General features: G+C 46.1%; 1 protein-coding gene across 2 annotated transcripts; it reads left to right on the forward strand.

Annotated features, from left to right (window-relative positions):
• Positions 1-26001: 26001 nt before the first annotated feature.
• LOC123144603 (GPI ethanolamine phosphate transferase 1) lies at positions 26002-44340 on the forward strand. Of its 2 annotated transcripts, XM_044563808.1 has the most exons (18): positions 26002-26323; positions 26465-26656; positions 29503-29658; positions 30140-30433; positions 30884-31101; positions 31202-31276; positions 31389-31455; positions 31746-32068; positions 32644-32877; positions 32964-33151; positions 33380-33515; positions 33595-33703; positions 38323-38425; positions 38532-38718; positions 39434-39532; positions 39623-39681; positions 43185-43290; positions 43905-44340. In XM_044563808.1, the coding sequence occupies exons 1-18, from the start codon at positions 26113-26115 to the stop codon at positions 44067-44069; spliced, it is 2922 nt and encodes a 973-aa protein (XP_044419743.1). In that variant the 5' UTR covers positions 26002-26112; the 3' UTR covers positions 44070-44340. The 2 variants fall into 2 exon arrangements, with proteins under 2 accessions (XP_044419743.1, XP_044419744.1); XM_044563809.1 differs by lacking the exons at positions 43185-43290; positions 43905-44340 and adding an exon at positions 42137-42758.
• Positions 44341-72089: the final 27749 nt, after the last annotated feature.

The raw sequence follows: 72089 nt of genomic DNA on the forward strand, positions 1-72089 counted from the left end.
GGCGGCGCACGCACAGATGGCAGCCAACCGAAGAGGCAACGGAAGGACCGGCGCCCGAACGTGCTCGGCACCGTCAAGGAGGAATTTACTGAAGTGAACTCCGACGGGCATCCAACGGCGCCCAAACATGTAGTCAAGGGGTACTCGGTTCAGCTCGGGTGCATTCTCCGGAGCACCGTCTCGATCAACACCGAGAACCTAAGGCATAAGGACCGAGGGAATTTGCGCAGCCTCCTCTTCACGAAGCTGCACGAACGATACAAGTTCCCTGCTGAGTTTGCAAACACACGCCTCTCAGGGAATAAAGTGAACAGTGCCGCCCTCACGAGGATGAGCACGGCCCTGTCTACATGGAGAAGCACGGTGAAGGCAATGATTGAAAAAGGTGATAGTTATGAGAAGATCAAGGCGAAATATCCTTTGATGAGCGAAGATGACTACAAGGAGTTCAAGATCAAGTGCGAGAGCAGCGCAACCTCCGAATCAAGTCAGTGGGGGAAAGAAATGCGGGAGTTGAACTTAGGGGTCCACCAACTCGGTCCCGGCGGTTACAGAGTGGCGGAGCCTATATGGGACAAGGAGGACGCGGAGCATGCCGAGCAAGGCCTACCGCCCCGCTTCGAGAAATTACGTGACAAGTAGACCAGGAACTTTGTCAGGGCCCGGTACAAGGAGGACCCAGTAACAAAGGAGCTTACCACGGATCCGAAGACCAGGGCGCTTGAGCTTGTTCTCGTAAGGAATACACCCCCGCGTAATTAGCTCCATATGGTTGCATTCTAATTAATGAAGCCAAATTTCTAAATGGTTCACATTCCTTCCGCAGGAGGCTGAAAGCAGTAGCGCGGGGTCGTCTCAGAGCTCCCCTTTTGACACCCCTTTAAATAGGGCGTTGAACATAATGAAAAACAAGGATAAGCTCAGTAAGCCGTCGTCAGCTGGTCGTGTGGCCGGCAAAGGCTTGTCCACAAAATGGTCGTCATACTATACCGCTGGTGGGCGAAAGGAGAAAAAGACCAGCTCGGAAAGCCAGTCGCGCGAGGTTCAAGAACTCAAGGCACAAGTGGCGCGGATTCCGAAGATTGTCCAAGAGCAAGTGCAACAACAACTAGGAACGACGCTCACCGCCATTGTGCCTACCTTGATTCAGGGACTGACGACGTGGATTGCGGGCGGCCAACAGGGGCCTCCCCCGGTTCCCAGCTTCACGGCCAGCAACTCGCACAACGCGCAGGTGGCGCCATTCTCCGGCGGAGGCGGTATTCGTGTCTCCGGCGCCGACACGGGCATTGGAGCTTAATGCACCCGGGTGTACGCCGGCCGGCACCTCGCCAGCAAGCGGCCCCTCCGTCAGTTGCACGCGCACGCCCGCCGTTGGCGGTGCCTCGACATTAGTCGAGCTCGACGGCATCACGGTAACTAAGCCTCTCGGCCGATTACTTCATCTCCTTGCCTTTGACTAGGCATCCCTGACGCCCTACATGTTTTCGCAAGGCGCCACCGATGTTCCTTGCACTCTCCTGCACTTCATGGGCGGCGAGTTGGTCGATGTCGCCACGGGCAGAATCGTTCAACCGGGCAACCGCGTGTTCCACGGTAATCCGATGCCACCCACCTTGTATAGGGTTGAACTGGTTCGGGTGCTGCCAGGCTGCGACCAGTTGTTACCTCTGATTCGACCCGCTGGGGCCGACGAAGATGATGTGATGACCCTCAGCGCCTGTGTAAGCTGGCCCCTGCTTTGGCCGAAGAGCCAGATTCGTTTGGGGGCGGGGGACACCACCCCACAGACAAGACCGCCAGTCGTGCCAGTGCCAAGCCATGGCAAGAACGCCGCAACACTACCGGACATGCCGGACATCCCTATGGCACAGGATCCGGACATGCATATGGCACAGGATCCGGACGACGACGACAACGACGGCGGTACATTTTCCAACGTCGATAAGTACTTTGCCGAACATGGGTACGATAACGAGTTCTGCGGGCCTCCTTCTCAAGAACCCAACCCTAAAAAAGACGACCGCGATGTAGCTGGTACGGCGGAGAAACCCAATTGCAACAGGCGTCGTCTGGCGTTCAGTTCTCAGGAGATGCCTCCAGCTGCCGCCTTCACCGAGCCTCAGATAGCTGAGGTGCCAAATATTATCAGCCCCAACACGCTCAAGAAGGCGGTCTGTGAGCAGAACTCGATCCCATTACAGCAGATCAGGAAGAAGGGACGGAAATGAAAGACTAACAAGGGCGCCAGTGCGAGCCAGCCGGCACCGAGTACGATCCGTGCTCAGGACGGGCCACCTTCACCTAAGGATATCTCAAGGAGGGTGCATGTTGCGGGTAGGCCGATGCTACCGACAAATATGCTCAATGCTGCAACCGGTGCTATGCGGAGTCTCCATGACAGTGTTCTTTCTTTGGAGAAGCAGCGTCTCAGAGAGAATGATGTGGCATACCCGGTTTTCGTGGCCAAGGTGCCAGAGGGCAAGGGCTTTGTGGATAGCACCGTCGGGGGTATGATCGTCCTGCGGTTTGATGACATCTTTGCTATGCTTAACCTTCATCCGCTGCACTACACCTTCATTCGGCTGTTTTCGCTGAGTATGGAGATGCGGATCATTAGAGACAAGACCCCGGACATTGTGATAGTCGACCCCTTCTACATGCGTGCCAAGATCTTGGGCAGCGCTGGGGACCGGCAAGTCGTGAGTTCACACCTCGAAGGCGTCATTCTGGCAAACCCAGATAAGGATAACTTCCTCGTGCCTTACTTTCCCGAGTAAGTCATCTCCTAGCCGCCCCGTAACATATGATTTCTTAGATTTCGATCATTCTTTTTTTTCTAACATTCTGTGTTCTGTGCAGTGACACACATTGCACACTCATCCTCTTAAGCCCGAAATATTCCATGGCCACGTATTTCGACCCGGACCGTGACTCCAAGATAGACTACAAAAATATCAAGAAAGTTCTTGATGATGCTCTCCCCGGCTACGCCGCATCTGGAGGCACCTTTAAAAGGCCATCTCGTAGGTACGGCAGGCATGTGTTCACCCACAATACGACGTTCCCCTGCGTCAAGCAGCCGCCTGGCGGTCAGAAGGATGCCTACTACGCCCTCCATCACATGCGGGCGATCGTACAGGACCATAATCACCTTCTGCTACCAAATAATCTCAAAGATTGGGCCGCAAGCTTGGCGGCAATCCAGGACGCGGACATCCGACAAGAATTCTTTCGCATCCAGTCGGAGTTTGCAGAAATCATCCATCAAGATGTCCTTCGTACCTCGGGGCAGTTCTACCTCAAATTTCAACCGTCCAATAGTGAGATAGACACAACGCTACAAATGCAGGCTGACAACGCCTGTGACTTCATGACCATCACGACAGACGGCGGCTTCATCCACGCTCCGGTCCCATGAGTCGAGTCGAAAGTAGTGATGCTATGTGTAGTTCTGAAACATTGATTAGCTCATGTTGTAATTAAACTTTAATGAACTTGTATGTCTCTTTGGTTTGGACAGTCGTTCAACTTAGATGTAATCGATGCTATTTATTAGTAGGACCATGAATCGTGCTATTAATGTCTTGCTTTTCTCTTCCGATCCTTTTGTTGCATACTTATATATTGCTTATGTATTGTCTGTTGTTTGGCTAGTGCATAGAGATGCCGTCGTATGTCGTGTACAAGGGTAAGGTTCCTGGAGTCTATGACGACTGGGAGGGGTGTCGGAGACAGGTTCACCGTTTCAGCGGTAACAGTTACAAAGGGTACACCACTAGGGCGGAGGCGGAATCTAGATACGCGCGCTATCTAGCGGGAGAGAGGAGGGAGCGTTGGAGGAACCGGATGAAGACCAGTTTCATCGCGATGATGCTCATCGTGATGACCGCAGCTCTCTTCTATGTGATGGTAGTTTAGATGATCGATATCGACTTGTAATGTGAAGACAAACTCGCTACTCGCGGTCTCGAGACTTGTAATGTTCTATCTTTGTTCGGTCTTTTGAATTCGGAGACTAATATGATGAATTGTATTCGGAGACTAATCTTCTATTGTATTCGATGAATCTGCTGTTGCTGTGTGGTGCTGCTTATATTCTGTCCAATAATATATTTTGTAATCTGTGCAAAAATCAGAAGAAAAAAATCCCTAATATACATACTAATGGCGCATCACCCCAACGTGCGCCATTAGTATGCCAAAGGATACTAATGGCGCATCACACCGCAGTGCGCCATTAGTATGCCAAAGGATACTAATGGCCCATCACCCCGCAGTGCGCCATTAGTATGCCAAAGGATACTAATGGCGCATCACCCCGCGGTGCGCCATTAGTATGGCTAGGCACATGGGTAAATATGGCCCCCTGGGAGGCATACTAATGGCGCACCATGGCCTATACTAATGGCGCACTGCCTGGTGCGCCATTAGTATACCAAATACTAATGGCGCACCAGTGGTGCGCCATTAGTAAAAAATACTAGTGGCGTGGTACTAGTGGCGCACCAGTAGTGCGCCATTAGTAGGCAAAACTGGTGCGCCACTAGTAGGCCTTTTCCTTGTAGTGACATAGCATAGCATACTGTAGAGCCTACCTCTAAAGCATAGGGGACGACCTTCGTCCTTTCTCTCTCTTCTGCCGTGGTCAGGTCTTGAGTCTTACTCAATACTCACACCTTGTAACACAGCCAAGAACTCCTTCTTTGCTGATCTATTTTGAACTCCTTCAAAATCTTGTCACGGTATGTATTCATTTGAAAGTACTATTAAGCGTTTTTTATCTATCCTTATAGATCTTGATGCTCAATGTTCAAGTAGCGTAATCCAGGTTTTCCATTGAAAAATACTTTTCAAAAAACCCTGTATGCTTTCCAGAAATTCTACATCATTTCTGATCAACAATATGTTAACAACATATACTCATCAAAAATTCTATAGTGCTCCCACTCACTTATTTGGAAATACAAGCTTCTCATAAACTTTGTATAAACCCAAAATCTTTGATCATCTCATCAAAGCGTACATTCCAACTCCGAGATGTTTACTCCAGTCCTTAGAAGGATTGCTGGAGCTTTGCATACTTGTTGGCATATTTCAGGATTGACAAAACCTTCTGGTTGTATCACATACAACCTTTCCTCAAGAAAATTGTCGAGGAAACAATGTTTTGACATCCCATCTGCAAGATTTCATAAATAATGAAGTAACTGCTAATATAATTCCAACAGACTCTTAGCATCGCTACGAGTGAGAAAGTCTCATCGTAGTCAACTCCTTGAACTTGTCAGAAAACATCTTAACGACAAGTCAAGCTTTCTTAACGGTGACACTTACCATCATTGTCCATCTTCCTTTTAAAATCCATCTGCACCCAACAGCCTTACGACCATCAAGTAGTTCTTCCAAAGTCTATACTTTTTTTATACATGGATCCTCTCTCGGATTTTATGGCCTCGAGCCATTCGTCGGAATCCGGGCCCACCATCGCTTCTCTATAGCTCGTAGGTTCATTGTTGTCTAGCAACATGACTTCAAAGACAGGATTATGTACCACTCTGAAGTAGTACGCATCCTTGTCGACCTACGAGGTTTGGTAGTGACTTGCTCCGAAGTTTCATGATCAGTATCATAAGCTTCCACTTCAATTGGTGTAGGTGCCACAGGAACAACTTCATGTGCCCTGCTACACACTAGTTGAACTCATGGTTCAATAACCTCATCAAGTCTCCACCATCCTCCCACTCAATTCTTTCCAGAGAAACTTTTCCTCGAGAAAGGACCCGTTTCTAGAAACAATCACTTTTGCTTCCAGATCTGAAATAGGAGGTATACCCAACTGTTTTGGGTATTCTATGAAGATGCATTTATCCGCTTTGGGTTCGAGCTTATCAGCCTGAAACTTTTCCACATAAGCGTCGCAGCCCCAAACTTCTAAGAAACGACAGCTTAGGTTTCTCTAAACCATAGTTCATACGGTGTCGTCTCAACGGAATTGCGTGGTGCCCTATTTAAAGTGAATGCGGTTGTCTCTAATGCCTAAACCATAAGATAGTGGTAATTCGATAAGAGACATCATGGTATGCACCATATCCAACAGGGTGCAGTTATGATGTTCGGACACACCATCACACTATGGTGTTCCAGGCAGTATTAGTTGTGAAACAATTTCCACAATGTCTTAATTGTGTGCCAAACGCGTAACTCAGATATTCATCTCTATGATCACATCATAGACATTTTATCCCCTTGTCACGACGATCTTCAACTTCACTCTGAAATTACTTGAACCTTTCAATAATTCAGACTTGTGTTTCATCAAGTAAATATTCTTAGCATCTACTCAAATCATCTGTGAAGTAAGAACATAACGATATCCACAGCGTGCCTCAGCACTCATTGGGCTGCACACATCAAAATGTATTGCATCCAACAAGTTGCTTTCTTGTTCCATCTTACTGAAAACGAGGCCTTTCAGTCATCTTGCCCATGTGGTATGATTTGCATGTCTCAAGTGATTCAAAATCAAGTGAGTCCAAACGATCCATCTGTATGGTCTTTCTTCATGCATATCTACCAATAGACATGGTTCGCATGTCTCAATCTTTTCAAAAGCGAGTGAGTCCAAAGATCCATCAACATGGAGCTTCTTCATGCGTTTTATACCAATATGACTCAAGTGGCAGTGCCACAAGTATGTGGTACTATCATTACTATCTTATATCTTTTGGCATGAACATGTGTATCACTACGATCGAGATTCAATAAACCATTCATTTTAGGTGCAAGACCATTGAAGGTATTATTCAAATAAACAGAGTAACCATTATTCTCCTTAAATGAATAATCGTATTGCGATAAACATAATCCAATCATGTCTATGCTCAACGCAAACACCAAATAACAATTATTTAGGTTTAACACCAATCTCGATGGTAGATGGAGCATGCAATGCTTGATCACATCAACCTTGGAAACACTTCCAACACATATCATCATCTCACCTTTAGCTAGTCTCCGTTTATTCCGTAGCCTTTTATTTCGAGTTACCAACACTTAGCAACCGAACCGGTATCTAATACCCTAGTGCTACTAGGAGTACTAGTAAAGTACACATTAATATAATGTATATCCAATATACTTCTGTCGACCTTGCCTGCCTTCTCATATACCAAGTATCTAGGGTAGTTCTGCTTTAGTGACCGTTCCCCTCATTACAGAAGCACTTAGTCTCGGGTTTGGGTTCAACCTTGGGTTTCTTCACTAGAGCAGCAACTGATTTGCCGTTTCATGAAGTATCCCTTCTTTCCCTTGCCCTTCTTGAAACTAGTGGTTTTACTAACCATCAACAATTGATGCTCCTACTTGATTTCTACTTTCGCGGTGTCAAACATCGCGAGTTGCTCAAGGATCATCATGTCTATCCCTGATATGTTATAGTTCATCACGAAGCTCTAATAGCTTGGTGGCAGTGACTATGGAGAACCATCACTATCTCATCTGGAAGATTAACTCCCACTCGATTCAAGCGATTGTAGTACTCAGACAATCTGAGCACATGCTCAACGATTGAGCTTTTCTCCCTTAGTTTGCAGGCTTAAGAAACTTGTCAGAGGTCTCATACCTCTTGACGTGGGCACTAGTCTGAAATCCCAATTTCAGTCTCTGGAACATCTCATATGTTCTGTGACGTTTCAAAACGTCTTTGGCACCTCAATTCTAAACCGTTAGCATTACGCACTGAACTATCACGTAGTCATCAAAACGTGTATGTCAGATGTTCATAACATCCACAGACGACGCTCGAGGTTCAGCACACCGAGCGGTGCATTAAGGACATAAGCCTTCTGCGCAGCAATGAGGATAATCCAAAGTTTACGGACCCAGTCCGCATAATTTCTACTATCAACTTTCAACTAAATTTTCTCTAGGAACATATCTTAAACAGTAGAACTAAAGCGTAAACTATGACATAATTTGCAAAGACCTTTTGACTATGTTCATGATAATTAAGTTCATCTGATTATTTAATGAACTCCCACTTAGATAGACATCCCTCTAGTCATCTAAGTGATACATGATCCGAGTCAACTAGGTCGTGTCCGATCATCACGTGAGACGGACTAGTTATCATCGGTGAACATCTTCATGTTGATCGTATCTACTATACGACTCATGTTCGACCTTTCGGTCTCTTGTGTTCCGAGGCCATGTCTGTACATGCTAGGCTCGTCAAGTCAACCTAAGTGTTTCGCATGTGTAAATCTGGGTTACACCCGTTGTATGTGAACATTAGAATCTATCACACCCGATCATCACGTGGTGCTTCGAAACAACGAACCTTCGCAATGGTGCACGGTTAGGGGGAACACATCTCTTGAAATTTTAGTGAGGGATCATCTTATTTATGCTACCGTCGTTCTAAGCAAATAAGATGTGAACATGACAAGCATCACATGCAAATCATAAAGTGACATGATATGGCCAATATCATCTTGCGCCTTTTGATCTCCATCTTCGAGGCGCGGCATGATCACCTTCGTCACCGGCATGACACCATGATCTCCATCATCATGATCTCCATCATCGTGTCTTCATGAAGTTGTGTCGCCAACTATTACTTCTACTACTATGGCTAACGGTTAGCAATAAAGTAAAGTAATTACATGGCGTTTTTCATTGACACGCAGGTCATACAATAAATTAAGACAACTCCTATGGCTCCTGCCGGTTGTCATACTCATCGACATGCAAGTCGTGATTCCTATTACAAGAACATGATCAATCTCATACATCACATATATATAATTCATCACATCCTTTTGGCCATACCACATCACATAGCATACCCTGCAAAAACAAGTTAGACGTCCTCTAATTGTTGTTGCATGTTTTACGTGGCTGCTATGGGTTTCTAGCAAGAACGTTTCTTACCTATGCAAAAGCCACAACGATGATATGCCAATTGCTATTTACCCTTCATAAGGACCCTCTTCATCGAATCCAATCCGACTAAAGTGGGAGAGACAGACACCCGCTAGCCACCTTATGCATCAAGTGCATGTCAGTCGGTGGAACCTGTCTCACGTAAGAGTACGTGTAAGGTCGGTCCGGACCACTTCATCCCACAATGTCGCTGAATCAAGATAAGACTAGTAACAGCAAGCAAATTGAACAAATCATCGCCTACAACTACTTTGTGTTCTACTCGTGCATAGAATCTACGCATAGACCTAGCTCATGATGCCACTGTTGGGGAACGTAGCAATAATTCAAAATTTTCCTACGTGTCACCAAGATCAATCTAGGAGATGCTAGCAACGAGAGAGAGGGAGTGCATCTTCATACCCTTGAAGATCGCTAAGCGGAAGCGTTACAAGAACGCGGTTGATGGAGTCATACTCGTGGCGATTCAAATCGCAGAAGATCCGATCTAGCGCCGAACGGACGGCGCCTCCGCGTTCAACACACGTACAGCCTGGGGACGTCTCCTCCTTCTTGATCCAGCAAGGGGAGAGGAGAAGTTGAGGGAGAACTCCAGCAACACGACGGCGTGGTGGCAATGGAGCTCATGGTTCTCCGGCAGGGCTTCGCCAAGCACTACGGAGGAGGAGGAGATGTATGAGGAGGAAGGGGCTGCGCCAAGGGAAGGGTGTGGCTGCCCTCCCACCCCCTCACCATATATAGGGGGAAGGGGAGAGGGGCTGGCCCCTCTAGATGGATCTAGAGGAGGAGGCGGCGGCCAGGGGAAACCCTAGATGGGTTTGGGCGCCCCCACCCCCTAGGAAACTTGCCCCCGAAGCCGGGAGGGGCGGCTGCCCTAGGGGTGGCGCCCCCACCTCTCCTGGTTACGTGAGAGGGGTTGGGAGGGGCGCACAGCCCCTTAGTGGGCTGGTTTGCCCCTTCCCCTTGGCCCATAAGGCCCCCCAACGCTTGTCGGAGCCTCCGAAACCCCTTTCGGACATGCTGGCCATAGCCTGGTACCCCCGATCAATTCTGGACTCCAATACCCTTCGTCCAATATACCGATCTTCACCTCCGGACCATTCCGGAGCTCCTCGTCATTTCCGAGATCTCATCCGGGACTCCGAACAACCTTCGGTAACCACATACTATTTCCCATAACAACTCTAGCGTCGCCGAACCTTAAGTGTGTAGACCCTACGGGTTCGGGAACCATGCAGACATGACCGAGACACCTCTCCAGCCAATAACCAATAGCGGGATCTGGATACCCATATTGGCTCCCACATGTTCCACGATGATCTCATCGGATGAACCACGATGTCGGGGATTCAATCAATCCCGTATACAACTCCCTTTGTCTATCGGTATGTTACTTGCCCGAGATTCGATCGGCGGTATCCCAATACCTCGTTCAATCTCGTTACCGGCAAGTCTCTTTACTCGTTCCGTAACGCATGATCCCGTGGCTAACTCATTAGTCACATTGAGCTCATTATGATGATGCATTACCGAGTGGGCCCAGAGATACCTCTCCGTCATACGGAGTGACAAATCCCAGTCTCGATTCGTGCCAACCCAACAGACACTTTCGGAGATACCTGTAGTGCACCTTTATAGCCACCCAGTTACGTTGTGACGTTTGGTACACCCAAAGCATTCCTACGGTATCCGGGAGTTGCATAATCTCATGGTCTAAGGAAACGATACTTGACATTAGAAAATCTCTTAGCAAACGAACTACACGATCTTGTGCTATGCTTAGGATTGGGTCTTGTCCATCACATCATTCTCCTAATGATGAGATCCCGTTATCAATGACATCCAATGTCCATGGTCAGGAAACCATAACCATCTATTGATCAACGAGCTAGTCAACTAGAGGCTTACTAGGGACATGTTGTGGTCTATGTATTCACACATGTATTACGGTTTCCAGTTAATACAATTATAGCATGAACAATAGAAAATTATCATGAACAAGGAAATACAATAATAACCATTTTATTATTGCCTCTAGGGCATATTTCCAACATATACCCCGACTGAAAAATCAAGCAGTTGATGACTTGTGCATTCCCCGTGATTGATTGTGGTTCCGTTGCTTGTGTTCTTGTTGTGGGTAGAGCCGGGAGACGAGTTCGTGAACGAGGAACCTGTTGAGTACGCTTACGAGGATCAAGCTCTCGACAACTCTGAGAACCTTGCAGGCAAGATGACCACCCCTCAAAATCACTTCTATCTTTGCTTTGCTAGTTGTTCGCTCTATTGCCATCCTGCGCTACCTACCACTTGCTATATCATGCCTCCCGTATTGCCATGTCAGCCTCTAACCATCTTTTCCTAGCAAACCGTTGTTTGGCTAAGTTACCGCTTTTGCTCAGCCCTTCTTATAGCGTTGCTAGTTGCAGGTGAAGTTGAAGTTTGTTCCATGTTGGAACATGGATATGTTGGGATATCACAATATCTCTTATTTAATTAATGCATCTACATATTTGGTAAAGGGTGGAAGGCTCGGCCTTATGCCTGGTGTTTTGTTCCACTCTTGCCGCCCTATTTTCTGTCATACCGGTATTATGTTCCTTGAGTTTGCGTTCCTTACGCGGTTGGGTGATTTATGGGACCCCCTTGACAGTTCGCCTTGAATAAAACTCCTCCAGCAAGGCCCAACTTTGGTTTTACCATTTGCCACCTAAGCCTTTTCCCCCGGGTTTTCGCGAGCCCGAGGGTCATCTTTATTGAAACCCCCGGGCCAGTGCTCCTCTGAGTATTGGTCCAACCTGTCAGTCGCCGGTGGCCACCAGGGGCAACTCTGGGCTCGCCTATCGGAAGCTTGGACAATCCGGTGTGCCCTGAGAACGAGATATGTGCAGCTCCTATCGGGATTTGTCGGCACATTCGGGCGGCTTTGCTGGTCTTGTTTTACCATTGTCAAAATGTCTTGTAAACCGGGATTCCGAGACTGATCGGGTCTTTCCGGGAGAAGGTTTATCCTTCGTTGACCGTGAGAGCTTATGATGGGCTAAGTTGGGACACCCCTGCAGGGTATTATCTTTCGAAAGCCGTGCCCGCGGTTATGAGGCAGATGGGAATTTGTTAATGTCCGGTTGTAGAGAACTTGTCACTTGACCCAATTAAAATACATCAACTGCGTGTGTAGCCGTGATGGTCTCTTCTCGGCGGAGTCCGGGAAGTGAACACGGTTCGAGTTATGTATGACGTAAGTAGGAGTTCAGGATCACTTCTTGGTCATTACTAGATGACGGCCGTTCCGTTGCTTCTCTCCTCGCTCTCATTTGTGTTTGTTAGCCACCATATATGCTTATTGCCTGCTGCTGCTCCACCTCATTACACCATCCCTTCCTATAAGCTTAAATAGTCTTGATCTCGCGGGTGTGAGATTGCTGAGTCCTCGTGACTCACAGATTCTACCAAAAACAGTTGCAGGTGCCGACGATGCCAGTGCAGATGATGGGATCGATCTCAAGTGGGAGTTCGATGAGGAACGTGGTCGTTACTATGTGTCTTTTCCTGATGATCAGTAGTGGAGCCCAGTTGGGACGATCGGGGATCTAGCATTTGGGGTTATCTTATTTTCATCTGGATTTTGACCGTAGTCGGTCTATATGTTTGTATTTTGGATGATGTATGAATTATATTTATGTATTGTGTGAAGTGGCGATTGTAAGCCAACTCTTTATCCCATTCTTGTTCATTACATGGGATTGTGTGAAGATGACCCTTCTTGCGACAAAACCACAATGCAGTTATGCTTCTAAGTCGTGCCTCGACATGTGGGAGATATAGCCGCATTGTGGGCGTTACAATGTTGAAGTGCTACGCGGGCTCAAGACAAGAACTATCAACAAGCTGCACAAGTGCGGGAGGCGATGGATTGATGAGTTGTCGGTGGTTCTTTGGTCACTTAGAACGACACCAAATCGATCTACTGGCCAGACGCCCTTCTCCCTAGTCTATGGTGCAGAAGGAGTGCTCCCCGCGGAACTCATATACGGGTCACCTCGAGTACTTGCCTACGATGAAGTAGCGCAACGGTAGCTCTGGCATGACGATGCCGTGCTCCTCGAGGAAGATCATCTTCGGGCTGCTGTGCGTGTTGCATGCTACCAACAAGCCTTGTGCCGCTATCATAGCCACAAGGTTCATGCCCGGAGCCTTGAGGAAGGCGACCTTGTCCTTAGGCACGTTCGTCCGCCAAGGGAACAAACAAGTTGACGCCAAAGTGGGAGGGCCCTTACTGGTTAGTACAAGTCACCAGACCTGGTGCAGTCTGTCTGGAGACCGAATATGGCATTCGTGTGCAAAACTCGTGGAATATTGAGTATCTTCGCAAGTTCTACCCGTAAGGCGCCGTTGTCGGGCCTTGTCCCAGCAACCTCTTTTGTACAAGCATAGTCCCAGCGACTTGTGACCCTTTGTACAAAGCCAGGCACAGACCCTGTGCATATCTGAATAATGCCAAAGTGCTCCACGAGCCATCATGCATGTTTTCTTATGTATTGATGTATGTGTAGTGCGATAGCGCTTTGCTTGAATAGAATGACTAACATACCGCCAAGGTATCCATGTTACTATGCTTCTCCTTCCTGTTTTCCTCAAGTGCAGAAGGATTCCTCGCGTACAAGTTTCCCAGGGAGGGACAAAGGTGGAATGTGGATTGGCGGTTCATTCCATTTCATATGATAAGAAGTGCATCAAAGAAAGATAAGTTAGAAATTTCCCTTGCACATCTCTGTACTCGTACGAAAAACATGCATGCTAAGGAATCTTGCTGCGTCTAGTTTTCGTGCTCCGAGTTTGCCTCGAGTTCGCTCGACGAGATCTGTGCAAGCTGTTGGAAATATGCCCTAGAGGCAATAATAAAATGGTTATTATTATATTTCCTTGTTCATGATAATTGTCTATTGTTCATGCTATAATTGTGTTATCCGGAAATTGTAATACATGTGTGAATACATAGACCACAACATGTCCCTAGTGAGCCTCTAGTTGACTAGCTCATTGATCAATAGATGGTTACGGTTTCCTGACCATGGACATTGGATGTCGTTGATAACGGGATCACATCATTAGGAGAATGATGTGATGGACAAGACCCAACCCTAAGCATAGCACAAGATCGTGTAGTTCGTCTGCTAAAGCTTTTCTAATGTCGAGTATCATTTCCTTAGACCATGAGATTATGCAACTCCCGGATACCGTAGTAATGCTTTGGGTGTACCAAACGTCACAACGTAACTGGGTGGCTATAAAGGTACACTACAGGTATCTCCGAAAGTGTCTGTTGGGTTGGCACGAATCGAGACTGGGATTTGTCACTCCGTATGACGGAGAGGTATCTCTGGGCCCACTCGGCAATGCATCATCATAATGAGCTCAATGTGACTAAGCAGTTAGTCACGGGATCATGCATTACGGAACGAGTAAAGTGACTTGCCGGTAACGAGATTGAACGAGGTATTGGGATACCGACGATCGAATCTCGGGCAAGTAACATACCGATTGACAAAGGGAACTGTATACGGGATTGTTTGAATCCCCGACATCTTGGTTCATCCGATGAGATCATCGTGGAACATGTGGGAACCAACATGGGTATCCAGATCCCGCTGTTGGTTATTGGCCGGAGAGATGTCTCGGTCATGTCTGCATGATTCCCGAACCCGTAGGGTCTGCACACTTAAGGTTCGATGACGCTAGAGTTGTTATGGGAATTAGTATGCGGTTGCCGAATGTTGTTCGGAGTACCGGATGAGATCCCGGACGTCACGAGGAGTTCCGGAATGGTCCGGAGATAAAGATTTATATATGGGAAGTCCTTATTCGGTCGTCGGAAGTGTTCGGGGGTTTATCGGTATTGTACCGGGACCACCGAAAGGGTTTCGGGGGTCCACCGGCCCCGGAGGGCCCTATGTGCTGAATATGGAGGGGAACCAGCCCCTAGGTGGGCTGGGCACCAAATCCCCTAGGGCCCATGCGCCTAGGGTTGGGGAGGGAAACCCTAAAGGAGGCGCCCCCTTGGCTTGGGGGGCAAGCCTTCCCCCCTTGGCCGCTGCCCCCCCTCTAGATCCATCTGGAGGGGGGCGACCCCCCTCTCCCTTGCCCCTATAAATAGAGGGGAGGTGGGAGGGCTGCCGCACCCTTCCCCTGGCGCAGCCCTCCCCCTTTCCAACTCCTCCTCCTCTTCCGTAGTGCTTGGCGAAGCCCTGCCGGAGAACCACGAGCTCCTCCACCACCACGCCGTCGTGCTGCTGGAGTTCTCCCTCAACTTCTCCTCTCCCCTTGCTGGATCAAGAAGGAGGATACGTCCCCGGGATGTACGTGTGTTGAACGCGGAGGCACCGTCCGTTCGGCGCTAGATCGGATCTTTCGCGATTTGAATCGTCGCGAGTCCGACTCCATCAACCGCGTTCTTGTAACGCTTCCGCTTAGCGATCTTCAAGGGTATGAAGATGCACTCCCTCTCTCTCATTGCTAGCATCTCCTAGATTGATCTTGGTGACACGTAGGAAATTTTTGAATTATCACTATGTTCCCCAACAGTGGTATCAAAGCTAGGTCTATGTGTAGTTTCTATGCACGAGTAGAACACAAGTTGTTGTGGGCGTCGATTTTGTCAATTTACTTGCCGTTACTAGTCTTATCTTGATTCGGCGGCATCGTGGGATGAAGCGGCCTGGACCGACCTTACACATACGCTTACGTGAGATAGGTTCCACCGACTAACATGCACTAGTTGCATAAGGTGGCTAGCGGATTCGGTGAAGAGGGTCCTTATGAAGGGTAAATAGCAATTGACATATCACCGTTGTGGCTTTTGCGTAGGTAAGAAACGTTCTTGCTAGAAACCCATAGCAGCCACGTAAAACATGCAACAACAATTAGAGGACGTCTAACTTGTTTTTGCAGGGTATGCTATGTGATGTGATATGGCCAAAAGGATGTGATGAATTATATATGTGATGTATGAGATTGATCATGTTCTTGTAATAGGAATCACGACTTGCATGTCGATGAGTATGACAACCGGCAGGAGCCATAGGAGTTGTCTTAATTTATTTTATGACCTGCGAGTCAATGTAAACACCATGTAATTACTTTACTTTATTGCTAACCGTTAGCCATAGTAGTAGAAGTAATAGTTGGCGAGACAACTTCATGAAGACATGATGATGGAGATCATGGTGTCATGCCGGTGACGATGGTGATCATGTCGCGCCTCGAAGATGGAGATCAAAGGCGCAAGATGATATTGGCCATATCATGTCACTTTATGAATTGCATGTGATGTTTATCATGTTTGCATCTTATTTGCTTAGAACGACAGTAGCATAAATAAGATGATCCCTCACAAAATTTTAAGGAAGTGTTCCCCCTAACTGTGCACCATTGTGAAGGGTCGTTGTTTTGAAGCACCACGTGATGATCGGGTGTGATAGATTCTAACATTCACATACAACGGGTGTAAGCCAGATTTACACATGCGAAACACTTAGGTTGACTTGACGAGCCTAGCATGTACAGACATAGCCTCAGAACACAAGAGACCGAAAGGTCGAACATGAGTCGTATAGTAGATGCAATCAACATGGAGATGTTCACCGTTGATGACTAGTCCGTCTCACGTGATGATCGGACACGGCCTAGTCGATTCGGATCGTGTATCACTTAAATGAATAGATGGATGTCTATCTAAGTGGGAGTTCATTAATAATTTGATTAGATGAACTTAATTATCATGAACATAGTCTAAAATTGTCTTTGCAAATATGTTGTAGATTAAAAGCTCGCGCTTTAGCTCCTTGTTTTAATACGTTCCTAGAGAAAGACTAAGTTGAAAGATATTGTAAGCAATTGTGCGGACTAGGGTCGTAGTCTGAGGATTGTCCTCACTGCTACACAGAAGGCTTCTATCCTTGATGCACCGCTCGGTGTGCCAACCCCTTTGGCGTTATCCGTGGATGTTGTGAACATCTGGCAGACACGTTCTGATGACTACCTGATAGTTTAGTGCGCCATGCTTTGCGGCTTAGAGTCGGGGCTCCAAAAGCGTTTTGAACGCCATGGAACATATGAGATGTTCCAAGAGCTGAAATTGGTATTTTAGGCTCATGCCCGTGTTGAGAGGTTTGAGACCTCTGACAAGATCTTTGCCTACAAGATGGAGGAGAATAGCTCAGCCAGTGAGCATGTGCTCAGAATGTCTGGGTACTTCAATCGCTTGAATCAAGTGGGAGTTGAACTTCTAGATAAGAGAAGTGATTGACGGAGTTCTCCAGTCACTATCGCCAAGCTAACTAGAGCTTCGTGATGAACTATAACATGCAAGGGAAGTTGATCCCGGAGCTGTTCGTCGTGCTTAAGGTCGTAAAGGTAGAAGTCAAGAAGGAGCATCAAGTGTTGATGGTTAACAAGACCACTGGTTTCAAAGAAGGGCAAGGGCAATAAGGGAAACTTCATGAATGGCAAGCCAGTAGCCGCTCCAGTGAAGAAACCCAAGAACCCAAACCTGAGACGAAGTGCTTCTATTAGGGGAACGGTCACTGGTAGCGGAGCTGCCTCAAATACTTGGTAGATAAGAAGGCTGGCAACTTCAACAAAAGTATATTTGATATATGTGTTATTGATGTGTACTTTACTAGTACTCCTAGTAGCACCTGGTTATTAGATACCGGTTCAGTTGCTAAGATTGGTAACTCGAAACAAAAGCCACGGAAGAAACGGAGACTAGCTAAGGGCGAGGTGACGATGAGTGTTGGAAGTGTTTCCAAGGTTGATGTGATCACCATCGCACGCTCCCTCTACCTTCGGGATTAGTGTTGAACCCAGAGTTGCATTGGTGTCTGCGTTGAGCATGAACATGATTAGATCATGTTTATTGCAATACGGTTATTCATTTAAGTCAGAGAATAATGGTTATTCTGTTTACATGAATAATACCTTATATGGTCATGCACCCAATGTGAATGGTTTATTGAATCTCGGTCGTAGTGATACACATGTTCATAACATTGATGCCAAAAGTGTAGAGTTGATAATGATAGTACCACTTTCTTGTGGCACTGCCACTTAGGTCATATTGGTGTAAAGCGCATGAAGAACCTCCATGCTAATGGACTTTTGGAGTCACTTGATTTTGAATCACCTGACACATGCGAACCATGCCTCATAGGCACGATGACTAAAACCCCATTTTCTGGAACAATGGAACGGGCAAGTGACTTGTTGGAAATCACACATGCTGATGTGTGCGGTCCGATGAGTGTTGACGCACGCAGTGGATATCGTTATTTTCTCACCTTCACCGATGAATTGAGTAGATATGGGTATATTTACTTAATGTAGCATAAGTCTGAAACATTTGGAAAGTTCAAGCAATTTCAGAGTGAAGTTGAGAATCATCATAACAAGAAGATCAAGTTCCTACGATCTGATCAAGGGGAGAGTATCTGAGTTATGAGTTTGGCAATCACTAAAGACAAGGTGGAATCGTTTCACAGTTGATGCCACCTGGAACACCATAGCGTAATGGTGTGTCCGAGCGTCGTAGTCGCACCCTATTGGATATGGTGCGATCTATGATGTCTCTGACCGATCTACCGCTATCATTTTGGGGTTATGCATTAGAGACAATTACATTCACTTTAAATAGGGCACCATCTAAGTCCGTGGAGACGACACCGTATGAACTATGGTTTGGCAAGAAACCTAAGTTGTTGTTTCTTAAGGTTTGGGGCTACGATGCTTATATCGATAGTCTTCGGCCAGAAAAGCTTGAACCCAAAGCAGAAAATTATGTCTTCATAGAATACCCAAACAAGACGATTGGGTATGCCTTCTATCTCAGATCTGAGGGCAGAGTGTTTGTCGCTAGGAACATGTCCTTTCTCAAGAAATAGCTGCTCTCAAAAGAATTGAGTGGGAGGAAGATAGAAATTGATGAGGTTGTTGAACCTTTACTTCAACCAGAGAGTAGCGCAGTACAGAAAGATGTTTCTGTGGCACCTACCTCAGTTGAAGAGAAAGCTAATGATGATGATCATGGAGCTTCAGATCAAGTTACTATCGAACCTCATAGGTCGACAAGGGTGTGTACAACTTCTGAGTGGTAACCCTGTCTTAAAGGTCATGTTGTTGGACAACGATGAACCTATGAGCTATGGAGAAACGATGGTGGGCCCAGATTCCAACAAATGGCTGGAAGCCATGAAATCCGAGATAGGATCCATGTATGAGAACAAAGTATGGACTTTGGTGGACTTGCCCGATGATCGGCAAGCCATTGAGAATAAATGGATCTTTAGGAAGAAGACAGACGCTGATGGTAATGTCACCATTTATGAAGCTCGACTTGTCTCAAAGAAGTTTCCGACAAGTTCAAGGAGTTGACTGTGATGAGACTTTCTCAATCATAGCGATGCTAAAGTCTGTTAGAATTATGTTAGCAGTTGCTGCATTTTCATTTACGAAATCTGGCAGATGAATGTCAAAACAAAGTTTCCTTGACGGTTTCCATGAGGTAAGGTTGTATGTGATACAACCGGAAGGTTTTGTCAATCCTAAGGATGCTAAAAGGTATGCAAACTCTAGCGGTCCTTCTATGGACTGGCGCAAGCATCTCGGAGTTGGATCATACGCTTTGATGAGGTGATCAAAGCTTTTTGGGTTTATACAAAGTTTGCAAGAAACTTGTATTTACAAGAAAGTGAGTGGGAGCACTATAACATTTCTGATAGGTATATGTGGATGACATATTGTTGATCGGAATGATGTAGAATTTATGGAAAGCATAAAGGGTTGTTTGAATGGAGTTTTTCAAAGGAAGACCTGTGTAAAACTTCTTACATGTTGGGTATCAAGATCTATAGAGATAGATCAAGACGCCTGATAAGACTTTTACAGAGCACATACCTTGACATGATCTTGAAGGAGTTCAAGATGGATCAGTCAAAGAAGGAGTTCTTGCCTGAGTTGTAAGGTGTGAAGTTAAGACTTGAAGCTCGACCACGGCAGAAAGAAAGAGAAAGGACGAAAGTCGTCCCCTATGCCTTAGCCATAGGATCTATACGATATGCCATGCTGTCTACCACGATGTGCCTTGCCACGTGTCTGGCAAGGGGGTACAAGAGTGATCCAGGAGTGGATCATTGGACAGCGGTCGAAATTTTCCTTAGGAATAAGGAAATGTTTCTCGGTTATGGAGGTGATAAAGAGTTCGGCGTAAAGGGTTACGTCGATGCAAGCTTTAACACCTATCAGGATGACTCTGAGTAGCAAACCGGATACGTATAGTGGAGCAACCATTTGGAATAGCTCCAAGTGGAGCATGGTAGCAACATCTACAATATGACATAGAGATTTGCGAAGTACACACGGGTCTGAATGTTGCAGACCCGTTGACTAAAACCTCTCTCACAAGCATAATATGATCAAACCCTAGAACTCATTGAGTGTTAATCACATGGTGATGTGAACTAGATTATTGACTCTAGTAAACTCTTTGGGTGTTAGTCACATGGCGATGTGAACTATGAGTGTTAATCACATAGCGATGTGAACTAGATTATTGACTCTAGTGCAAGTGGGAGACTGTTGGAAATATGCCCTAGAGGCAATAATAAAATGGTTATTATTATATTTCCTTGTTCATGATAATTGTCTATTGTTCATGCTATAATTGTGTTATCCGGAAATCGCAATACATGTGTGAATACATAGACCACAACATGTCCCTAGTGAGCCTCTAGTTGACTAGCTCGTTGATCAATAGATGGTTACGGTTTCCTGACCATGGACATTGGATGTCGTTGATAACGGGATCACATCATTAGGAGAATGATGTGATGGACAAGACCCAATCCTAAGCATGGCACAAGATCGTGTAGTTCGTCTGCTAAAGCTTTTCTAATGTCAAGTATCATTTCCTTAGACCATGAGATTGTGCAACTCTCGGATACCGTAGGAATGCTTTGGGTGTACCAAACCTCACAACGTAACTGGGTGGCTATAAAGGTACACTACAGGTATCTCCGAAAGTGTCTGTTGGGTTGGCACGAATCGAGGCTGGGATTTGTCACTCCGTATGACGGAGAGGTATCTCTGGGCCCACTCGGCAATGCATCATCATAATGAGCTCAATGTGACTAAGCAGTTAGTCACGGGATCATGCATTACGAAACGAGTAAAGTGACCTGCCGGTAACGAGATTGAACGAGGTATTGGGATACCGACGATCGAATCTCGGGCAAGTAACATACCGATTGACAAAGGGAATTGTACACGGGATTGTTTGAATCCCCGACATCTTGGTTCATCCGATGAGATCATCGTGGAACATGTGGGAACCAACATGGGTATACAGATCCCGCTGTTGGTTATTGCCCGGAGAGATGTCTCGGCCATGTCTGCATGATTCCCGAACCCGTAGGGTCTACACACTTATGGTTCGGTGACGCTAGAGTTGTTATGGGAATTAGTATGCGGTTACCGAATGTTGTTCGGAGTCCCGGATGAGATCCCGGACGTCACGAGGAGTTCCGAAATGGTCCGGAGATAAAGATTTATATATGGGAAGTCCTTATTCGGTCGCCGGAAGTGTTCGGGGGTTTATCGGTATTGTACCGAGACCACCGAAAGGGTTCTGGGGGTCCACCTGCCCCGGAGGGCCCTATGGGATGAATACGGAGGGGAACCAGCCCCTAGGTGGGCTGGGCGCCAAACCCCCCTATGGCCCATGCGCCTAGGGTTGGGGGGGGAACCCTAAAGGGGGCGCCCCCTTGGCTTGGGGGGCAAGCCTTCCCCCCTTGGCCACCGCCCCCCTCTAGATCCATCTGGTGGGGGCCGTCCCCCCTCTCCCTTGCCCCTATAAATAGAGGGGAGGTGGGAGGGCTGCCGCACCCTTCCCCTGGCGCAGCCCTCCCCCTCTCCAATTCCTCCTCCTCTTCCGTAGTGCTTGGCGAAGCCCTGCCGGAGAACCACGAGCTCCTCCACCACCACGCCGTCGTGCTGCTGGAGTTCTCCCTCAACTTCTCCTCTCCCCTTGCTGGATCAAGAAGGAGGAGACGTCCCCGGGCTGTACGTGTGTTGAACGCGGAGGCGCCGTCCGTTCGGCGCTAGATCGGATCTTCCGCGATTTGAATCGCCGCGAGTACGACTCCATCAACCGCGTTCTTGTAACGCTTCCGCTTAGCGATCTTCAAGGGTATGAAGATGCACTCCCTCTCTCTCGTTGCTAGCATCTCCTAGATTTATCTTGGTGACACGTAGGAAATTTTTGAATTATCACTACGTTCCCCAACACAAGCTGCATTCAAGGCCGACAAGTTACCTTGCCGGTGGTCGCTCCCTTGCAGGTTTTTGAACAACGTAGGGTACTATAATAGAAAAAACATACGAGGACGGAGACAAAGCAAGGAAGATGATTTCTTTTCATTTATGTGAGCACATCGGATATCATGCAATTTTTTGAAGAAAAAACGGAAAGTGCTCGGTAATGCCTTTCTTGTCCGTCTCCTCCTAGGGTTTGCATCGAGTGCAAGGACGGCAAAAGGAGCGCGTGGGCGATGCCCTGGTCACCCCCGCCAGGACCAGAGGGACGCGGCTTGGTGGGAGTGTGATATCCTGGCTTATTAGGGATGATAGACTACTCATATCAATAAGGAATTCCTTCTTTTCCGGGAGCCCATTCGGAAAGAACTCCAAAGTTAAGCGTGCTCAGCTTGGAGTAGTTTCAGGATGGGTGATCGACCGGGAAGTTGCTCCCGGGTGTGCACGAGTGAGGACAAAGTGCGCAGAAAAGACTAGTATTGATCTGTGAGGCCAGTCTAGATCCCGCCAGGAGTAGCGACCACCGGCGGGTGTGTCCGGGGCGTTACAAGTTGGTATCAGAGCCGACCCTCTCGGTTACACGGATGTTTGCGGACAGGTGTGCGGTCATGTTGTGCATGACGTTTGTGACCCGTCGTGGCACACGGCATGGCACACGTGCCGGACTGGAAGCACAGACGCATGTGCCAAGAGAGAACGTTCCTGTGGCCCGACGAGGACGTCGGTTCCTCTGAGTAGGGGTGTATGTGATATCCTGGCTTATTAGGGATGATAGACTACTCATATCAATAAGGAATTCCTTCTTTTCCGGGAGCCCATTCGGAAAGAACTCCAAAGTTAAGCGTGCTCAGCTTGGAGTAGTTTCAGGATGGGTGACCGACCGGGAAGTTGCTCCCGGGTGTGCACGAGTGAGGACAAAGTGCGCAGAAAAGACTAGTATTGATCTGTGAGGCCAGTCTAGATCCCGCCAGGAGTAACGACCACCGGCGGGTGTGTCCGGGGCGTTACAGGGAGCCCCGGCAGGGAAGACGAAGCCGGAGTCCATGAGCAGGCGACGAGCCTATCGGGGTCCAGCTGGAGGTGGCGGTGGCATCTAGGCAAAGCACCCCAGACAAATCACTCTGCCAGGGCCCAGGTGCAAATGATGGTGCTGCCGACACTTAGCTGGTGATGACGGTGCTGCCGGCGTTCAGCTGGAGTCCGAGTCGTCGTCTTCGGACTTGACGACCGGGGACTCGCCATCGCCGTCTTCACCGACCGTGTCCTCCTCCTCGCAGTCGCTCGAGGGGGAGCTTTCGTCATCACTCAAGCTTTCCATGCAGCACCCTAGACGAGCGCCTGAAGGCCCGAAGATCTTCATGGAGAGCGCGCCGGCCTCCACCAACTTGAAGTGGAGGGTGTGCCCCTCCGCCAAGTAGCGGGCGCGAGAGAAGGACTTTCACCCTTGGGTGAGGTACATGACGTCGTTAGCGGGGAACTCCACGTCCACCCAAACGACACCATTGATGCAACCGTTCATGCGCAACCACAACCCAAGCGGCTGGTCCGTCTCCATCACCCTAGCAGAAGGGCGAGGGAGCCACAGCCTGCTCCTTGGCGGGTCGCTCAACTCGATGATGAACTCAAGCACGGTTCCCCCCGTGTGGCCTTCTGCCGGGGGCGGGGCCGCAAGAGGTGGAACTGCTGATGCCCCGGTTCACCCTCCTCGACCACGACCTTGCCCTGCGCTTCTGCCCTGAGCGCTGGAGCCAGCCTCCACGGCCGTCGCCGAAGCAAAGGCGTGAACCCAAGGGGAAGCTCTCGCCGCCGCGGTGGAAGCACGAGTGCGACCTCTTCCTCTCACCATGGTGACTGAAATTGGGAGGATAATGAAGGAGAGGGAGATGGATGAGCATTGCCTCCCATGTCCCTCCCCTTTTATAGGGAGGGCGCGGGGGCTAGCTCTCCACTACTCTAGGGCAACCGCCTCGCTTCGTCAGTCATGCGCCCTGCGCCCCTGGCGAACGCATTATTCTGCCCCACCGCCCAACCTCGCAAATCTGGCGTTCTGGCTCCTCTAATCAAGACACTGCCACCATGACCGCCCTTCTGCACCAATCCCACACCCCGCGCCTAATCCGTGTCATGTGGGGAAGAAAAGGCCGCAGTAAAGGAGGGAGTGATGGCAGGCGACAGTTACTTCAAGCCATGCGTGGTCATGGGCTTGCCCACGTCGAGCCTGGCCACAACCCACGTACACGTGCGCCCCCGGTTTCTGGCACAAATATCAGAGGCTATTTAAAAAAAAGAGACTATGCCAGACGAAGGCCTGGGGCTAGCCCGAAGCTCAGATTAATGAAGAAGCAAATAAGATCTCAAGACAATAGCGTCATTGCAACAAGGTTGGCGTCGTCTGTGCATTGTTTGGGCCTCACCCAACGATGCCCGACAACACGTGCGACCGAGACCAGGGGCCTCCTGTCGGTGTATTAGACAAGGGATGTAATACCCTGACTTATGCACATACGAGTAGCAGCTTTCCCGGCAAGAGTAAATTTTCAAACAAAGTCTTCCCAAGATAAAAAAGAAGCTCTTCGTGAGATCAAGGAGCGCATCGAGAAGACCAGGACAAACAACAAGTTGAAGCTAGCTCTTGCCGGCAAGGTGAGCCTAGCAAGATGAAGGCCCGACAGGCACCGAGCCCGGCAGGCCATCACCAACCCACCAGCGCTCCACCTCATCGAGCAGGTAGTCACCCATCGGTGAGGTGTCGAGCTTGCAGGCGGTTAGGTGAAGCTTGTCGGGCACGTGGCGGCCCGCTGGAGGGAAAATTACCTTTATCGACACTCGTCCTAATGGCTTGTCAAGCTAATAGGAGGCAGATGAGCAAGCGGTGCGGCAACCTTGCCGAGGCTCCTCATCATGACACCTAGCGATGCATTTAATGCATTTTGTCCTAACTGACAGAGTTGGGTATGATACTTCTGTTTCTATCTAATCACCTTGTAAAGACCCTTTTGCCACTGTGGTAACCCTTGAGCTGTAAAAGGAGGACCATGACAACCTTTACAAGGGTTCGAACCCATGGCAACCTCACGCGTAGGTATTTGTGCAGCTGCCCTCTCCTTGTGACTTGCCGGAAGAGAGCGCTCCACGTGCTTGCACACACACCCATCAATAAACCAAAGTGTGAGTAGGGTTTTACGCTTCTTAACGGCCCGAACCTGGGTAAAACAATCGTGTCCCTTATCGTCTTGCTCTTTGCGTCGCGTGCACCCCCTCGCCGAACCAGCAAAGAGGCGGCCCTGTCCCATAGATCGCCGACTCCACGCCGACAGCTGTCCACCTCCATGAACTCATTACCCTCACCGTTGGTCCCTCCGCCGCCAACTGACTCGTCGCTGCCGTAGCAACACAGAGAGAAGAGAACGAGCGGGAAAGAGGAATGGAGTGCGCACGCGAGAGAGGGAACTGACATAGCCAGTCAGGTAACGACCGTCAACCCCCTCTCCGTCTTCCTCTGCTGATGTGGCGCCGTTGAGCGGGCCCGAGATGTCAGAAATCCAGGTTCGTTGGCTCCAATCGACCATCATTGTTTATTGAGAGTTTTAGCAAGGAAAATGTGCGAGCAAGAAATGCGATGGCAATCTCCGAACAGGTGGTTTTTTGCAATTCGCTTCAAATATTGCGTTAAGTTGACATCAGCACACTCTGGTGCTCACCAGTCGTGTCAGTCCAACGCCTTCCCGCTTCTCGTCCCTTCTCAGTCCCAGATCCATCTGACCATCTCCCCTCGACGGCTCAGCCGGTCCCCGCCGTGCAATGGCCGGCCGCTCCCGCCCGCAGGCGCACTCGTCGTCCGCCTCCACGCGGCGGCGCGAGCGGTGGCTTGTCGTCCTCGGCATCGTGCTCCACGCCGTCTACATGCTGAGCATATTCGATATCTACTTCAAGTCCCCCATCGTCCACGGCATGGCCCCGGTGCCGCCCCGCCTCTCCGCGCCTCCAGCCAAGCGCCTCGTCCTCCTTGTTGGTTCGTCCCCCCCCCCCCCCCCCCCCCCCCCCCCCTCTCTTCTGATCCTGCTGCTCAGGCTTTCACTCTATTTGGGGGTTTTCGTCCGTGTTTTTTGTGGGTGTGATGCGGTGAGGGTTTTGAAAATTTTGGTGGCTGCAGCGGACGGGCTCAGGGCGGACAAGTTCTTCGAGCCGGACGAGCGGGGAAGGTATAGGGCACCATTCCTGCGTGGGGTGATTGAGGAGAAGGGCCGGTGGGGCGTCAGTCACGCGCGGCCACCCACCGAGTCCAGGCCAGGGCACGTCGCCATCATCGCCGGCTTCTACGAGGATCCCAGTGCTGTAACAAAAGGTGCGCTGTTTCACCTCTAGTTCCAGTGTATCTCTATTGGGCAGTAGTGTTCTTCATGTTCATAAGAGCTAGTGCAATGTTGGTTGTTGGTGCTTACTGCCAACTTGAATTCATACTGTTAGTTGTGGTTACTGCCAACCCCATAACATACTCGGTTCATACATTTTAATACTCCAAAGTTGTTACTTACTGTTAATAATCACACTTCAAAGATCTGGACGGTTCTGGCACAGCTTACAGAGGGGTGTGGGGGCAATGGATGCGAGGCGAGGACAATTCTGTCTCTGGCTTTGGGAAGGAGAGGGGTGGGTGGGTGGTAATGGAGGTGAGGTTGGAGAAAAGGAGTAGCCTGGAGCAGCGCTGGGGTGTACAACACGTCTACATTATTAGTTATTTTAGTTTTTATTAGGAGCTACGTGAGCAATTTCATTAGAACTCACTGTCTCAGTTACAGCGTTGGCATTAGTGTTCAGTGGTGGGTATTTGCAGATAAGAACAATGACAGGTTAAGTCATGGCAATACCTTTGGATTCGACAAGACTCACATGGACATGTTTTTACAACAAGTCATTCAACTTGCTGTAATATTCTTGTCTACTGGATTCAGTTTCTGTATTGCCTAATCTGGTAAGGGCCTCCTTGGCAGTTATGAGGACTTAGGAGTGATGTGTGCATCAGGTACGATTGTTTAATTTTTTTGTTACTACTGGAATGGTGCGGGCGGCACTTGTTCCCACAGTTAGGTGTGGGTATTGATGAAGATGTTAACCATCGAATCAAAGCCGGATGGATGAAGTGGCGCCAAGCTTCTGGTATTCTCTGTGACAAGAGAGTGCCACAAAAGCTAAAAGGCAAGTTCTACAGGACGGCGGTTCGACCCGCAATGTTGTATGGCGCTGAGTGTTGGCCGACTAAAAGGCGACATGTTCAACAGTTAGGTGTGGCGGAGATGCGTATGTTGAGATGGATGTGTGGCCACACGAGGAAGGATCGAGTCCGGAATGATGATATACGAGATAGAGTTGGGGTAGCACCAATTGAAGAGAAGCTTGTCCAACATCGTCTGAGATGGTTTGGGCATATTCAGCGCAGGCCTCCAGAAGCTCCAGTGCATAGCGGATGGCTAAAGCGTGCGGAGAATGTCAAGAGAGGGCGGGGTAGACTGAATTTGACATGGGAGGAGTCCGTTAAGAGAGACCTGAAGGATTGGAGTATCACCAAAGAGCTAGCTATGGACAGGGGTGCGTGGAAGCTTGCTATCCATGTGCCAGAGCCATGAGTTGGTTGCGAGATCTTATGGGTTTCACCTCTAGCCTTCCCCAACTTGTTTGGGACTAAAGGCTTTGTTGTTGTTGTTGTTGCACTTGTTCCCACAGTCCACTGACATACTGGCCACTATGCATGTACTGGACCACGTACCAGTGACCATGGTCCATCGGAGTATGATTCGTTGAAAGTATAGGATTTACAGCCTGCATTGATTATAATCAACAAGCACCAATTATAGTTCTATTCCCTGCTGTCGTGCGATAGTTTGTTTTGTGTTATTGGAAATTTGGGATATGGAGGTGAGGTTGGGGAAAAGGAGTAGCCTGGAGCAGTGCTGGGGTGTACAACGCGTCGTCGTCATTAGTTATTTTAGTTTTTAGGAGTTATGCGAGCAATTTGATTAGAACACACTGTCTCAGTTACAACTTTGGTGTTAGTGTTCAGTGGTGGGTGTTTGTGGATAAGAACAATGACAAGTTAAGTCATGAAAATACATTGGACTCGACAAGACTCACATGGACATGTTTTTACAACGTCATTCAGCTTGCTGTAATATTCTAGTCTACTGGATTCAGTTTCTGCATCGCTTAATCTGGTATAAGGGCTTCCTTGGCAGTTATCAGGACTTTGGAGTGATGTGTGCATCAGGTCGATTGTTTTTTTTGTTACTACTGGAATAGTGCGGGTGACACTTGTTCCCACAGTCCGCTGACATACTGGCCACTATGCATGTACTGGACCACGTACCAGTGACCATGTTCCATCGGAGTATGATTCATTGAACGTATAGGATTTACAGCCTGCATTGATTATAATTAACATACACCAATTATAGTTCTATTCCCTGCTGTCGTCCCATAGTTTGTTTTGTATTATTGGAAATTTGGGATATGGAGGTGAGGTTGGGGAAAAGGAGTAGCCTGGAGCAGCGCTGGGGTGTACAACGCGTCGTCATCATTAGTTATTTCAGTTTTTAGGAGTAATGCGAGCAATTTGATTAGAACACACTGTCTCAGTTACAACGTTGGCATTAGTGTTCAGTGGTGGGTGTTTGTGGATAAGAACAATGACAGGTTAAGTCATGGAAATACCCTGGACTCGACAAGACTCACATGGACATGTTTTTACAACAAGTCATTCAGCTTGCTGTAATATTCTAGTCTACTGGATTCAGTTTCTTCATTGCTTAATCTGGTAAGGGCTTCCTTGGCAGTTATCAGGACTTTGGAGTGATATGTATGAATCAGGTGCGATTGTTTACTATTGGAATACTGCGGGTGGTACTTATTCACACAGTCCACTGACATACTTGCCACTATGCATGTACTGGACCATGTCCCAGGGACCATGGTCCATCGAAGTATGATTGATTGTAATTGTAGGATTTACTGCCTGCACTTGATTGTAATTAACAAACACCAATTATAGTGCTATTCCCTGATGTCGTACGATAGTTTGTTTCGTGTTATTGGAAATTTGGGGTATGAAGGCACTTCAGAGATAAGTGTAGGAAGTGATGACTTGTTGCATGAAATTGCTTCCACGATGTTTACACATTTCACTTATTGTTAGTGCAGGATGGAAGGCCAATCCAGTTGAGTTTGATTCTGTATTCTATCAAAGTCGACACACTATCTCGTTTGGGAGTCCAGATATTGTTCCTATATTCTGTAGCAGCCTACCTCACAGTACCTGGGGTAGTTATCCACATGAATACGAAGACTTTGCAACAGGTCAGACTTATTGATACTGCATGCAACAAATTCGCAATGGGATCATCTGTATTTTACTGTTTTTTAATTTATATGACAATCAGAGAATCATCTTGTGCCTTTGTCACCATATATTGGTAACGCTGTGCTTACTTAATGCGCGCACATCGTACTGAATATTCCTGTACTCTAAAAGTTATGTTACAGTCTTTGAGTTGATAATTTGGATGTGAATAGGGTTCTAGATCTGCTTTCTGAGTTTAGGTCATAATTTTCAGAAATCTGGGAACTCGCAATTATCATTGTTGAACTTATAACCTTTTGTGGAATGAGTTAAAAAAAGTTAATACTGCAATTGCTATGTTTCTTGTATGAATAATCAAATGTTTTGATCCAATTGAAACTCTAAATATCACATAATCTAAGGCATCAATCCTCTACTTCTCTGATTTATTTTGTCTATGGAATCATTTATTTACTTGGTTAGAGACCTTGATTGCAGATGCATCATTTTTGGATCATTGGTCGTTTGACCAGTTTGAAGGTCTTCTCAACAGGTCTCTTGATGATGTTAAATTGAGGCAGTTACTCCTACAGGATAAGTTGGTTATATTTCTGCACTTGCTGGGTTGCGATTCTAATGGTCATGCACATCGTCCCTATTCAAGCATCTATCTGAACAATGTCAAGGTTGTTGATGAAATAGCTGAGAGAATGTACAATCTCATGGAAAGCTACTTCAATGACAACGGAACAGCTTATGTTTTTACTGCAGATCATGGAATGAGCGACAAAGGTACGATAAAGTATTACACACAATGTTTTCACCCATCAACTTCCCTCCCCTTTTTCGGGTTTTCCATATGCTTTTAGGGCTAGAGATCCCTATAAAGTTCTGGACCTACAGGGTTTGACAGCTCAGGGCATGGCATCTTAACACTCCACAGTGTACTGATTTTGGTCTAACCTTGCATGGCATTGCCTCAGGGTGTTGTGCATCACAATCACATGTATTGCTGACCTGTTGAGTAATAGCAGAGGCTTCTGCTTCTTGCTTCACTTTTTATTCTGTAGAGTAGGGTTGGTTGGTACTTGGTACATCATATTATGCATTTTAATGATGCCAATTTTGATTTTTCACTTATAGTTTGGAGAATAGGGTTGGTTTTGGTAGTACATGGCTCATCATATCTTATGATGCCAATGTTTTTATGATACTAATATAATTATGCATTTCTACTGATAGGAAGCCATGGAGACGGACACCCTTCAAATACTGATACTCCACTTGTAGCATGGGGGGCTGGAATCAGGAGCCCAAAATTCTTGGCCTATACGGACAAACCTGATGATGGCTTTCGGTTTGTTGATGATCACAGACACGATATGCCCACACCACAGAACTGGGCTCTTGAAGGCTTCGAAAGAGTTGATGTCAACCAGGCTGATATAGCTCCTCTAATGGTTGTTTACAATAGGATACCTTATTTTCCTTTCTTCCTCAGCATGTTCTACATTTGTAAACACAATATTGCATTTTCTCAGTCGTTCATAAATTTTGCAGGCGACACTTGTTGGTCTGCCATGCCCTTTGAATTCTGTGGGGAACTTACCTTCTCATTATCTGAAGTTAAGCAAGGTTAGGCAATAAGCACTACAGTACTATCCAAAAATTCTTCTGTGCTTGCAGCCTAGGCTTGCAAACTTCTCGTTGAATTCTATATCCCAATTATTTCTCTTTTATTTTACAGTCTGATGAAGTTGAAGCAGTTCTGGCCAACACAAAACAAATTCTTAACCAGTTTCTCCGAAAGTCAGGTACCCATTCAGAACAAGATCTGAAACATATTTGTATTTTTTTTTGCTTACTCCACTCTTCTAAGCTAGTAGACTGTTGCACTCAATTGCACATAAGACTTGGAATGATAATGATTGATGGGGACTATTTCATTATTTGTCCGCTGAAGTCAATGTTTTACAGCAGACCGTTGGAAACTGTTATCCCATCATGTCAATCACCTTTGTACTTTATGCAAATTTACCGCCTCCAAGCTGAATACATCGGATGATATTCTTACTCCATACATGTCTTTCCTTGACAATCTCAGAGCAGAAGCAATCCAGTTCACTCTATTTCAAGCCTTTTAAACCACTGGTGAACTATTCGTCTGTCCTCGATCGAATCGAAGATCTAATATCTGCAAGGGACTACAAAACTGCCATGAAGTATTCTGAAGAGCTCCGTAGTATGGCTCTTGCTGGTCTCCATTATTTCCAAACATACGACTGGTTCATGTTAATGACAACCATTACCCTTGGATACATTGGATGGATGGCAAACCTCATTATACATGTGCTACAGTCTTATACAACATTTCCTGCTAGTCTTCTAAAGAGGACTCAAGTTTATCCCATGAATACCTCCATGAAAGTAAGATTATCTAAGTACGATTTTATGTCTATAACATTGTGTGAACACATGCTTCTGTTGCTATATTGACTCCTGGATGCCGAAGGTGTCCTTGCGGTGATCTTGTAGTTCCTATGGGGTGGAGACAATGGAGTCAGTCCATGGAGTTTCCCTTCTCTAGTTTGCTCAGGGTGGATTGTCATCAATAATTTTTTTTATCTACTTCATATATGTTTTGTTTCTGTTTCTCTCAGATACTCTTATTTTCCCTAATGAAATTTAGCATTGCTGTAAAATTTACATAAGCGTCAGATAGAATTATGTTCAGAATATGTGGGTTTGGTACTTATTCATTCTTTTTCTCTCAGATACCCTTATTTTCCCTAATGAATCCAGCATTGCTGTAAAATTTACATAAGCGTCAGATAGAATTATGTTCAAAATATATGGGTCTGGTACTTATTCATTCTTGTGAACTGTTCAAAGTTACTTGAGAAATGATGAATATAATTATAATTTACTGGAATGTCTTTTCTGTTTGGTGACAGCTGATGTGGTCCTTTACACTATTTTCATCTTATCTCTCCTGGTTTCAGGTATACATAGGTGGATGCTTGTTCATGGGTTTATCATCCATTATACTACTTCTAGAGAAATCTCCACCTCTTTACCATGCTTATGTATTTATGACAATATTCCTTTGGACAAGAATTGTACAAAACTATGAATTCATGAAGTCAGCATGGAGAGAATTGTTTAATATGCCATTTAAGTACATTATGAATCTTCTGATCAGTTCGGTTGCTGCATTGCTCATATTGGAGTTTCTGGTGCGTACACCACCTGTTATTGACACCTCAAATGTTTAAGTTTTATAAGACTGAGATTTGACATGGGATTTGATACTTCTGTGCAGGTTATGAGCTTCTTTGATCGGAAGCTTTATACCTGGTGCTTTTTGGCCCTTGGGATACTAGCTTCAGTTTGTGGGGCCTTTTCTATTGAAGCTAGCCCTGCTGTTGCAATATACACATGGCTCGCATGCTGGTTCCTGTCTGTATTCACATTGATGCCAGCTGAAATTCCAGAGAACAACAACTTAGTGTATGCTTCTTTGCTCACAGTATTAATACAATGTTTCTTTCGTTTTTTTAATATTAGCTGACACAAGAGAGTTCAAAAGTTACATATACATAATATGCTATCAATGCTGTTCTCTGAAATTTATGACTTTGAGAGTCAAGGCATACATATCTAACTGTTACCACATTTTAATTTTTCTGTTTTGTGTTTACTTGCATTTATTATATTTGATGAATCTTACTCGTGCAGAATTTTTAGTGGGGCACTTATAATACTGATCGCAATGGCTTCGAGATGGGCGACCATCAATACCACTACCTTCTGGTTGTATCTTAATCGAGCAAACAAACAAGCCCCTAAATCCTCCAAGCTATTTTTCGTTCAGGTACAACAGGCAATTTGTTGTATTGATATTTATTTTGTGAAGGTTAAAGACAGTGTTGACAGCTGTCACTGTGCTCTAGGTTACTTTGATCTCAGTGTCTTCAATAATGGTGTGTTTGACTACATCTCATCGGTCCCAGCACAAAGAACTGCACCCGTTGCACCAGTTGATCAACTGGTGCGTAGCTGGTAAGCCATAAACACTGACCCTATAATCTTGCAGTCTTGCTGTTAAATATCTCCAGTATCTCACATTTCTTTCTCACTTCAGTTTTTCATGGCTATGGGAATGTTTGGATTGTGGTCAAAGTGTACCTCAGCAAAATTTTGGCCATGGCTCAAAAATTGGTCTTTGTTTGGATGGTTGCCAATCTTTTGGCATACCAATGCACTTTAAAAGAAAAAGTAGGAAAAGATTATAAAAATATTTTTCCACCGAACAACTCGAACTTTGTGTTAGAAAAAGCAGAAATAGCTCAGTTCGAGAGGGGAATCCACTTTGAATTTGATAAATGTATTGCTTGTGAAGTATCGCATATATGCGATAGATCTACCCAATGTGGATTGGAGATTTGAAAAAGGACATTAATGTTATATGGATGCAACATTAATTAAAACAGCCAGCAGAAGTCTAGTCTTACATTAATTAAAACTAAAAAAATTAAATAAAACTATTCTAGTTGTCGCCGTCGTCCTCCTCTTTGTTCAGGTTGACGAACACCGGCACCGCCCATGAAAACACCTGCTGCCACGCTAACAACGCCGCCTGCTCCGCCTGATTCTGATGCGCTGCATCCTGCCGCTGCTTGGCCTCCTGCAACGTGTGCTGCTCGGCCTCCTCCTCGGACGCGCCCAACCACATGGGCGTGCACGGCACCCACCTCGGCGAGTAGGGCACCATGGTCGCCAATGGCCCCAACGCGTTCTCTGTCTCCTTCGGCTGCTAATGCCGCTCTCGCACGGAGACATCGCCTGCGGCCGATAAGGCTAGTTGCTCTGCCAGGCCCTCCCATTCGGCGTGCTTGGTGAGCTGGGAGTCCTCGATGGCCTTTTCGTAGGCCTGATCGTTCTCGTTGAGCTAGGAGGCTTTGCCGGCCAGTGGCGGGGGACTGGGGGCACGCGCACTCGCACGAGTCGCGAAGTAGGAACAACGCCAGCGTTGTGCTCGTCGCGGGACCAAGTGTCCAAGAATGGCGAGTTAACGGCGAACGCCGAGTCGCAATGGAGGTCCACGCGTGTGCGGCCGGAGGCCGAAATGGCAGGCACCGGAACCCTCTCCGGGTTCAGGTGCCAGCCGTTTGGCAAGTGGACGTCAAGCCACGACACCGGGGTGGCCTCTTGCCAGTATCGCTCGCACTGCTCGATGCCGACGTACACACATTGTCGTGGGGCCGCAGACGACGTCAGGGGGAAGCTTGCCGCGCGGCGTCGGCTCTACCCCGAGGTGGAGCTGGCCTCTTGTTTGTGCTTCCCGGCCTTCCCGGGGATCCATATCCATAGTTGTGCCGGTGGGACGGTGGGCGGCGACTAGGGTTCGATGTTGGGCAAGAGGAAGAGAACTGGGCGCCCCCTGCACGCGTGGCATTAAAAAGGACGCGTGGGGAGGAGTTGGGTGGCTGACGTGCAGGCCTGCCAGCACACATGGAATTAACTAGGTCCAACGGGGGTCGGTTGGGTGGCCGACACGCGGGCCCGAGCTGGACACCGAGCGGACGCGCGCTGCGTCTGTCTCGTGTCCGCGTGGATGCAAATTCGGCCCAATTTGGGGCGGATTTGCGTACGCACAGACACGAGACAGACAGAAGATGTGTTTGCGTCTGCACGTTGGGCCGTGGTTTTTGCCCTCACAGACCCAACCAAACAAAATGGGTCGGCCGTTTGGAGTTACCCTTAATAGACCCTGGTGTTCTTATCTAAAATGTTGGAATAGATCTTGTGCTCTAGGAGTTTTGCATTGAACTCCTGCTGCCATATCGGCCTATTTTCGACTCTAGAGCTATCTAGCACATCCCGTCAAAGTGGTTCCGTTGACACTTGTGTTGTAAACTTCATAGCAGCAAGGTGGAGTTGCTCCTCCACAACCTTGTGCTGCTTCATCTATATTCTTGGTGGCTTTTCACTTGCACTCGCAGTTTACATCTGTAATAGGAATTTGATGTCATTCACTTTTGTGTACAAATCCTTTCACCTCGGCTTTGGGTCAGAGCGTTGATGCCTTGACGACTATCACCCCGTACAAAATTCTGTTTCATTGTTGTAATAGGAATACAGGATAATTGATAGTCCATCAGTTCGGATGATTATATCACAGAAATGTGAAGTTTCTCAGATAAACTTTATTTATAATCACCAAGAGCAACTCCAGCGCGCCAACCCAAATAGACGTGCGTTTTGTCTGCTTTTTGTCCGTTTGGGTCGGCCGCCTGCTAGGCGTCCGCCCAGTTTTTGGTTTGGGTCGGCAATGTGCCCAACGCGCTGACCCATATTTGCCCGTGCGGCCGGCTTGCCGTCGTGTTTCAACCAATATACACACATTTTGCATAGTTTCACAAGCAAACAAATATAGCATAGTTCCACAACCCGAATAAATATATCGTAGTTTACATGCCGAATAAAAATTAAATTGTCTCAAATACATTTAAAAAAGATACATCTTTTGATTGCCAACATGAGCCCACATATGCTCAACCAAATCATCTTGCAGCTGAATGTGAGTTACCCAATCACGCATTTGATTATGAAATTGGGTGAACTGTGCAAACGTTGCCACTCCTCCATGCTCAGGCACAACATCGTCACCCTAGAACTGAAACCCTTGATCGTAGATATGTTCCAGGCGCTCATCCTCTACTATCATATTGTGAATGATCACACAAGCAGTCATCACCTCCCACAATTTCTTGGTGCTCCAAGTTCTAGCAGGATACCGAAGGATGCCCCATCGAGATTGCAGAACACCAAATGCACGCTCGACATCCTTCCTAGCACTCTCTTGCTCTTGGGCAAATCTACTCCTCTTCTCTCCGACAGGGTTGGGGATTGTCTTCACAATAGTGGTCCACTGAGGATAGGTACCGTCAGCTAGGTAATATCCTTTGTTGTAGTTGTGGCCGTTGATGTTAACATTCACCGGCCGGCAGTTGCCTTCGGCAAGCCTTGCAAACACCGGCGAGCGTTGAAGCACGTTGATATCATTGTGCGATCCGGCCATGCCGAAGAAAGAGTGCCACATCCATAGATCTTGTGAGGCCACGGCCTCGAGTATGACAGTGCAAGCCTTGACATGGCCCCTATACTGCCCTTGCGAAGGCAGAAAGGCAGTTTTTCCACTCCCAGTGCATGCAGTCTATGCTGCCAAGCATCCCTGGGAAGCCCCTTCTGGCATTCATCACCAACAAGCGGGCTATATCTTCGGCTGTTGGCTCTCTCAAGTACTCAGGGCCAAACATTGCAATCACAGCCTTGCAGAACTTGTACATGGAGTCTAGGCACGTAGACTCGCTCATACGGACGTACTCATCAATGAGATCACCGGGTACTCCCAGTGCATTTCTAATAAGAGGAGAAGCCAATCTTTCCAAGGGCATCCACCTTGCAATCGAAATACTTATCGTATCTGACCACCCCTCCCGAATATGGTTGAAAACATGCCTAGCCATACGGAAACGGCACCGGAATTGGTGATGTTTGAAGAGCGGGTTGGGTGTCTCAAAGTAGTCCTTCCAAAGAAGGAAATGGCCGCTCTCTCGGTTGCGATTCAACGCCGGAGTGTGCCCCGGGATCGAGCCCCGGAACAACGGCCGCTGCCTACTAAGGTGGTCATGGACCAACACGACAGCCACCATCTCCTCATTGTCGATGAGGAATCGTTGGAGTCGCGGAGGAAATTGTGGAAAATGAACTCGTCGGCGGAGTCCATTTGTACCTTGGGGGCAAACTGTCGAACAGCCTGCGGGCGTCGTTGAAGAAGCTGGTCGGCAAAGAGACGCGCGCCTCCCCTGGACCAGGTAGCTGGCCTGGCCGCGTTAGACGAAGGAGCTGGCCGGGGGCGCGGGGGGCGACTTCGTGCTCGCGGCGATTCGGGGTGGGGGTGGGGGGGGGGGGGTGGAAAGCTGCGGTGGCCCGGCGGCGAGGCGGTGGTGACGGTGACGTGGGAGGTGGCGGTGTGCGGGGGAGGTGTGTGGGCGGCAGGGGCACCGGAACTGGGCGGCGGCGGCGACGGGGTGGGGCGGGTGAGGGCTTGCTGTCGATGGGGGTGGAAGTGAATGGCCAATGTGCCACCGACTTGCGGGCCAGGGGGGAGTAGGCGCGTGTCCTCGCCGACGCAAATGAGGCCCAAATTTGGGCCAGGAATGGGTCGCCAGGCACTCGAAAAGCGGACGCACGTCCGTTTGGGTCGGCGCGTTGGGCCGACTTTTCTGTCCGCGGCGACCCAAACGGACACGCGCGGACGAAATGGGTCGGCGCATTGGAGTTTCTCTTATATCAGTGTTCAGTTTTATGGGAAAAGATCACAGGACTGCACTGGAATATGTTGACAGAAACTGTACATCTAAAAGAAGGAAATACAAATTATCCGAGACACTGAGAAATAGCTGATCCCGGGTAAAGAAACTAACTTCAGTTTTACATTACCACACGGTTCAACAAAGCTTCTTCTATCTGAAATCGAGTTTGCTAAACTGCATAATGCATCATTTTGTTGTTGAAACCATATGGGCTATCTTTTGATTATTGTTATCCTGGTTTGCTCTTGCTGAACTTCTAAGACTTGGGTGTTGGATTTTTAACATATCATGTTTTGGCAGGTTTTGCGATGGCGCTACCGCTCTTTTCACCTTGTAGTGTTCTATCCCGTCTTACATCTATCTTCTTGGGTTTTGCTCCTCCGTTTCTGCTGCTTTCTATTGGGTATGCAGTTAACTTATGCTGAAGTATTCATAGATCAAAGATTTTGTTGATGTATCCATGGGATAACATGTACATGATGCGTTGTTTGAAAATTTTACCTCTGCAGCTATGAAGCGGTTTTCTATAGTGCTTTTGCGCTGGTACTCATGGGATGGATATTTCTTGAATCTGCCAACTTGTATTGCTCTGAAGGAAGCAATTCTTCATGCCACAGTAGCCTTGCGGATGGACCAGTTTATGGCTATGACGAAAGATGCTTACAACTGTCTGATTTACGAATCCCTCTGTTATTTGTAAGTCTATGATCTTTTTCCATTTTGTGTTCTGGACTGCAGTATGCTTTCTGAGTAATATGATTTCAATCCATAGCTGAGGTGCATAACAGCACTGAGGAAGATGTTCACCATTATACAAGGTTTCTGAGTAATAATACCTTATAAACATACTTTGTTCTCTCCTCTCTTAATGAGAAGGCGGCACTCCTGCCGGTTGCTTGAAAAAAATTAATTCTTATGAACACGGGTCATCCGCCAATATGAGGATGTATTAACTACAGTCAAAGCTGAATCCTTTAGTAGGGATAGCCAATGGAGCCTGTGAAATCAGTAGACATGCCAATAGGTAGGAAGAAAGTCTTGGTGGTATTGCAGTAGGACAAGGGAATTGATAGTATCATAGGCTTAAAATTTTAGGGTTCTGATGAGCGATATCAAGTGAGTTAAAGGGATTGTTGGGTTTCATTGAACTGAAATCAGTGCACTTAATTTTTTGTTAAGTCCCTTCAGGTTCCTTGTTTGCCTTATATATGTTCTGGTGCTTGTAAGTTGTCACATACTTGCCTCCACAAGCTTGACACCCATTGGCTGTGTGAAGGCATTTCTTGATTGATGCAGTATTTTCAGGCCACTCAACACTCACATCCACCTTTCCTACCTTACTAGCTCCAAAGTTCCAAGGCCTCTGCTACTAGTGCTTGTGTATCTTTTACAAATGCATTTTGCCTTGCAGATGATCTTATTCAATGTTGCTTTCTTTGGAACTGGTAATTTTGCAAGTATTGCAAGCTTTGAGATCTCATCTGTGTACAGATTCATCACAATATTTAGTGTAAGTGCTTGTGATGTACGTACTATTTTTCTTTTTAAGGTCGTCTTTAATTTCCAGTTACTGATCATTCCTCCTTTTTTTTCGTGGCAGCCATTTCTTATGACGGCACTCCTTATTTTCAAATTGTTCATTCCATATATGCTTGTCATGTAAGTTTTCTCTGCCTTTTTGATCATATGTGAGTTTTTTTGACGAAATGCAGCAGCGCTGCTTTCAATTATATTAAGAGGAATAAATAAAGTTACAGAACACGAAAAGCGAAGCACAAAAGAAAAGAAAAACCTGAGATGCTAGCCTTTACAACAGAGATTAATAGAGATGTTCAGGATGTCACACTGTACCCTGGCACCCCGGTGCCAGACCATACATTCAGTTTAGAGATCTTAGCAACAAGATGAGCAGCGATAGCTTTGTTATTGATGATCCTGCAGCTCCTTTCCTTACAGACCATCCACCTCGCAAGGATGGTTAGGGATCCCCACCGACGCTGTTTTCTAGCCGAGAGAGCAGCAGTGCGTTAGACCACCAGCCTACGATGTTAGTAGCAGAAGGTGCTCGAGACAGCTTCAGGTTGGGCATTGGGAGCAGCAACTTCCAAACGTCCGTAGTGAAGGAGCAGCAAACCAAGATATGCGAGATTGTTTATGGATGGATGTGGCACAATCTGCTTATAGGATTATGCGGCCAACCTCTTCACGGAGATGATCCTGCTTAGGTACCGCGTCCGGCTTTTCATCGAGGGCCTGCCCAATGAGGCCTTCTTGGTGGAGACGGCGCAACAGGCGATGTGCCACTTCCACACCATCGCTGTCTCCTCGCTGGAGCGTGAAGATCTCTCGTACTTCATTGTCTACGCTTGGATGGCCGACCCCAACTTGCTGCTGAAGAAGGTGATGTTTAGGGTCGGTAAATCGCTGCCGAGCAACAACCCCTCAAGTTGCTCGCACTGCCGGATGGCTTCTACGAGAACGTCAACGACAACCCATGGGATTTGTTGGACATCCCACACCCCGTGGCACTGCAGTGCCCGGTGCTGATCCATCTCGACTCCCTCGCCTACTTCCCGTGTCATGAGGGCATTCCAGCGGCGTCTGGTGATGCTGCTGGTGACGGTTATTGGGACACCTCCATCTGTTGCTACCCTTGTGCTCGAGGGCTTATCGATGCCCCCCCCCTCCCGAGCCTGCCCGCTCGGTCTTGGCAGGAGCTCTTCCTCGAATCGGCGCCGCAAGCCGGGTGCTCACCATGCTGGGCCGCCGTCCAGTCTGTTGCCGGCGCCTGCGCCTCTCCCTCCGCAAGTGCTCGGTCTGCAGGCGCCTGTTCCGTCTCTTCCAGTGGATGACCTAGCGACGCAGGACACACTCCCCTCTCTGTTGCCTCCCGTCCATGGTGGGCTGTCGGGCGATGGCAACGGCGGGCTAACGGTGCAGTTGGGCGCATGCTCACAGCCTCCCACGCTGTCTGACTGCTGTACCACAGCTGGTTGCACGGGCGGGCCGCTGGCCACTGCTGTCGCTCCTAAGCTCGCGTGCACTCTGGTGCAGCCCTCAGCATCCGTGAGCTCTGCCCTGCTCCCTCCCGTGAGCGCTTTCTCTTCTCGGCTGCACCGCGGCTGGAGCATTGCCGTTATGATGCTGATGTTTGGGCGATGGAAATGCGAGCCCCGGCTCCTCCCTCTTCAACGCCTACTGCGAGACGGTCAAGGGTGGAGGAGGGACTAGACCACCTGCCCTGTCGGGCCCATCCTTGGGTCCGCTCCGGTGCATGCTGCCCTTGTCATTGACTAGATGGAAGCGGGCTTGCAGCTTGTCCGCCTGGAGTTGCATGACCTTCTGCCCCAGCCTTCTGCCGAGCCGGTAGTTGGGCTGCTTCCAAGAGCCTTTGGGCCAGGAAAACGTTGAGAGTGCAACCGAGCCGCCCGCTCCTTACGACATGTGTCGATCGGCCGTCATTGGGCTCTTCTCTTAGCCCTCTTGTGCCCATGCAGGTTTCCCTGGCCTCCCAAGATGCGATTCAGCAGACTGCTGCTAGTGAGATATCTGGCAGCGTGTCTTCCGCCCACCAATTTGCCGGCGCCGATTTCGTCCCCCACCGCCACCCTGGCCAACGGTGACGGCGTCCCCCGTCCGCCGCCCTCGACCGGTTCATCGCTTACATCCCCGAGCCTGTGATCCTGGGCATCCTCGCAATCACACTGTTCAAGCCAATGGGCGCACCCATGAGACAGCGCGCTCAGGTGTCACCGTCTGGCCAAGTCTAGGTGTGGCAGCGATGCCATCTCGCAGGCGCAGAAGCTGATCTGCAAGAAGATGGGGCTGCCATTTGAGGAGAAGGAGCAGGACCCTGCTGCTCTGTTAGCAGCAGTATTGGCAGAACTTCAAGGACGGGCTGGCTCTGGTGGAGATTGATGCGCCCACGGCGCTGCTGCACGCGGTTGGTGGCCGCAGGATGCAGAAGACTGCTCGAGCGACTGTCGTGGTGCTATGTATCTGCATCTTACAGCCTCCTAGTCTTTGCCAGCTTAGTTTCCATGATTCAGTGCAATTTTTTGGTTTGGAATGTCCGGTGGGCTTAATTCACCCACCCGTAGAGCTGCTATTACAGGTGTTGTGCAACAGAAGAATGTGTCAGTTGTCTGTTTGCAAGAGTCCAAGATGAATATGCTTGATGCCCCAATTATCAATGATTTTGTGGTCCTGGTTTTGATCACTTCGCTTTCACCCCATCTGTTGGTGCTAGTGGAGGAGTGATCACTGCTTGGAAGGATGATATTCTTTCAGTTTGTGCGAGTCTTTGCTCTGCTCATTTTGTATCCATCAGCTGTTTGCAAATAAGTTCTGGTAAACAGTGGCAATTGTAAACATCTATGGCCCTCAATCTATCACAGACAAGCTTGCTTTTGTTGGCTGATCTGAAATCTCTGGCTAGTGCTACTCCCGGTCCAATTATTTTCACTGGTGACTTTAACCTTAAGTTAATGTTGATGTGCTGGACAAAGTTTCAGTCTAATAAGTTTGTAGTTGTATACGCTCTGTACAAAGTATGATTTAAGTGAAGGTTCCTGTTACAAAACAAGTTTCGCTGTGTGATACAAGGATGAAGCAAAAATCTGTATCCTAATCTACCTTCCCTTGTTTTTCTCTGGGAGGCAATTTTTGGAAAAATTAAGTGTAGAGCTTCAAGATAATTGATACACCATGAATGAATGAGTATATATCTCTTGGTCCTTAATGGGTAATGATAATTACTGAAACACCAGTTACTTTTTGTATCTGACAAAATAATAGACTATAGAGTTTTCATCTTCATTTTACATATGCAGTCGGGTTAAATGTGTAATGTTCAACTTAGTACACTTGGGTGGTTTTGGGAATAATTTCGGTTCCTGTTCAACATGTTCAGTCTGCCTCTAGCATATTTGAAGGGAAAAACATACATATGGGGCATCTTCCGTATGGAACCTTTCGTTTTGTGGAGTGCCTATTTAGCGTCTGCTGTCTAGCATATAATAGAAAACAGAACATGTTCAGTCTGCAGAAGACAGGGCTTTGGGCCTTCCATATGACACCTAGATGATTTAGTCATTTTTATTCAAGTTCAACTGGATGTTATTTGTCAGTAAGCTTATACAGTATGTTCTGACTTCCTGCAGATGTACATTTAGTGCCATAACCAAGATTGTACGGGTTCCACGTATTGGTTGTTATTTTCTTGTAATACTGTTTTCAGATGTGATGACAATTCATTTCTTTTTTCTGGTATGTGTGTTCTGCCCTTATGTACCTGAAATTTTCTTTCAGCACTTTCAGCACTTTTAGCTATTTTCTTTCATTGACCATGGTTAATTTATATACAATTTTTGTCATTTCTCATTCCCTTAACATTTGAATGGTGTTTGGTTTGTCATGTTAGAGCTCTGCCAGGTAAACGTCTTATATTACTTTACAGAGGGATAGTTTTGTGTCAAGTAATGGTCTTGTAACCGTTGCTTTTAGACTGAAGTTGTAGGTAGAGTTCATGGCCTCAAGGGTTATATGCCCTTTGATAATTTTATTTTAAACTGCACCGGAGTCCAAAATTCTTCTCTTCAGAAGTGCCGCTGAACCTAGATGTTCTTTGTTCAAACTTGTTGATGAAATGCTAAATACATGTTGATTTTCCTATGCTGATAACTATGTTCAAGGCACATTTCCCATGCAGGAGAGTCACATGGAATACATAATGCATGGTTCAGTTCCCACATAATTTAGAATATTTTTTGTGTTTCAAATAGAGACTAGGTTTTTGTCTACATAATTATCTCTGTTCAAATGGCAATTCCTACTTCCGCAGTAAATAATATGGTGAATATTCTTGTTCATTTCGACCACAGGTCCAAAACACAGGGAGCTGGATGGAGATTGGCAACAGCATTAGTCATTTCGGAATTGTGAGTGCGCAAGTAGTCTTCGTGTTGCTGCTTTTTGCACTCACAAATATATACACAAAAGATATCGAAGTCTCGTCTTGGCAATTAACCTCGCGAAAATATATGTGAATTGATCTGACTTTATATAGATTTTGCAGAATGTGTCCATTTTTGTAGAACTAACTTATGGGCTGTGTTTTTATATGTGGCCCAAGTTTTAGGATTAAGCTCTTGTAGTTTATATATGTTCATTGTATTGGGTGGATTAACTTGTTTACCCTTGTCGTTTCTTAGAGACAGAAGTGCCTGCTTAAAGACATAATCTGGCCACGACATCATGAATTTGTTAATGCAAATGGTCGCATTATGACTTTATGAGTTAGAGGTTGTTAGGGCATCACCACGGATCATCAAGCTTCCACTCGCAAATGTCCGTGGGCACGTTTGAACGTGTCAGCGGACATGTCTGCCCTCCGTTCTTTCTGTTTACACTCCGAATATTTGAAATAATCAAAGATAAGTACCATGGTGCATCAAGAACACAAAGATAAATATTTCAGTGCAACAATAATTCAAATAAAAATATTACTCCTTTCGTAAAGAAATATAAGAGCGTTCTAAACACTTATATTTCTTTATAGAGGGAGTACATTCAAACTTAAACTTATGAAATAAAATAGTTTAAATTTGAATTCAGCTTATTGAGACACATGTTCTAATTGTCCTTGCCGACTGATCCATGGGGCATATCAGAAGTGCACCCTTTGCACTGTCCCAAATACTAACCACGGCTATCTCACAGGGCGTGCCCATGCCCACCTATTAGTTTTTTTTTGAGAATTGCCCACCTATTAGCTTGTTGAGGATCACCCACTCGAACAACAACCAAAGGGCTCTAGAACATTCCCGGGGTGTAAGAGCATCTCGAGCCACGTCTCCAATAGGCCCCCCAAGGCTCTTTTTAATCGCCGGCGTTAAAAAAGGCCCAATCATGTCCTCAGAAGCCCAGTTTTCATTGGTTAGGGCCGAATTTGGCGCTGGTGGACCCAGATCGAACCCGGCGCGCTGGGGTCGCCCGGGGGTGCCGAGGAAAACAGTTTTGGTGCGAAAGCCTGGCGGGCCCGCCAAGTCATCGAGCAGGCGCGCTTGTAGTCCTCATCGCCTCGGTTTCCCGTGGGGAATCAATGTCAAGGCTGCCGCCGGCCAGCCTTTCATTAATTCCTCACGGGGGGTGCAGTGAAGGCGCGCCGCCATGCGTCCACAAGGTTGCCGCCCACTCGCCTCTCACACACCGCTATAAGTACCACTCTTCCTCGCCGCTGGCCGCACACTCCCTCGCCGCAGCCCCTCTCTCGCTGCCGACGCCCCATCTCTCTCGCCGCCGACGCCCCATCTCTCTCCCCGTCTGCAGCCACCGCCGATGGCCCACCGATTCCCCGGCAACGGAGCGACGACCAACCGCTTTGGCCGCCACCACCTTCACGAGTGGGAGGTGTACCTCCTCCACAAGGCGAACTACCCGGCGCCGCCTGACATGCGCGTGCCAGGCTCGTGGAGGCTCAACGCCGGAGGCGTCCCCGTCCCCCCGCCACCGACCGAGCCGATCGCCATGTCGCCGAGATCGCGCGCGTTCGGGCGTCCCTTCCGGAGTAGGTGCGGGGCCTACTGGAGTACGCCGCCGACAACCACGCTTGGTGGACGGAATACTTTCGGCGCCGCCACGAGGAGCAGCTCGCCTCCACCAACAACGCGCCGGTGAGGGGCCGTTACAACACCGACGGGCATCGCCTGTGGTGGGGCGTCCCTGAGCGCACCCTCCACGCCGTCCTCGAGCACCTCGAGGGCGACAACGAGCCGCCGTTCGAGTACCCGGCGGCCCCGGCCTCGGTTCCCCGCCGGAGCGGCAGTTCTTGGCTGCCGAGGCGCATGGCGGGCGGCTCCTCCTCCTCCCGCTCCTCCGGGTCGCCGGCACTTGCCCCACTCGCCCCGGTCAAGGCCGAGCCCGTGGAGACCCCACTCGGGCGGCGCACCCACGGCGGCCCCTCTCCTCCCTCCTCCCGCCTTGTCAAGCCAAACCCTGAACCGGGGCTCGTCGTCGTGAAGCCCGAGCAGGGGCTCGTCGCCGTCAAGATGGAACACAATGACATGGCCGCCAACGAGGAGGCCGCCCTCAAATGGGCGCGGGACGACTACATCCAGCTAGAGCTGGAGCGCCAGCGCGCGCCCTCGAAGAGGTCACTGCTTGGCGCTGCGGCCGCGACGAGGGCGGCGTCATAGTCCTCGAGGACAACGACGATGAGGCACCGCCGCCCACCAACCCCGTCCGCCAAGGCGACCCAGGGCAGGGCTGCAGCAAGGACGGGGGCGTGCAGGGTGACGACGACGGCGGCGACGGGGGCGACAACACGGCCTTCTACAAGCTCTTCAGCTTGTAGATGGCTCGGGACGGCGGCAGGCGGCGACGTAGTTTAGGTTTTCTAAATTATGTACAAATATGAATGAATTTCGTTCAAATTCTTTAAATTTAGCCGAACTTTTTCAAAAGAGGGCGTCTGGGGGCCAACTTAGGGCGGCGAGTGGGAACCCGACCGCCCCCACAGCGAAAATAACGCCGGCTTGCCCCCAGGAGGCACTATTTTCATCCCTGAGGCGCAGAACGAGTGGAGATGCTCTAAGATGCCTAGTCCACGGAGGGTCTTCGGCCTATAAATATTGGCTCCCAATTAATCTTGCACATGCCGCAGAATATCTAGGCCCTGTTCGGCAACCCACCCACTCCCGGAATCCACAGAGCAAGGAAACTGCAGCTCCGCCCGTTCCAGGAGCGGAGTTGTGGAGCGGCGCGATTCCGAACAGGGCACTAGTCACACCCTACCCAAAGGAGCGACCAAAACTGCTCAAGCTGTCCATGATGACTCCCACCGGCAGCAGTAGGGAGGTGAGTTGGTAGATCGCTTGATATGGGAGCGCCAACTTGACCGAAGTCGCCTGTTTGCACCGTGATGTGCGTACCCTGTGCTAGAGGACGAGCTTGGTGGCCATATGTTGTCTTCCAAAGGTTGGAAATGCAATGGCCTCAGCCGGCCCCACTGAACAAAGGCAACCCCGGCCATCCAATATTCTTAAGAAAATTATCTCAATTCTCTCAGCCAAGCGTCTACCTCAGTATCCCCACTAAACCATGCATGTAAGTCTTCTCTCCCACCAAGGGCCCGTTCGGAAGTTCGATGGCTTCCTGCGCAGCCAGTTTCCCGAGGGAGCCAGCGCTAGCCAGCTTCCCACGGGAGCCAGGAGCGTTCGGCAGCACACCACAAATCTGAATGGAGAAAGGTAGGCTCCGGGGGAACTTATGTTGAGCTGAGGGGGAGGGAGGGAGGATAGCTCGGCCGAGATGCGAGGGGCCGGCGGGCGAAGACTGGCGGCGACGCGTCGGCCAGCCAGCCGACGGCGGGATGGACAACTGCTAGGGTTGGCAACAGAGAGGAACGAGCTAGTGGGTCTTCGATGACCGCTCGATCGGGATCGAGTGGTGCCTCTGCGGTCGCTTCAGATCGAAATGGTACGTGCACCCTCACTTCTGTTGGAATATTCGGCAAGTTCATGATCAATTACAGTAAATCATTCATGACTAAGATAGAAACTAGCATGCAACAATCGAGCAAACTAGAAGAGCAGCAGATCATGTACATCAGCATCACCCACAAAATAGCAATTTCATGGAGAGACATGAACACATCATGATTGACGTACTGTTCGGTAGTTGCAGCAGGAGCGACGGTGTTGATGATGATGTTGGCGACGATCTGTTGTTGACAACGATGAAGACAACGATGAGTAGCACCGCCCGACTTGGACGGAAGACGACCTGTGATGATGAACTTGAGCAGTCGCGCAGAGCGCTTCTCAAAAACCTAATTCGTCCTCTCCTGGTGCAGAATCGCAAAGACGAACGGTTCCAGAGACCTGCTCTCTCGTATGCCGATGCACGTCAGCGTTTGGAATAGAGTAGACTATGATGGCGACACAAGTTGTGAGACGAGGCAAAACCCTAGATGTTTTCGGTGTGTATATGGCCGAGGCGGTAGCAGTATATATATTAGGACCCGAGACGATATTGTGTCACAATCACAATCCCAAACCGACTTGGTTTCTAAGTCGTATACTTACCGGACAAGAAATCATTAACTTGTCTGCCAAGACATAAAAATAATACAGTAAAAGGAAGTCGCGCCCCTACAAGGCAACGGGCCGGATTTCGGTGGACCATTCACGTGCATGTCACACATACGCGCCGCCTTGCCTCGCCTCGCCACGCCACGGCCAGGCGAGGCGAGCGAGCGCGTGTGGTCTTCCATTTCTCTTCTCAACACACCACTTAGAGTGGTGGAGAGAACCCACTATATAAAGAGGTTCAACTCTTCTTCAACTTCTGTAGTGGGACTAAACTTTAGCAGCACCACTTGCCATTTTACAATGGGCTCATTTGAGATTTCCGATTTTGTTAATGGGCCAGGCCCATTAATTCTAACAATCCCCCACCAGATCTTAAATACCCATTTAGAGTTTTATCTTTTCTCACCAGTTGTTTAATATACCAATGTTTCATCAGAGACTGTTAAGTTGAACTTCCGCCTAGAACTTTAAGCTACATCGATTCACAACTTGACAATGGACTATGCCTTGAATTGCTAGTTTTATGTGAACAGGTTTCACTCAAAGTATTAACCAGTACCTGGCTGCCAGTAGGCTACCCCACGGTTTGGAGCTTATACGTCATACTCCCTGGTCTCTCCGTGAGCTTACTAGAGATCACCAAGTTTCACAGACTCCGAAGTTTACAATCGAAGCTCATATAGGTGCGTTCTTTCAAGTCTGCTCTGTAGGAGAACATCTTTGCTATAATAGCCAATAGAACCACATTAAGGCATGTTGGCAACCTGCCTTACAGCTTTGAGCCTTACAACTATGAGAGTTTTGCATCTTCACCTAGAGACGGTCACTTATTACTCTCCTTAGTTAACCAACATCTTGTTCTTCCCAGATCCTAATTCACGGGATCTTCGATCACAAAGGTTGGGTTACTACTATGGTGTAACATCTATGGGTCTCAAACCCATCTCCCTTGACGCAATATCTATCACATTTCGTGATAGCACCTTTGTAAAGGGATCTGCCAGATTTTTATTTGTTTGAACATACGTAACAGTTATTACTCCGGAGTTTCTCAACTTCCTGACAGACTTTAAATGTCTCTTCATGTGTCTTGATGACTTTGCATTATCCTTAGAATTGTTCACTTTATCGATAACCGTTTGGTTGTCACAATTCATAAGAATAGCCGGTACAGGTTTTTCAACCACATGCAAGTCTATCAAGAGCTCATGCAGCCATTCTGCCTCAACAATGGCTGTGTCTAAAGCAGTTAGTTTTGCTTCCATAGTTGACCTCGTCAATATGGTTTGTTTGCAAGACCTACATGACACCACGCCACCTCCATGAATAAATACATACCCACTTGTGGCGTAGAGTACATCAACATCGGAGATTCAATTCGAATCACTATATCCTTCTCGCACAGGAGGATGCCCAGAATAGTGAATTCCATAACTCATAATACCTCTCAGATAGTGCAAGGCCCTTTCTAGTGCATGCCAATGATCATCACCCAGGTTGGACATGAACCTACTTAGTTTGCTCACTGTAAAAGAGATATCTGGCCTTGTAGCGCTAGCTAAGTACATGAGTGAACCGATAATTTGAGAGTATCTTAATTGATCTCTCGTTTCTTTCTTGTTCTTCCCGAGTGTCACACTGGGATCATAAGGTGTTGGAGAAGGCTTTCTATCCATAAAGCTGAACAGGCTCAAGACCTTCTCAACGTAGTGAGATTGCGTTAGAGTAATCCCACTATCATCCTTGATAAGTTTGATGTTTAGAATTACATCAGCTTCTCCCAGATCTTTCATGTCAAAACTTTTTGATAGAAAAGACTTTACCTCGTTGATCGCATTAATGTTAGTACCAAAGATCAGTATGTCATCCATGTATAGACATAATATGACACTATAGCCCGCACCATGGCGATATTAAACACACCTATCAGCCTCGTTAATGACAAATCCCGCAGAAGTGAGAGTTCTTTCAAACTTCTCATGCCATTGCTTAGGTGCCTGTTTCAGGCCATACAAATATTTTAACAACTTGTACACTTTTCTCTCTTCATCTTTTACGTCAAACCCGTCAGGCTCATCCATATAGATTTCCAGTTCCAACTCTCCATTAAGGAAAGCTGTCTTTACATCCATTTGATGAATGATAAGACCATAAGAGGCATGATACGTCTCCAACGTATCTATACTTTTTGATTGTTCCATGCTGTTTTATTATCATTCTTGGATGTTTTATAATCATTTTATAGTCATTTTATACCATTTTTGGGACTAACCTATTGACCCAGTGCCCAGTGCCAGTTGCTGTTTTTTGCTTGTTTTTTACATCGTAGGAAATCAATATCAAACGGAGTCCAAACATCACGAATTTTTTGTGGATTTTTTATGGACCAGAAGACATCCAGTGGGCCAGAGAAGCACCTGAGGGGGGGGGGGGTGCCCCGAGGGGGGCACAACCCACCAAGGCGCGCCCAGGTGGGCTGTGACCACCTCGGTGGCCCCCCGCACCCCCTCTTTACCCTATAAATTCCCAAATATTCCAAAAACCCTCGGGGTTACCCTAGATCAGAAGTTCCGCCACCGCAGGCCTCTGTAGCCACCGAAAACCAATCTAGACCCCGTTCTGGCACCCTGCCGGTGGGGGGGGGGCATGTTCGGTGGCCATCTTCATCATCCCGGCGGCCACCATGATGAGGAGGGAGTAGTCCACCCTTGGGGCTGAGGGTTTGTACCAGTAGCTATGTGTTTAATCTCTCTCTCTCTCTCTCTCTCTCTCTCTCGTGTTCTTGAGATGTCACGATCTTGATGTATCACGGGCTTTGTTAATATAGTCAGATCATATGGTGTTTTCCCCTCTCTATCTTGTGATGAATTGAGTTTTCCCTTTGAGATTTCGTTTTATCAGATTGAATACTTTTATGGATTTGAGAACACTTGATATATGTCTTGCATATGAATACTCATGGTGACAATGGGTATCATATTGATTCACTTGATATGTGTTTTGGAACTCAACTTGCGGATTCCCAAGGTGACATTGGGGTAATCTATGCATAGGGGTTGATGCACGTTCTCGTCTTTTCACTACTGCAGGAGACTGCTAACGCGACACTACGATCAGAGACCCTTTGCCAAAACTGTGTGCGATGCAATAATCGCAAACGGTGGTGTAAAAACCCGTCAAAAAAGGTGCAAAACATTTGCGATGATGTATGCATCAAACACGGTTCAGGTTTTAGTTGCGTGTGCGATGAAGGGCATACGGTTAATCCATTCAAACTATCTGCGATGAGGCAGAACAACAGAAACGGGCAGCCATAACAATGTGTGTGCGATGCAGGACACATGGTTAATCCATTCAAACTGTTTGCGATGAGGTAGAACAACAGAAACGGGTAGCCATATCAATGTGTGTGCGATGCAGGACATAGTAACAACTATCACATTTTAAGAGGCTAAGGGCCAACAACCATATGGTCCATATCTACATACTTAACATATATAGTAACAGCTAGCACATTTTAAGAGGCTGAGGGCCAACAACCACAACTATCCACTCGAAGCAGCTTGATCACGGTGACTCGGCATCTCGTCAATGAAAAGGAAGAGCCCTCCTGTGCCTTGGTAGAGTATGAGTAGAACAGTGTCTCCAATTTTCCAATATGGATGCATTGCCACGAGAAGCGAGAACTTGTTAATTTGAATGGTTCCAGTTTTGCGGGAAATGCAGTACCTTGCAATCACTTTGGCGTTATTAGCAGGCACAAGTGTAATTCGACCACGCCAGGAAATCGATCCAGGAACGGCTACAGGGGGCAATTTCTGTTGACATGTAGAATAAAAAACAATTGTAACATATCGTTGAAATAAGACCTTTTACCAGCGCTTTGTGCACACAAGTGGTCGTGTTCAGTGTGTGCACGATAGGTCTAATTAATCCCATCCAAAATCCAGCGTTCATACGCTGTGCTATCTTTGTCAGATTATCAACAAAGTTTAATGCTTCAAGTCCTTCCAGTGAAATTTGGTACGCTTAGTAACATATAGATCGTTCACTATGCATCCAACATATCCTGCTTAAAAGGTGGAAATATATTATTTATTCAGAACATGGCAGAAGAATATATAATGCGCATAAATTGGTAAACAGAATTTGTTACTGCCTAGGAACGGAGTCAGAATATGATATCACAATTGGTTGCCTAAATAGTGATCAATTGGTTGCTTAAATAGTAATATGACAGCATGGAGAAAGTTGAAAGTACACTAACCTCGATCAGACTTTGATCGGCTGATGACGTTAAACATCCATGTTAATTAGACCAGGCTGTGGTGCACGCACTAGAATTTTATTGCCAGCTTTCAGTTCATAACACTTAGACATTTTTCTCCAAAGGTCCGCATTAAAATAGGAGTGACCATCTTTGTCAAGTATTACACTAACCGTCATTGTAAACCCATGTTGCGTTGTCAATATGACATCCTGGGAGTCATCAGCAAAGTAAAGCCCAAGATTTCCTTCTACTCTGTTCTTGCAAAGCAAGGGATGTACTGCTTGAAATGAAAATTAAGATCATAAATTAGATATATTGAAATAACCGAGCAAGATGCAAATATGGGAGTAACTGATAGAACATATCCATATATAGATGCAAGCAAAGTACAAAAATATAGAATTAAAAATAGATAATGTAACAAAGATTTGATGCAAATATATAGATAATGTAGCAACAGACGGTATATGTTCACAAATTTAGGCCATGCCGACCGTGGTAGGTTGAGATTGAACATACCGAGCGCTCCCTGAAGTCATCCGGAATGGTGAGATAGAACTTCGTTTCCGACTGGCCACGACCACAGTTGCCCGATTTGTGCTCGCACTGTGCAGACATGAATGAACACCCACGAATCAGCTAGAACAAAAATGATTCCACGGTGATTTCCGCCGGTTGATTAACAGCGACGGACGGACCGCGATAAGAGATGAGTGAATATTTTGCTAATTAAGTTGATTACCTTCTCCATGAGAAAAATCCCCGGCCCAATCCCGCAGAAAACCCCAGTCGACCAGAGTCTAGAATGTCGGTGCAGATAGGCGACGAAAAGTGGTGGAGGCGAAATCCGGTGCCGTTTGGAGCGCGACCTACGGCCGCCGCCAATAGCCATCGAGCTTAGGGTGCAGAGTTGCGGAGGAGTCCGTGGCGAGTGAGTGGGGATGAAGTGGGCGAGGGTTTTCTTTTCCTTTTGCATGTGTGAGTGAACACACACGGTTCGCAGAGGCGACGGAGATGAACCGTGTGCGATAGTAAATCACCGAGATTGAATGGGAATCCAAATTTCCTTTGTCTTTCATCCATGAGTTTTTTTTCTACGATGAACATAAACCCTGCTAATCACCATGTTCAAATTTGACACTTTTCCGGGTTCATTTACAATATTTAGGGGATTATGTGCATTTTGTAGGCATTAATGCATGTAATTCAAATTCAAACAATTGGTGCATGAAAGGGTGCACAAGAACGGTCTGGAAAAACCATACTCGTGGTATTTGGTAATTTCTCCAGCCTTTTACAAGGAATGGGTAGAGATTTCAATGGAGTCAACCACAAATGCGACATTTACTGGGTTATCAACTATAGAACAATGAAATATGTGCTTGAAAAACATGACGGCTGGCATGGTGCCATGGTATGGCCTCACCGTGCCCTGGTTAAAAGCTGAGAAGGTTTGATTTATGTCGTCATGCACGCCCTTCATAAATCGAACCATCACCGAGGAAGTTCAATGCTTTCGAGAGGGAAATCACCAAGATTGAAGGGGAATCCAAATTTCCGTCCTAGTTTGTCTTTCAGTTTTTTCCAACGTTCAACATACCGCCTCAAATGAAACGCGTTCAAATTTGACATTTTTCCGAACTCATTTATCATATTTAGGGGATTGTGTGTATTTTCTAGGCATTAATTATGCACATAATTCAAATTCGAACAATCGGTGCATGAAAAGGTGCACAAGAACGGTCTGGAAAACCATGCTCGTGCTATACAAAAAATGAAACACATGGTTGGAAAACATGACGCCTGATGTGGTGCCATGGTATGGCCTCACCATGCCCCTGGTAAAAATTGGAGAATGTTTTCCTTATGTCGTGATGCACGCCTTTCATAAAATGAACCATCATCCGAGGAAGTTTCATGGTATCGAGGGGGAAATCACCAATATTGAAGGGGGATCCAAATTTCCTTTGTCCTTTGTCCACGAGTTTTTTCTATGATGAGCATACAACCTGCAAATCACCGTGTTCAAATTTGGCACTTTTCCGGGTTCATTTGCCATATTTAGGGGATTATGTGCATTTCCTAGGCATTAATGCGCATAATTCAAGTTCAAACAATCGATGCATGAAAGGGTCCACAAGAACGGCCTAGAAAACCATGCTCGTGCCATTTAGTAAATTGTCATGCCTTTTACAAGGAATGGACAGATATTTCGATGAAATGTGTGGCAATAGTCAACCACAAATGTTTGTTTGTTGGGTTTTCAACTATTGAAAAAATGAAATAAATGCTTAAAAAACATGACGCCTGGCATGGTGCCATGGTATGACCTCACCATGCCCTGGTAAAAATTTGAGAAGGTTTGGCTTATGTCGTCATGCACGCCCTTCATAAATCGAACCATCACCGAGGAAGTTCCATGCTTTCGAGAGGGAAAATCCCCAAGATTGAAGGGGAATCCTAATTTCCGTCCTAGTTTGTCATTCAGTTTTTTTCCAACGATCAACATACCGCCTCAAATGCAACGTGTTCAAATTTGACATTTTCCCGGGCTCATTTACAATATTTAGGGGATTATGTGCATTTTCTAGGCATTAATGGACATAATTCAAATTTGAACAATCGGTGCATGAAAAGGTGCACAAGAACGGTCTGGAAAACCATGCTCATGTTATTTAGCACATTCTCATGCCTTTTACAAGGAATGGGCAGATATTTCAAGGAAATGTGTGGCAATAGTCAACCATAAACGCGTCGTTTACTCGGTTAACAACTATACAAAAAATGAAACACATGGTTGGAAAACATGACGCCTGGCTTGGTGCCATGGTATGGCCTCACTATGCCCTGGTAAAAATTGGAGAATGTTTTCCTTATGTCGTGATGCACGCCTTTCATAAATCGAACCATCACCGAGGAAGTTTCGTGTTTTCGAGGGGGAAATCACCAAGATTGAAGGGGGATCCAAATTTCCTTTGTCCTTTGTCCACGAGTTTTTTTCTATGATGAGCATACAACCTGCAAATCACCGTGTTCAAATTTGGCACTTTTCCGGGTTCATTTGCCATATTTAGGGGATTATGTGCATTTCCTAGGCATTAATGCGCATAATTCAAGTTCAAACAATCGATGCATGAAAGGGTCCACAAGAACGGCCTAGAAAACCATGCTCGTGCCATTTAGTAAATTCTCATGCCTTTTACAAGGAATGGACAGATATTTCGATGAAATGTGTGGCAATAGTCAACCACAAATGTCTGTTTGTTGGGTTTTCAACTATAGAAAAAATGAAATAAATGCTTAAAAACATGACGCCTGGCATGGTGCCATGGTATGACCTCACCATGCCCTGGTAAAATTTGAGAACGTTTGGCTTATGTCGTCTTGCACGCCCTTCATAAATTGAACCATCATCGAGGAAGTTCCATGCTTTCGAGGGGGAATATCCCCAAGATCGAAGGGGAATCCTAATTTCCGTCCTAGTTTGTCATTCAGTTTTTTTCCAACGATCAACATACCGCCTCAAATGCAACGTGTTCAAATTTGACATTTTCCCGGGCTCATTTACCATATTTAGGGGATTATGTGCATTTTCTAGGCATTAATGGACATAATTCAAATTCGAACAATCGGTGCATGAAAAGGTGCACAAGAACGGTCTGGAAAACCATGCTCGTGTTATTTAGCACATTCTCATGCCTTTTACAAGGAATGGGCAGATATTTCAAGGAAATGTGTGGCAATAGTCAACCATAAACGCGTCGTTTACTCGGTTAACAACTATACAAAAAATGAAACACATGGTTGGAAAACATGATGCCTGGCTTGGTGCCATGGTATGGCCTCACCATGCCCTGGTAAAAATTGGAGAATGTTTTCCTTATGTCGTGATGCGCGCCTTTCATAAATCGAACCATCACCGAGGAAGTTTCATGGTTTCAAGGGGGAAATCACCAAGATTGAAGGGGGGTCCAAATTTCCTTTGTCCTTTGTCCACGAGTTTTTTCTACGATGAACATACAACCTGCAAATCACCGTGTTCAAATTTGGCACTTTTTCGGGTTCATTTGCCATATTTAGGGGATTATGTGCATTTCCTAGGCATTAATGCGCATAATTCAAGTTCAAACAATCGATGCATGAAAGGGTCCACAAGAAAGGCCTAGAAAACCATGCTCGTGCCATTTAGTAAATTTTCATGCCTTTTACAAGGAATGGACAGATATTTCGATGAAATGTGTGGCAATAGTCAACCACAAATGTCTGTTTGTTGGGTTTTCAACTATAAAAAATGAAATAAATGCTTAAAAAACATGACGCCTGGCATGGTGCCATGGTATGACCTCACCATGCCTTGGTAAAAAATTGAGAAGGTTTGGCTTATGTTGTCATGCACGCCCTTCATAAATCAAACCATCACCGAGGAAGTTCCATGCTTTCGAAAGGGAAATCCTCAAGATTGAAGGGGAATCCAAATTTTCTTCGTTCTTTGACCTGGAGTTTTTTTCTACGATGAACATACACCCTGCAAATCACCGTGTTCAAATTTGGCATTTTTCTGGGCTCATTTACCATATTTAGGGGATTATGTGCATTTTCTAGGCATTTAGCGCATATAAATCCAATCCAGCTACAGGTGCACGGGTGTGATGTGAGGGACGTGGATTGCCGTTCGACCGCGGCACATCCAACAGTGCACATGCGGGATCCGCGTGGCCGGGGTTCCGACCAATCATAACGCAACACACAATAGGCTCAGCGCACACTGTTTCCGGAAGCGACGGAGGTGAACCGTGTGCGATAATAAACGAGCAAAATTGTAAGGGAAGCCAAATTTCTGTTGTCGTTTGTGGTTGAGCTCTTGAATACCACCGCACTGTACGGCTGCCCGGCCCCTCCGTCCCAGAGCTCTCTCCAGGCGTCGACCATGGCACCGCGGCGCACAGTAACTGGTCAGGAAGCGATGGCATCCCACCGCGCCGCGTTCCTCGCCGCCGCGACCGCGCACATGGTGAGGAAGCGATGGCATCTCGCCGCGCCGAGTTCATCGCCGCCGGCGGCCAGACAGTTACATGGGCAGTCTTTGAGTCTGCCATGGCTGAATGGGTGGTGGATCTAGAGGCGGCCAAATCCGCACAAAAGGAGCGGAAAAGGTAGAAAGCAGACAAGAAAAGAGAGTCCCGCCGCCGCAAGAAAAAAGAGGCCGCACGCCGTGGTGAAGAGAGCTTGGCGGAGATCGAAGCACGGTGGGCTGCCGCCTACAAGGCCGGGAAGGAGAACGCCGGCGTCTGGCCAGCATGCCATGATGGCAGCATGTGAGAAGTAGTTTAAGTTTGTAGTATTAGAGCAAATTACCAGTAGTACTTGAAGTTTGTAGTATTAACGTACAATGTCGGTAAGAGCATCCTTTGAGGGCTTTGAGCATTGATTAGCATGTGTGCCCATGTGCGTTTTTTTGTGTTAATCATTAGAAGATCACAAAACACACGGTTTCTATGCCGTACCCGTCTGCGTTTTTTGCGTTAATGACCCATAAGTCAGTTACCTGTGCGATATTTCCTAATAAACCAGGCGTACCATTGACTGAAAAAAATCAAGTACACGTGTACATTTTTGGAGATGGGATCTGCTAACTTTCTTTTTTCTTGCACACGAGTATTTTACGCGCTTCGTCTACGTTGTGTGTTTCCCCCGCCCAAGTTTCAAATTTCGCACTGAAATTTTCATTAGGCGCGCGATTTTAGAATTTATTTCTCCAACCACATCCCTTTCCCCTCAGTATCCCCCTCCCTCGCGCCTCCCCCTACCGGCATCTCAAACCGCCGCCGCCGCAACCACAGCTTCAACCACGTCTACGTTCTGCTTGGATCCAGTCAGGTAACCCACCGATCTCTATCACATCCCCGGCCTGATTGCTTAAATGGCGCCTACGAAACATCCTGATGCCTCCAAATCCCCCTCCCCCGCCAGGGGCTGATGGCGGTCCATGGCGCGATGGCCGCTATGCGTGTTGACCCGGAGGAACACCTCGCCTCCGCCACCGCCGAGATGGTGCAGACTCTGGCCCAGATGAAGTCCCCCAGCAACTACCACCCAGGACTTAATAGGTAAGATCTGACCAGCTAAATCTTACCAATACCACTTGCAACGGCTATGATTTGTACGGTTGATGCATTAAGCATGTTCGTGCCTTGTTTATTTCAGTACTACACACTATGTGATGTTCAAATATTACCGTGTCCAGCTCAATTTCACCAATACCAGCAACAAACCTACAATACATGACTCAGGATATCACTAGAGATGTTGCCCATTTGCTATTTTTAGTGGATGCTAACCCTGTTGCACTTAACATGCCTGTCCATGTACTTACGCAACGGCCGATGCTTTTGTTTGCCGTCGAGGTGAGCTGCATCCCATGTCTTACAGTATTTCACATAATTTGTGTAATTGCAGTTTAACTTCTACCCATTTACTGGTTGCCTGTAGGTACACATGTCAGTGGCACTGATCCACGCTTCGACCCGGAGGAACAACTCGCCTCCGCCGTCGCTGACTTTGGGCGAGCTCTGGCCAAGATGAAGTGCCCCAGCAACTACCTCTCAGGAGTTACCAAGTATGTACTCACCAGTTCAATCTTACCAATACCAGTTGCAATTAATGGCTATGTTCTGTACGGTCGATGTATTAAGCATGTTCTAGTAAACATGCCTAACACGTTTTTGCTACTATCCCTGCCTTTTTATAGACATCTGGGCCATTCTCTGCTCTGGCAGCACCTGCCTTGTGATGTTTAACTATGCCAATTGCATTTTTATTAGTACCGGTTTCAATTTCTATTAAGCCTGTTGCAATTACCAATTGAATCCATTTTTAAATAGTTGCATTTCAATGGCTACAAACATACAAAACATGACTTAGGATGTTGTTAAGCCTGTTGCAATTAACAGTTGTATCCATTTTTTAATCTATCCATTTGCTACCATGCTACTCCCCGCAATGAAGATATACTAGAGATGCTGCCCCATATGCTATTTTTGGTGGATGCTAACCATGTTGTACCTAACATGCTTGTCCATGTACTTACGCATGGTCACAACAGCCGATGTTGTTTGCCGTCAAGGTTAGCTGTATCCCATGTCTTACAGTATTTCACATCATTTGTGCAATTGTAGTTTAACTTCTACCATTTACTGGTTGCCTGTAGGTACACATGTCAGTGGCACTGATCCACGCTTCGACCCGGAGGAACAGCTCGCCTCCGCAGCCGCTGACTTTGGGCTGGCTCTGGCCAAGATGAAGTGCCCCAGCAACTACCTCTCAGGACTTACCAAGTATGTACCCACCAGTTCAATCTTACCAATACCAGTTGCAATTAATGGCTATGTTTTGTACTATCGATGTATTAAGCATGTTGTAGTAAACATGCCTAACATGTTTGAGCTATTTTCCCTACCTTTTTATAGACAACTGGGCCATTATCTGCTCTGGCAGCACCTGCCCTATGATGTTTAACTCTGCCAATTGCATTTTTATCAGTACCAGTTTCAATGGCCATTAAGCCTGTTGCAATTAACAGTTGTATCCATTTTTAAAGATTTGTATTTCACTGGCTACAAACTTACAAAACATGAATTAGGATGTTGTTAAGCCTGTTGCAATTAACAGTTGTATCCATTTTTTAATCCGTCCCTTTGCTACCGTGCTACTCTTTCGAAATGAAGATATCACTACAAATGCTGCCGTTTTATTACCATTTGCTATTTTTGGTGGATGTTAACCCTGTTGTAGTTAACATTGGCTTTCCATGTACTTACACAGGCTACAATGGGCGATGCTGTTGTTTGCCGTCGAGGTTAGCTGCATCCCATGTCTTATACACCATCTATTCCTAAATATAAGTATTTTTAGAGTTTCCAATATAGACTACATAAGGAGCAAAATGAGTGAATCTAGATTCTAATCTAAACTATATCTATAATTCTATATACATCCGTATGTAGTTCATATTGAAATCTCAAAAAAAAAACTTGTACTTAGGAACATAGGTAGTTGTATTTTACATCATTTGTGCAATCTCAGTTTAGCTTCTAACATTTACTGGTTGCTTGTAGGTACATATATGAGGGGTACTGATCCACGCTTCGATCCCTTTTGCGTATGGGGCAATGAGATATTCATGAACAAGCGTCAAGTGAGGAAACTAAGAAAGATTGTTAGGCGAAAGAAACGGGTGATTGGAATTAAGCTCTTTATTTACACTTTGTCGAAGACAACAGTGAACTTTAGGATGGTAAGTAATGTGTTGCCTTTCCCCCTGCCCACAACAAGTTACTCTATTAGACCTCAGTATCTGATATTTTTCTCTTTTCAGTGGTTTCCGAAGCTATTTACTGATGATTACCTTGCAAACTACATGACCGGAGTGGAGGCAACTAAGGTTAAAGTATATAATTCATGCTACCATGATAATGCTCTAGAAGTCTTCCTGAAGGCGGTGAAGGATGGGCGGGCGATCGTCACAAGGGGTTGGACAAAAGTGGTTCGTGCCTATGGCATGCAGGAAGGCACATTATGGGCATTCCGCTTCTTCAACACCGTCGGCAGTCAAAATGATTTACACTTGTCTCTTCACCTTTACCGCCTTTAAATACTGCGGTTCATCATAGTTAATTGCTGCCTAATCCTGTAATTACTGAACATATTGTACTGGCAATTTTATTTATGGATTCATTGTTGAACCATTGTGCTGAGAATTTGAATTGCACGTTTCGTATTTCAAAATTTCCAATTAGAATAATAAATTACAGGCAAAAATAAAAATAGAACAGACGGTCATGGACCTTTGCAAACGGTTCTAGCAGTAAAAGCGCTTGCGATGGATAGCCCAATGCCACACAGTTTTCTACATGAAATCGTGTGTGATGTAGTTAATGAAAGCAAACAGTTAACCAAGGCAGAGCGTGTGTGATAGTTACACCTTTCACACACAAGCGTATACATAAAACCGTGTGGGGTGTACATCCGAACGGAAATGTTTTCCCTGGATTGACTGTGTGGGATGTACATAAGAACGGAAACGAATTCTTTGGATTGACTGTGTGTGATATACATACGAACGGAAATGTTTTTCTGGGATTCATCGTGTGGGATGTACATACCTACGGAAATGATTTCTGGGATTCACCTGTGGGATGTACATACCTGCGGAAATGATTTCTGGGATTCACCGTGTGGGATGTGCATACCTACGGAAATGATTGGGTTTCGATGCCTCGCCCGATCGCATACGGCCCCAGCTTGGGTCCCAGGAGGGCCTATCCTCGACGATTTCTGGGTCGTGTGGGACGGACAACCTATCGCACACACTCACTTGGCGACAGTTCCAAATGCCGTCGCGGAAAGGGGTTTTAAACCGTTTGTTTAGGACCGACGCGCACCAGTGTTTGTTTCTCTGGTAGAAATCTTGGGGCACTCTTTGAAGTTCTTTGTGTTGGATTGAGTATTATGAATCTGAAATTATTTGGTGTTACTTTAGTACGAACTCTTGGATAGACCGATCGGAAAGAATAGCTTCGAGGTGGTTTCGTACCCTACAAATAATTTCTTCTTATGTTCTCCGCTAGATAGGAACCTTGGAGTGATTCTTCATCGCACTTTGAGGGGTGGTTATATGATCCAATTATATTAGCACTGTTGAGAGATTGCACTAGCGAAAGTACGGACCCTAGGCCTCATTTTCAAGCATTGCAATACCATTTGTGCTCCGTTTTATCAATTGCTACCTTGCTGTTTTTTATTGTTCCTATTACAAAAATCAATATCTACCATCCATATTACACTTGTATCACCATCTCTTCGCCGAACTAGTGCACCTATACAAATTACCATTGTATTTGGTGTGTTGGGGACACAAGAGACTTTTTATTATTTGGTTGCAGGGTTGTTTGAGAGAGACTATCTTTATCCTACGCCTCCCACGGATTGATAAACCTTAGGTCATTCACTTGAGGGAAAATTGCCAATGTCCTACAAAACTCTGCGCTTGGAGGCCCAACACGTGTCTACAAGAATAAAGTTGCGTAGTAGACATCAAGCTTTTTTCTGGTGCCGTTGCCAGGGAGGTGAGTGCATGAAGGTATATCTTTAGATCTTGCAATTGAATCTTTTAGTTTCTTGTTTTATCACTAGTTTGGTTTATAAAACAAATCTACATAAAAATGGGAATCGAGGTTGCATCATATTATTGATCATCTTTATAATATCTTTCTTGACAATGATGGATCGGAAAATTGTGCTCAATTGTTAGAAGAAGAATTCTATAAAATGTTTGGCACAAAATCTTTCAATGATGAGCATGATTGCAATGTTGTTGGTATGAACTCTATGAATATCCATGATGCTAATGATATGCAAAGCCATAAGCTTGGGGATGCTATATTTGATGAAGATGATATTTTTAGTCCCCCAAGTTTTGATGAGAAATTTTATTATGATGATTGCATGCCTCCTATTTATGATGATTATATTGACGAAACTGGATTTGGAGAGACTTTATTTAATGATGAATCCACTATTTTGGAAGAGGTTGCATTTGATTATGACAACAAAGTTCCTATATATGATGATTATGGTGATGACATGTATTCTATATTGAATAATGATAACCATGAAACTTGTCATCATGATTTTAATTTCCCATCTCATGAGAGTTATTTTGTTGAGTTTGCTCCCACAATTATTGATGAGAATAAATTTGTTTATGGGGAGAGTAGTAAAATCTCTATGCTTATGGATCATGAAAAGAATGCTTTATGTGATAGTGATATTATCGAATGCATTCATGATGCTACTGAAAATTATTATGAGGGAGGAACTTATGCGTGTAAGAATTGCAATAATATCAAGTTTCCTCTCTATGTGTTGAAAATCTTGAAGTTATGCATGTTTTGCCTTCCTATGCTAGTTGATTCTTGTTCCCATAAGTTGTTTGCTCACAAAATCCCTATGCATAGGAAGTGGGTTATGAAGGAAATATGCCCTAGATGCAATAATAAAGTTGTTATTTATATTTCCTTATATCATGATAAATGTTTATTATTCATGCTAGAATTGTATTAACCGGAAACTTAGTACATGGGTGAATATATAGACAAACTAAGTGTCACTAGCATGCCTCTACTTGACTAGCTCATTGAATCAAAGATGGTTAAGTTTCCTAGCCATAGACATGAGTTGTTATTTGATTAACGGGATCACATCATTAGAGAATGATGTGATTGACTTGAACCATTCCGTTAGCTTAGCATACGATCGTTTAGTATATTGCTATTGCTTTCTTCATGACTTGTACATGTTCCTATGACTTTGAGATTATGCAACTCCCGAATACCGGAGGGACACTTTGTGTGCTACCAAATGTCACAACGTAACTGGCTGATTATAAAGGTGCTCTACAGGTGTCTCCGATGGTACTTGTTGAGTTGGCATAGATCGAGATTAGGATTTGTCACTCCGATTGTCAGAGAGGTATCTCTGGGCCCTCTCGGTAATGCACATCACTATAAGCCTTGCAAGCATTGTGACTAATGAGTTAGTTACGGGATGATGCATTATGGAACGAGTAAAGAGACTTGCCGGTAACGAGATTGAACTAGGTATTGGGATACCGACGATCGAATCTCGAGCAAGTAACATACCGATGACAAAGGGAACAACGTATGTTGTTATGCGGTTTGACCGATAAAGATCTTCGTAGAATATGTGGGAGCCAATACGAGCATCCAGGTTCCGCTATTGGTTATTGACCAGAGATGTGTCTTGGTCATGTCTACATAGTTCTCGAACCCATAGGGTCCGCACGCTTAACATTTGGTGACGATCGGTAATATGAGTTTATGTGTTTTGATGTATTGAAGATAGTTCGGAGTGCCGGATATGATCACGGACATGACGAGGAGTCTCGAAATGGCCAAGACATAAAGATTGATATATTGGAAGCCTATATTTGGACATCGGAATAGTTCCGGGTGAAATCGGGATTTTACCGGAGTACCGGGAGGTTACCGGAACCCCCCGGTAAGTGTATGGGTCTTATTGGGCCATAGTGGAGAGAGAGAGAGGATACTAGGGCAGGCCGCGCGCCCCCTCTCCCTCTGGTCCGAATTGGACTAGGAGGGGGGGGGGGGCGCCCCCTTTCCTTCCTCCCTCTCCCCCCTTCCTTCTCTCCTAGTCCAACTAGGGAAGGGGGGGAGGAATCCTACTCCCGGTGGGAGTAGGACTCCTCCAGGGCGCGCCATAGAGGGCCGACCCTCCTCCCTCCTCCACTCCTTTATATACGGGGGAGGGGGCACCCCATATACACACAAGTTGATCAGTTGATCTTTTTGCCGTGTGCGGTGCCCCCCTCCACCATAATCCACCGCGGTCATATCGTAGCGGTGCTTAGGCGAAGCCCTGTGTCGGTAGCATCATCATCACCGTCATCACGCCATCATGCTGACGGAACTCTCCCTCGAAGCTCTGCTGGATCGGAGTTCGTGGGACGTCGCTGAGCTGAACGTGTGCTGAACTCGGAGGTGCCGTGCGTTCGGTACTTGATCGGTCGGATCGTGAAGACGTACGACTACATCAACCGCGTTGTCATAACGCTTCTGCTTACGGTCTACGAGGGTACATGGACGACACTCTCCCCTCTCGTTGCTATGCATCACCATGATCTTGCGTGTGCGTAGGAATTTTTTTGAAATTACTACGTTCCCCAACAGGTTAGGCTTAAATGTGCTTGTCATGTGATTCATGATGCTCTCTTTATGTTTCAATTCTTATCTTTTATGCGAGCATCATTGAAATCATCATGCCTAGCTAAAAGGCATTAAAGAAAAGCGCTTGTTGGGAGACAACCCAACACTTTTACCTATTGTTTTTGTGTGTTCACATGATTAAGCTACTGTAGTAATCATGTTTTATTGCTTTTGTTTCAATAAAGTGCCAAGTAAAGCCTTTGGGATAGCGTGGATGATAGTTGACCTGATTCTGTCCAAAAATAGAACTTTTTACGCTCAGTCCAGGAATTTTGAAAATTCAATGGAACGTGATTTTAATCTGAATTTTTTACAGGTGATAGGTATACAAATTACCCAGATTTTTATAATTTTTCAGAATTTTTGGAGTAGCAGAAATATGGTTGGAGTACAGATTACTACAGACTGTTCTGTTTTTGACAGATTCTGTTTTCAATGCATAGTTTGCTTGTTTTCTAGTTTCTATGGCTTATATTGCTCAATATAAATTGTGGAAATGATAAGCTACAGTAGGAATTGTGTGGAAATAATTATGAATGTTGTCTTTGACAGTACCAAAGTGAAACAGTTTGCTCTTTATCATACTAACCTATCTCACAAAGTTTCGTTAAGTTTTGTGTGATTGAAGTTTTCAAGTTTTGGGTGAGATGTCGATATGAGGAGAATAAGGAGTGACAATACCCTAATATTGGGGATTCCCAAGGCACCCCAAGGTAATATTCAATGAATATCCAAGCAACTAAGCTTGGGGATGCCCCGGAAGGCATGCCCTCTTTCGTCTCCAACATTATCGGTAACCTCACTTGGAGCTATGTTTTCATTTTTGTTAGAATTTGCTTTCTGTTATTTAGAATAATGTTTTGCATCTTTTATTTCAATAAAAATGTAAAGTATAGCCTTTGCCATGCTTATCTTGCAAGTATATCAGTTGCTGTTTCAAAACAGAAAGTTTATCGATGTTGCAAAAATTCCCTAGAAAATTCAGAATGTGATAAAATGTTGAAACTTTTTGCAAAATAAGCTCTGATAAATTTTCTACAGTTTGGTAATTTTTCACAATCTTTGGAGTTTAAGAAGTATTGATAATCTTGCATTCTTTACAGACTTTACTGGTTCGGCAGATTGCTGTTATGTTTGCATTGTTTGCATATGTTTGCTTGTTCAATGATTCTATTTGAGGATAGGAGTATTAAATATGCAGAGGCATCTAGTATGCAATGTTAAATAATAATTTTAGTGATTTGCTACAGTAGAGAATGATAAGGTTTTTGCATTGGCTTATACTAACTTATCGCACGAGTTCTTGTTGAGTTTTGTGTGGATGAAGCTTTTGAGATTTAGGAAAACCGTGATATAAGAGGAATTAAGGAGACACAAAAGCTCAAGCTTGGGGATGCCCAAGGCATCCCAAGATAATATTTCAAGAAGTCTCAAGCATCTAAACTTGGGGATGCCCCGGTAGGCATCCCACCTTTCTTCTTCAACAATTATCGGTTAGTATTGGTTGAGCCTAAGTTTTTGCTTCTTCACAGGATGTGTGCTATTCTTAGAATGTCATTTTATTTTGTTTTTTCTTGCTGTTTTAATAAAATACTTAGATCTGAAAGTTTTTGAATAAGAGAAAGTCCTCAAATAGCTACCTATTTACTTAACTACTCGCTTGATCTTCACTTATATCTTTTTGGAGTAGTTTGTCTTTTGCTCTAGTGCTTCACTTATATCTTTTTGAGCACGGTGCGCTTTAGTATTTTTGAAGAAATTCTCTTTTGCTTCACTTAAATTAATTTGAGAGAAAGAAATATTATGCTCATGATCTTCACTTATATTTATTTGAGCTTTTCAACAGCAATACATGAAAATTAGTTCCAAAGTGATAGATATCCAAGAAGGATATAATAAAAACTTTCATGAAGATCATTGGACAAAATAAACTTGATTCCTCGTAGTAGTTTTGAGATATGATGATGTGATATGTGAGTCATGTTGATGAGTAATTATGCTTTAGTAAGACTATTGGTGTTACGGTTTGTGATTCCCTATGCAAGCACGAAAGTCAATAGTTGTGCAATGAAATTACAACCTACTTGTGGTGCATTATTCGGTGTTAATTATGCTCAATGCTCGCTTATGAGATTATTCGTTCCTTGGTTGGCCGCTTCTCAATCTTTTGATAGCCTTCATTTTGCACTAAGTATGATCACTACTTGTGCATCCAAAATCCCTTAAACTAGTTTTGCCACATGAGTCCACTATACCTACCTATATGCGGTATTATTTTTCCGTTCTAAGCAAATTTGTATGTGCCATCTCTAATTTTCAAAATAAATTTCTCTTTTGTGTGCTCGTACCGCTCGCGAGGTGGTTAGGGGTGGCCGATATTTTCCATGCTAGATGTGTTATTCTCATGATGAGTCTTTATTCACTTGTCATTGCACGAGAGTAAGGAAAAGGTATTAGGGATGCCCAGTCCTGAAATGAAAAATGAATTTACTTTATGTTATCAAATAATAAATTCCTTGGAAAGTGTTGGTATGGAGGGCACCCGTGGATACGGTTAGCCATGGAAAGTGAAAGTATGGTTGAAAAAGGAATAAACTTTATTTTTTGTTTGGGAACAACCTATGATAAATCTAGCATGGAAAGTGTTGGGAGCTCTAAGTCGTTTTCCTTGGTGGGAAAAGTATGCCTCTCACAATGTTTTTATCTCTCAATTTTCGCTTTGAGCTCTGGCAGCTCTACATATCCCTACTTCCCTCAGCGAAGGGCCTTTCTTTTACTTTATGCAATTTTTATTTTTAATTTGAGTCTCCATCTTCTCTTATAAAAGCACCAACTAGGGGGCGCTATGATCGTACTTGAGCATGGATGTAGTTAATATGCGAGTGTGTTTCATGAATGGATCAATGATTGAGCATGACGGGCTAGGGATAACTTATTTTAGCGTTGATATTTTGAAAGACATGGTTGCTTGTTGGTATGCTTGAGTATTTAAGTCCTCATGTCAAAACTAGACTATTGCTTTGAACCATATAAAAGTCCAAATGTCCATGCTAGAAAGAAAAGAATATGAGATGACATGTTAGGCAACATTCCACATCAAAAATTCTGTTTTTATCATTTACCTACTCGAGGACGAGCAGGAATTAAGCTTGGGGATGTTGATACGTCTCCAACGTATCAATAATTTTTGATTGTTCCATGCTGTTATATTATCATTCTTGGATGTTTTATAATCATTTTATAGTCATTTTATATATTTTTTGGGACTAACCTATTGACCCAGTGCCCAGTGCCAGTTACTGTTTTTTGCTTGTTTTTTACATCACAGGAAATCAATATCAAACGGAGTCCAAACACCGCGATTGTTTTTGGATTTTTATGGACCAGAAGACATCCAGTGGGCGAGAGAAGCACCTGGGGGGGGGGGGTTGCCCCGAGGGGGGCACAACCCACCAGGCCGCGCCTGGGGGCCCAGGTGCGCCCAGGTGGGTTGTGCCCACCTCGGTGGCCTCCCGCACCCCCTCTTTACTCTATAAATTCCCAAATATTCCAAAACCCTCGGGGTTACCCTAGATCAGAAGTTCCGCTGCCGTAGGCCTCTGTAGCCACCGAAAACCAATCTAGACCCCGTTCCAGCACCCTGCCGGAGGGGTGGATCATCTCCGGTGGCCATCTTCATCATCCCGGCGGCCACCATGATGAAGAGGGAGTAGTCCACCCTCGGGGCTGAGGGTTTGTACCAGTAGCTATGTGTTTAATCTCTCTCTCTCTCTCTCTCTCTCTCTCTCTCTCTCTCTCGTGTTCTTGAGATGTCACGATCTTGATGTATCGCGGGCTTTGTTAATATAGTCGGATCATATAGTGTTTTCCCCTCTCTATCTTGTGATGAATTGAATTTTCCCTTTGATATTTCGTTTTATCAGATTGAATAATTTTATGGATTTGAGAACACTTGATATATGTCTTGCATATGAATACTCGTGGTGACAATGGGGTATCATATTGATTCACTTGATATGTGTTTTGGTACTCAACTTGCAGATTCTTGCTGTGACATTGGGGTAATTTATGCATAGGGGTTGATGCACGTTCTTGTATTTTGTTTCTCTGGTAGAAATCTTGGAGCACTCTTTGAAGTTCTTTGTGTTGGATTGAGTATTATGAATCTGAAATTATTTGGTGTTATTTTAGTACGAACTCTTGGATAGATCGATCAGAAAGAATAGCTTCGAGGTGGTTTCCTACCCTACAAATAATTTCTTCTTATGTTCTCCGCTAGATAGGAAATTTGGAGTGATTCTTCAGCGCACTTTGAGGGGTGGTTATATGATCTGATGTAGCGACCAGACCTCAAACAGTCTGATCTACCGTGCACCAGTGTCATCCCTGGATCAGTAATGCTGACACGCACAGTACAAATGGAGGATTTATAACAGAGTAGAAATCACACACTTATTACAACGAGTATCTCAAGAGAGAAATAAGTATGACAAATATGGCTTAAGGCCATCTAATAACGATAACAGCGGAAGACTTGGAAGATAAGTGAGTCCATCAACTCCAACGGCATCACTGAGTATAAGACCACGACCTAAGGCACCTTACTCGTCGTCTGAAAAGTCTGCAACATGAAACGTTGCAGCCCGAAAACGGGTCAGCACATGGAATATGCTAGCAATGTAACACATAGAGAGTAATGAACATAATAATGCTATACTACATGCATATATGGCTGGTAGAAGGCTCTATGGTTACAGTTTTGAGAAAAGCCAATTTTTCCCTACTACAATGGAATAAATTTTATTTAACTATCATGGTGGTTGTTAAACATTGAGATGGTTGACAGCATCTCAATCCCAATTAAGCATCATCATTAACCCAACAAGATTAATTAAAGTAACATGATGAGATTCACATGATAATCCAAGTACTAGATACTCAAGATGTCCATAACCGGGGACACGGCTAACCATGCTTAGTTTATACACTCTGCAGAGGTTTGTGCACTTTTCCCCACAAGACTCGATCTCCTCCGTTGGGATTCTCGCACTTCATGGTGTTTGAGAAACGGATGACCGAGACACAGTCTTTCAGAAGCGTTAACTCTCTACTCCGGGTAGACAGTACCACCTACATCCCCTACATCTGCTAGTCTACCTCTTCAAGAGCTCACACAACCTACTCAACTATGCTAGAGCCCATAATAGCTTGCGGCTGCACACGGAAGTTTCTAGCATGAATAATCTCATGATCCCTTTGAACCTGGGTGGCGGTCCAAAAGAAAACAGGCAATCCTGGAATACCCAGGTACCTCAATCCACCCAAATGTGAGTTTTAGTTGACACCTTAAGGTTAACCATTAATTAACAATCTCACATCTGTCATGGTAACACTCAAACCCAATCCACGTCTACTAGCATAGCATAACAATGTAAGCAAACGTAGAAGTAACTCCCAAGGGTTTGATAATAAACAGGGCAATAGGTACTACCTCATCTACTTCCCAGAACCCACAATTTAACTAGATACTAATCATGCAATGTTTGAGGGTTGATCTAATGCAATAAAACTGGGTAGTCAAAGAGGTATGATCAAAGTGTTACTTGCCTTGCTGATGATCCGTGAAACCTAGAGATTCGAACTAGCAAGCGGTGCACTCCGGGTACTCTATCGCATACAAACAAGCATACAATAAGCACTCATCAAATGCACAGGTAAAACTCAAATGAAGATCTAACCAAAAAGTTCAACTTAAGAACTCTGGTTTGCAGAAAGAATCGAATCAAACGAAGCAACGAAAGTCAACCGGCGAAAGAAACAAGCTTTGTTTACTAATATGGATCTAAGTCAAATTTTACAGTAGAAAAAACTTGTTTGAATAGGTTAAACGGAAAGAGAATTTCGAGACGAAACTCTAGGCGCTTGAAACTCCTGATTCCGATAAACGAGCTAAAAGATAAACCAGAACGAAAATCTGATCAGAAATCGCGATCTGGAATAATCGCGGAAAATCCGACGAAAAAGAAAACTGACGAACAGTTAAACGGACGGACGTTCGTTAACTGCGACTAACCGGCGAACACGTTCGTTAAAACGAACGGATCAGTGAACGTTCACTAACTAACTAAACCAAAAAAATATATAAAATAAACCGAACGGTTTTAAAAAAAAAACCGGCACGGCGGAGGCGGCTGCGGTTATACCTCCGGCGAGGTATTCCGGCGGGCTCCGGCGGGTTCGGGAGAGGGCGGCGAGGGCGGCGGGGCTCGGGCGTCGTCGGGGGCAGCGAGGGGCGACGAGGGCGGCGGCGTACGGGGCTTCCCGAGGCGGCGGCGTCGGGCTCCTGCTCCGGCGGGTCCTCTCGGCGGCGGGGCTGCTTCGGGTCGGGGCGGGGGTGAGGAGAGGGGCGGCGGGGAAGTATTTAAGGAGGGGGGGTGCTGCCTTGGGGGAGGGGCAAGGGGCGGCGGCGAGCGGGACTCGGGGCGGCGGCGGTCTCCATCTCGGTCTCCAGGAGGGAGACGAGGCACGGGGCTGGGCTGGGCCGTCGGCTGGGTTTTGGCCCAGTCGGCGCGCTTCGCGAGTTTTTTTTAAATAATTTCGTCGAACCTAAAAAAAATCATAGAAAAATAAATAAAAAACCAAAAATGCCAAAACAAAATTTCACCGTCTAATTAAAATAATTAGAACGAGATGAACATTTTCTTGGCCCAAAAATACAGTTTTGAAAACGTGCAATTTTTCTAATGCAATTAAAATTGCAAATAAAATCCGAATAAAATCCAATATTTGATTTTAATATTTTTCCTCCAATATTTCAATTATTTTGGAGAAGTCATATTTTCTCCTCTCATTTATTTTAGTACGAAATATTTTTCGAAGAGAAAAATAATTAAAACCAAAAAT

Source organism: Triticum aestivum, chromosome 6D, assembly GCF_018294505.1.
Source record: "Triticum aestivum cultivar Chinese Spring chromosome 6D, IWGSC CS RefSeq v2.1, whole genome shotgun sequence".
Taxonomy (NCBI): domain Eukaryota; kingdom Viridiplantae; phylum Streptophyta; class Magnoliopsida; order Poales; family Poaceae; genus Triticum; species Triticum aestivum.

Bases quoted from the DNA above. Each gene is read 5' to 3' on its own strand.
- LOC123144603 (XM_044563808.1), top strand. From the start codon at position 26,113: ATGGCCGGCCGCTCCCGCCCGCAGGCGCACTCGTCGTCCGCCTCCACG. The intron at 38,426-38,531 runs GTATGCAGTTAA...TTACCTCTGCAG, and splicing joins TTTCTGCTGCTTTCTATTGG to CTATGAAGCGGTTTTCTATA. The intron at 39,533-39,622 runs GTAAGTGCTTGT...TTTTCGTGGCAG, and splicing joins GATTCATCACAATATTTAGT to CCATTTCTTATGACGGCACT.